Source organism: Papio anubis, chromosome 12, assembly GCF_008728515.1.
Source record: "Papio anubis isolate 15944 chromosome 12, Panubis1.0, whole genome shotgun sequence".
Taxonomy (NCBI): Eukaryota; Metazoa; Chordata; class Mammalia; order Primates; family Cercopithecidae; genus Papio; species Papio anubis.
Window position 1 is genome coordinate 81,719,653 of NC_044987.1, and position 72,089 is coordinate 81,791,741.

The window sequence follows — 72,089 nt, forward strand, 5'->3', positions numbered from 1 at the left end:
ACACAAGTTTTCAGAGTTTACACCCCAGGCCCCTGTTTAAGGAAACTACAGGAGTATATAATCCAGAAAGATATGGGATCCAGAAAGCAAGGAGGTGACATAGAAGAGAGGTAGAGGGGATTTCCCAAGATGATGGGGATGGAGGACCCCAAATCAGCAACTGTGTAGCAAGATAGAGGGCATTTCGTTCAAACTGAAGTAGAAGGGCAGAGAGCTCCAAGAGGAAAGCATCTAGTGAAAAAAAAGTAGAATTGATATATTATCTGACAAGTCTGATTATGTTAAGGGAATTTTATAGCTCTCTGGGATCATTTTGAGATGGATTAATGACAGGAACACAGAAACATAAGATAACATTAACAAATAGAAATGCAATTATAAACCCCTGGGTGGGGAAATGCTATATAAAAAAGGAAATGTACTAGGCGCAGTGGCTCATGCCTGTAATCCCAGCACTTTGGGATGCCAAGGCAGGTGGATCATCTGAGGTCGGGAGTTCGAGACCAGTCGTACCAACATGAAGAAACCCCATTTCTACAAAAAAAATAAAAAATAAAATAAATAAAAATAACTTGGGTGGTGGTGTATGCCTATAATCCCAGCTACTCGGGAGGCTGAGGCATGAGAATCACTTGAGTCTGGGAGGCGGAGGTTGCAATGAGCTGAGATCGGTTCCAGCCTGGTTAACAAGAGAGAAACCCCGTCTCAAAAAACAAACAAACAAACAAACAAACAAACGCCCTATAGTTTCATTGTGAGCAATAAGAAGTGGGCTACTTAAGTTAGAATTTTAACTCTGCTGCTGAGTTATGTGACCTTGGGACAATTGCTTAACATTTCTAATTATATAAACAGAATTTTGATTTCAATAAAATGAATTAAAAGATAGAGGGTAGGATGTGAATGTCGGGGGTGGAAAGAGAGATGAAGAGGGAGAGACAGTTGAAAGAGAGAGAATTAAATTTAGTTCCTCATCTTTCATAGGAAGATGTCAACAGACATGTAAAATATTGAAAATCAACGAACAGGCCCGGGCATGGTGGTTCACGCCTGTAATCCCAGCACTTTGAGAGGCGGAAGCGGGCGGATCACGAGGTCAGGAGATCGAGACCATCCTGGCTAACACGGTGAAACCCCCGTCTCTTCCAATAATACAAAAAAGAAATTGGCCAGGCATGGTGGCGGGCGCCTGTAGTCCCAACTACTTGGGAGGCTGAGGCAGGAGAATGGCGTGAACCCGGGAGGCAGAGGTTGCAGTGAGCCAAGATCGCGCCACTGCACTCCAGCCTGGGCGACAGAGTGAGAGTCCGTCTCAAAAAACAAATGAACAACAGTATAATGATCATAATAGCTAAAACATATAGTGTTAATTCTATGCCAAACACTCCTTTATTCTGTAAGACACACACACACACACACACACACACTCTTAATTTTCTCCTCCAAAGTGATGTCTCCTAGTTACAAGAGTTGCCAGTAGATGGAATGAGTGAAATAATTGCTTCTTTTTTAAAAACAAAAAAGTAGTATTTCACCTTTACATCTTGGTACATGTATTATTTTGAGAAAATAAAAGCTAATTGAGACATAAAATATGTAATGGATTCAAGAAACTTTTGTGTTGTCTTACTTGCTATGTTAGAATAGTGCTTTAATTTCTGTGATTGCCAAAATTTCTCTTCACATAATGGATGTAATATGAAGTAATGAGCTATTGAAAATAGTTCTCACCTCTTTCTGTTCCCTCTTCTGATATTATAGCCTCTCAGAAAGCACTGTAAGAAACCTGAGCTCCACTCAAATGGCGGGGCTACTGTTTGACACGTTTTGGGTGTTCTGATTTTGTTTTAAGATCCGTTTCAACCTTAGAGACTTTCTCTAAAAGAATAATACAAATGGTAAAAATATAAATGTCAATTTGCTTACAGATTTCAATTCAAGAGGAGTCCATCACATCAGATCCATGAGAGCATCATCTGCCCTGAGGAGGATATTTTTAGATGATGGGCATATTCTACCTTGGGCTAAAGTGTAGGATGAGTTAGGGTTGCTGATTGATACCATTTGTCATTGACATTTTTTTCTTTTCTACTCACTAAATAAGTGTGTTAATTTTTTTTTCCTAATGTTTGGTGTTATAACAGAGATGAAATAGGGGAATGTGCTAGGGATAAAGGAAATATGCTTATTATAAATTAAATTAACCCATAGAAGCAATTTCCCAATATTATTTGAGTTGTGATTCTCATATTGATTTAAGCAAAAGACCTGTGTTCTAATTCCAGGACTTGTGTACCATCTGTGTGTATATGGATAATTTTCCCCACCCGTGAATGAGTTGAAAGCGTCATCATTACATGGGAAAGAAGAGTCATTTTAAAATATTTTATCAACTGACACACAGACTATTGCAATGGTCATCTTCTGAACTGGAGTTCCTGCCTCCATCTCTCTACCCAATTTATCACATAGTTGCCTGATTAAATTTCTAAGAGTGTTACTGTCCTTGAGCAAATTATTTACTTGCTTATACATTTTTTAAAAACTTTTCAATTGACCATAAGAAAAGTTTTACATTCTTAGTTAAAAATCTAAAAGTTCTATGAGAGCAAGATCTGTGACTTACTTATCTCTGTTTCTCTGGTACTCAACAAAGACCAGGCATATAGTATTTAACTTAGAAATGTTAAATAAAAATTTAATTTAACTAACCCTAAAATTCAAGGCTTCCTTTTGTCTGGGCCTGCCTTTCTAATATTTTGGTCTAGAATTACATGATTCTTTCTTTTTTCCAGTGTTTTAACTTTGTATTTTAAACTTTGATTCTGTTTATCCATCCTTCTTCCATATGTTTATCCATCTATCAAATATCTATAGGATAACATATCAAGATGTTCGCAGTTGCGAGCAGTAGATATCTTAACTCAAACTGGCTAAAATATTAACTGAAGAATGTCATTGGCTCAAAAATTTGAAAAATCAGTCTAGTTAACAGGACTTAGTGTGGTTTGATCAGACCTCTGACTCTGTTTCTCCATAATGAACGAATGAAGGAATTAGCACTCAATATCAAAAGATCTGCAATGAGTGAACAAAAACTCTTCATGCCACACAATAAGATCTTCCCACTATACTTCTCACAACAGTATAAAGGTGTATTTACCATTATTATAAGCCCACAAGTAGGTACAAAAGAGTAAGTGGTGGCACCTTTTTTTAGTGATGTATCAGCAACAATTTCTTCTTTGTACTAGGAAAAAAGGCCACAAATAATGTTAATATCATGGGAAGCATGTTTACCCACTAACTTTCAAATGATTTAAGTCAATGTTGTAGGTCTGCCTTTTAACTCAAATAAATATTTTTCATTTTCACCACTAGCGGGCAGCAGCTAGAAAATAGGAATAGTGACTACTATTGTACATTTTTTTCACTTCTTCAAAATTATGATTAACTTATGCTTACAGCAGTGAAATATCCTGGATCGTGTATATTCTGTTCTATTACAAAACTTTGTATTCAGATTTTTTGCTTTGGAAAATTTTAGTCTAAATATTGTAGAAGTAGAAACCATCTCACCCTCTGCCTCTAGTAGCTTAAGTAACTTAGAAAATAGTGTGAAATTAAACAGAAACTTCCTAGATGCTAATAGCCACGTGGGAAATTTCAATAATATTAGAAGCCTTCCTTCAAAGAAGATGGTATTTCACAGTCTATGACAACAAAATGTATGGCAGCCAAAGGAAGAGAATCAGTAACCTAGGATGGTAAAAGTAAAATAGGATCCCTATGGGACTTAGATGGAGAGACATTTCAATTAGGTGTGTTTTGTCATGTCATTCAATTTATTTATTTATCTGTAAAACACCATAAGTCCTGGCGGTCTCTGCCTTGATCTCCTTCATACTAAAGTGTATATTTCTTTTACTGTCTTTACAGATTTGCATTTATTTTCTATTCTTAGATTTTTATCAAACTTTCCTTATACAATTAAGACTTTTACTTTAAGAATTTTAGAGTTGTTTTAGAGTTGAAGATGTCAATGTTTTCAAAGTCCTTCTGTAATTTATCATGTTACTCTATGTGTATAGTGTGGAATTCATAAATAGAAATACTTTTCTGGCATTAGAGGAGCAGCATTTGTTCTCCATTCACTTTAAAGTCTTAATTTTCCCAAGACACAATGGCCTCTAGTGAATTAAGGCTATTTTCTCCCATGAATGCAGAAAGAAAAGGGGTTGAATAAGATGTTTACATTTTTCTCATAGTAAATCATAAATACAGAGTAGATGCACACAAAAAAGGAAGCATTGCATTTATGACTACATACATTGTTTTTGGTAATTAAAACATATGTTTAAGGTAACAATATAGGCTTATTTAATATTTACTGCTTCCAGTTTTTTAATCAGACAGTTCACAGAGAAGTCAAAAGATATTTTATACCAGGCCACTAAATATAGCAGTGTAAAGTATTGGGCTATGTGCACAGGTGTGGTTTTTAAGACAAACTGAATTATTTCTTCTATTTCCAGTTCCAAGGAAATTATATACTGATAGTTTCTTAGAAATTGTCTCCGAGGCTAACACTGCAAAGTAAAATCAAATAAAGCTGAACTAAACATTGTCTGCTTAAAAACCCTTGGTAAGAAAAAGTCACAGATGAATTCTAGAGCTTTTTGTATAGCTTTGACCTGAAAGAAGTGTGTAATTATTAGACTGAACATTTACTTAGGAATTCAAAGTCAAATAAAGCCATACTGTAAAAAAAGCTTTTCACAGCAGTTTTGTCTTTAGGAATGTCCACTCTATACATATAATATAAAAAGCTATAAAAATGTATTGAGTCCATTTGTTTACTATATCCCAGAAAAGGGTCTAGCCTACAGTAGGTACAAATACCTGTTGAGTGAATATTTTTTGAAATAATAAACAGAAGTTGTTGCATTAAAAAATAGCCTCAGAATCAGTCACCTTAAGGTTTGTTTTTCTCTTTTTGAGGTGGGGTCTGGCTATATTTCCCCGACTGACTTCAAACTTCTGGGTTCCAGCAGTCCTCCCGCCTCTGCGTTCCCGGTGACTGGGACTACAGATGCATACCACCACCTTGAGGTATGTACTTGAGGTATGTTTTTAAAATCAATTTGCCTTAAAAGTACCCCAGAAATAGTTTTTGGATGACCTTAAGTATAATGCCTTTAAGATATATTTGCATTTTTGGTAGTAGGGAGCAAAACATCAAATTTATGTTACTATTTCAAAATATTTATAAAATTATCACAGTTTATTCTATTGTATATCATTTTTACCTGTGTGATTGTCATAGCATTACTAAATCTTAATACAGTGAAGTTTCCTTTAGTACTAGCTTTTTGGTTAACTGGGGGATTCTCAGACAATCAACTTATTTCTAAATACATTTAGTACTAAGGCAATTGCAAATGTGTTGTCCACAAAGAAGACTTTATAGTTTCAGACAGATTTAATTTAACAAATATCAAAAGAAAGAAAGAAAGAAAGAAAGAGAGAGAGAAAACAGTAGGTGTAATTGCATAATTAAGGACCACAATTTTCTCTAAAATATTAACATATCCTTCCACCAGAGGGCAATATTTGCAAGACATTTAAATAATTACTCAAAAGTATTTCCTCACACAGGGATATAAACAAATAGAAACCTATTACACTGCTGTTGGTTAATACCTTGTGTACATCTTGAAAAATACTATGAATGCAATTATTTAAACAATTGCATATAATACTCAATGTATACATATAGTGAAACAACAAATAAGGTAACTCTTCTTTAAATATGTAAACAGAACTTTCAGAAAGAAGCACATTTCTACATATTAGTATTTTTTCCATTTATTATTAATCATTTAACTCAAATATAATAAAAAAAAAAACTTAGGGTGGGAGAAACAACAAAAGAAAAGAAGTTTTATATCAATGGGTAAAGTCATGAAAAGGCATAAGATTTTACAAGCAGAAAGGATAATAGAAACCACACAATACAAGCCTTCATTTGTGCCAGTAAGAAAACTGGCTCATTAATGTTCAACGATTGATACAAAATTGCAGAGATGATAATCAGTAGAACCAGGACCCAAACTCAGGTAAACTGATTTCACATTTCATACTCCGTGATGTTGATGTTCAAAATGTGATCCTTAGGCAAGCAGTTGTGGAAATTTGTTACAATTGCTGGATATTGGGCTCCACTCTAGACCTATTGAATCAGAATCTGTATTTTAACAAGACCTTAAACTTTGAGAAACTACTCTAACCTGTGCTGTTTTCTCATCACCAGTTACGCGACTTCAGGTGATTACTAAATCTCACTTTCCTCCTTGATAACATGGGAATACAGCTGTTTTAGTTTAAGGAATAATTATAAAGAATAAATAAGTTTATCATGTAAATAAAAGCTACTCATAAATTGTAATATGGTACGCACATTACATTAATTATATTCAGTGAAAACTTCTCCTTAGGCCGGGCGCGGTGGCTCAAGCCTGTAATCCCAGCACTTTGGGAGGCCGAGGCGGGCGGATCACGAGGTCAGGAGATCGAGACCATCCTGGCTAATAGGGTGAAACCCCGTCTCTACTAAAAATACAAAAAACTAGCCGGGCGAGGTGGTGGACGCCTGTAGTCCCAGCTACTCGGGAGGCTGAGGCAGGAGAATGGCGTAAACCCGGGAGGCGGAGCTTGCAGTGAGCTGAGATCCGGCCACTGCACTCCAGCCTGGGCGACAGAGCGAGACTCCGTCTCAAAAAAAAAAAAAAAAAAGAAAACTTCTCCTTTTATTGTTCACAGTTCTTGACAAGAGGGACAATTCTTCCCCTAGAAGAAAAGTGGTCTAATAATGCAATTTAGGGCTTGTTAAAATTGGATGTAAAATATTGGGGATTTTAGTTAAAAAATCTTGACAGAGAGAGGAAGTCTTTTTCTGACATGCTTAAATTAATGTCCTACATATAACTACTAGTGTTTCTTTGCGTTAAGATAAATCTGATGAATTTAGGGCTGCAAAAGCACATGTTCAGCATTGCAATTTGTGTCCACCCATGAAGAAAATCTGTTGGGTTAGCAAATGGTGTCTGAATATACGTTTCTTACATTGGGTGCACCTATGGGTTTAAAGCCAGCCTAAATGACATTCTTCAGTCTCAGGTGGTCTAGTAACATTTCTTGTAATTCTCCACACACAACATTTTTCATTGTTTATGGAAATACCATTAAATACATCCCCTCTGGCTGGGGTGTTATCCAAATACCACCACTCCAGCCTGCCAAACTCCACTGGACTGCTGTCATCTTTATAGAACTACATTTATTTTACCTATTAAGACAGACAAGAAAACATTGTCTCCTGAAATATATTCTGGACATTTTCACTCCCAGGCTGGGTTACTTAACTTGTGTAATTTCACTCATAATTATTTGAAATTGTATTTATGTGTCTATCTCCCATGTAGCTTGTGAGATATTTCAGGGAGAATTCCCAGATCTAATATTATTCTTGACACTCAATGAATATTTTTAGAATGAATAAATCAATATTACCAGTTATTCTGATTCAGTTGCTCATCCTATTACCAAGAGAGTGGAAGAGAGAGGAGGATGACATTCATTTCAATCAAGGTGAATATAACTGTTTTACTCTAAAAACAATGCTTTGGTGTTAGATTTATATTGCTTAGTGTTCCTTCATATTTGTATATTGGAGATGTAGCTATCATGTTTACTGATGGTTTAGGTAGATCTCTAGTCATTTGTGGTGCAACTTAACCTGGAGTGCTTAGGAAAATCATTTATATATCATCACCCCAGCTTCACAAATATTTGTTGTAAATTCTAATTTTTTGGTATAACTTCCCAGAATTCCAAAATCATTAATATCTCTAAATAAATATAATTTAATGAACTTAGTTACTAAAGATTTGAAAAATACAGATATTTTGAAAACACCTAGATAAGTCAAGTCCTGAGTAGCTTGAATCTTTTAATCTTTTTCCTTTTTTTTTTTTGGTAAGGAAGTAGTAGTTTAGTGAGGGATTTTTTTTTGTCCCTTTATACTTGATCTTGAGAAACAGATATTATTCTGAGGCATCACATGGTTTTAGAGAAAATTCAAATTCACAGTTTTATTGAAGATATGTATTTTAACACAAATTTATCAAAAAAGATAGAAATGTCTTCATTATCCTTTTCCTTATCATATTTCACAATGGAAAATAATTTGACACTATCAAACTTAATAATGGCAAATGGTTTTAGCTACTTTGACATTTTTTTTTCCAGCTATCCATTCAGTGAATACATAGCCATTATATCACTTGAACTATTCAGGTAATATTATTATTTGAATCTGAATTTAGATCCATACTTTTGAGATTTTGTCTCAGGATCTTAAGTAAAATTGACTCCCTCTGTTGGCTTATATGACATCCAAGGTTTTGACCTTGAAAATGTGGTTCAAGGCCAATCTGTTTTGTAAGCATTGGCCTGAGTTGTACACAAGAAGTTTGTGATTCATGTGAAAGAGATTAATAATTTATATTAATCTAGCACAGTTTTCTTGCTTTGCTTAATGAGATAAATTCATTGATGCTGTACCTATATACATAAAACCAAAAGTCTTACATGAGTGTCTTTCAAAACTTATGCTTTAGGGGAAGGAGATACAAAGAAAAATAAAATATGATTTGAATGTAATATATGTAGATTAGAATAAATCTTTTTGTTAATAAATCTTTAAATTATCAATTACAATTTGTTGGCAAGCACAAAGTATAGCCACATATTTCATCAGTATATTGGTTTTCAGTAGTGCATTGTAAATTAGTTAAATAAAGATACTTAAAATTCCAAGGAATTTATATTAAATTAACTCTCTTTTATTTAATCAACTTCACCGAGTTTATAGCTATTCCTTTTTTTCTCCTCCCACCTCTTTTTATTTATTTCTCCCTTGCTGTAGTCTTCCTTCTCTCTCTTTCTTTCTTTCATCTTTTTCCTGTCAGAGGTTAAAGCAAACACATGAACAATATAATTGTGTATTTTGTGTGCACATATTTTATATTCAAGGGACCCTAGGTGTCTTGGAACACCACAAGCATAAGTTAAATATATTGAAATCTTTCTTGCCTGCAATACTGGCATCAGCGTGCTGGGCAAAACGTAGCAAACTAGAAGTAACTTGTCAATTTTTAATAAAGTTGTCTTCCCTAGCAGAGCTAAATGCACCATTCTCCCTGCAAACTCTGGAGATGATGACATCTTCCCACATGGTTTCCATAGCATCCGTTCCTGAAGAGCCCCAGTATGGTCCTTGGTCAGGGCGATCCGCCCAGCTCCCCTAGAAAGTTGGCAACCTAGCTAGCCAAAAGAAGCATCCCCTTTTCCTGAAACTTACTCTGTCCGTGGTGCTGAACCATTGTACTGAGACCCGCCCAGACGGGCGCTGTCAGCCGCTGAAAAAAGATATTCCCTGACGCTGCCCAAATCAGAACGGTGTATCTTTTATTTACTCACGTCCTCAAAGAGCAGCAAGCCTTCTCCATCTTAATTTGACTCTACCGCAGAGCAGAGTTACGCTGGCGTGATGGGAGGAGATCATGGGCAGAGAGGAAAAACTAATAGCAGCATTGCTCACCTGAGACCTGAGATGCTCCCATGAGTTTTGAATATGCTCTGTTCCTTACGGCAAAGACACCATTTTTAAAAGTAGTATTCTTTTGACTTTGTTGTTACCCAAGGGTTCTGTGACATTCCGGCCCCTCCATTTAAAAACCAGCAGATTTGAGAGCAATAAATCTTCAAAACGGGGAATTTACATTGTTTTTCAGCTGACCGACTTCCAGGACAAGGACTCAACCGCATCTACCCAAATACCATGGTACTGCTTGCGCCCTTTGCCACCGGATCCTCCCCTTCCAATGAGACTTTCTGATTGTGTCTACCAACTCTCCTATTAGGAAACCCGTGGGTTGCATGCAGCTATTCTGTTGTATTCTCATTCTCACTCTCCCTCCCTTCTCTCACTCTCACTCTTGCTGGAGGCAAGCCACTACCATTCTGCTGAGAAGGAAAAACCAACAACTACTTTAAGAGATTAAGACAATATGCGCAATCCTCGCCGTTTTTAGCAATCACTATTTAAATCTGGCAAGAACCGACAACAGTCTTTGCAAGAATGGAATCAGTAAAACAAAGGATTTTGGCCCCAGGAAAAGAGGGGCTAAAGAATTTTGCTGGAAAATCCCTCGGCCAGATCTACAGGTAAGACAAAGGAAACCGTTGCTTACCTGGGGCTCAGCATGAAAAAATCTGCAGGGCCGTTTCCGTAAACCCTGGTGGCTCAGAAAGATTGTAATATGATCGGAAAGTCTTTTTGTTGCCCATTGCTTGGAGCAGGGGTGCTCTGGAAACCTGCTTATTAATGCAGGAATGTTGCACTACATGAACCTGTCTGGTGTGTGTGTGTGTGTGTGTGTGTGTGTGTGTGTGTGTTTGATTTTTGCTTTGGTGACTGCAGAGTTTTATCCTTTATTACACAGGATTTATCTCCTTTACAGTTAAGAAATAACCAGCACCTGCTCAAACAGCGTTTCTTTTGGTGCTCATAGAATGCCCCAAATTAAATTCCTTTCATGCAGACAAATGAATATAAAACACAACCCTCTAAAAAAATTAACCAAGAAATTCCAAAGAGTAATAGTTTATATATTATTAATATATATGTTATATATGTATATATGCTATATATATGTGTGTGTGTGTGTATGTTGGGGAGAGAGAAAGAGAGAGGTCTCAGCTTCGAAAGCATAGTAGAGAATCCCCTAGTGGAATATGTCTTCTGCATTGAATGAAGAAGAATCAAAATATATCAATAATTGATAGTTGAAGCAATTCCTTTCTCTAAGACTGAAACAATGTATATGCATTTTTAATTATTTTCATCTCCTAGAGTCTATTTCTTGCATAGGAAATGTCAATGCCTGGAAGAACAGCCATAAATATAACAAGCAACATTACTTTGAAAGTCCTAGAAATGATTTAATTATTGAATCCTCCGATAGTCACTACACTAATTATGCTGTAATTTGCAAAACTTCAAATCATTTCAAGTATGTGATATGGATACAGCTTTTCTTAATAATTAGAGCAAAATCAAGAAGACAGAGCAGACATAAAAGGAAAAAGAATTACAAAGGAGCGCTAATTTTAATATTTGGGAAATTGAAGTCTCTGTAAATGCATGAGAAATGTAAAGAAAATGATCAAACCACTCCCAAATTTTCCAAATCTCTTCAGGTTTGGCGGGCTTCATGTAGGCACAATTATGCACCTATGCGGCAGTAGATACCGCAAGGGCCCTGCAGTCCCACAGCTACCATGGAAAGGGATGTTCTTTCCCAGTACAACTGCCATCCGGCGCAGAGTTCAACTTTGTAGATTTGAGCACACGAAGCCAATACAGGAAAAGAAAACACACACACACACACACACACATTGGCTGAATTTTTTTCTCCCAGTAAAAATAAATTGCAATATTTTCTAACATTATGATCAGACTTTAAGAATAAACATTAACCTAGCCACAAATACCTTTATGACCTATTCTCCAGGTGCTTTTTATAGAATTTGGAAGCCTGACATTTTTTTCTGGTGGCCTCAAACTGCTTGACAGCAATATTCCAAGCTATGCATATTTGAAATTAATTGTAAAAATTTCGCTTGCTTCACCCGTGTGTGTGAAAACAATTGGGTGTGCACATAGCATTTAAAACGGCACAGGTGAAAAACAATTACATGGTAGACTGGAAAAAATTTCTGCAAATTGTAAACGGAGAGGCTCTTTGTTTAAATATCGAAAGTATAAATCGCAAGGGGCTACCTACGGAGATGTTATCTTATACATTCCTTTCGTTTGTTTGTTGTTAATAGAAATTTCATAAATATGTTGTAGACTAGAACACTGCCACCTTTTAGTAAAACCATTCCTTTTCTCCGCGTTCCCCTTTTCATTTACCCCTTCTCCCAAGGACCAAAGCCAAAAATGACTTGATGGTTGAAATCTCATGAAACACTATGCAAAAACAAATATTGAAGTGAGATCTTCCCCTTTGATGTGGAATATCTTACAAAAGTTGATTTGGGAGCACGTTTGTGTATCTGGGAGTCGCATTTTGCGTCTTGGGAAAGGGATCCTTGACATTTTTCGGTGTTTGTAAGAGAGAGAGTAATGACGCAAGATTGTGAATAATTAATTATTCATGTTCTGGCAGTAGGAAGCTTAGGTGTCGGCCATATGCTGTAGAGTCCTTTGTCTCCAACTCCAGTAATAAGGAAAAAAAAATAGTAAGAAGTGTAACAGGGGCGTAAGCATTGAACTAGAACCCTGGAGCGGGATGAAGGGGAAGGAGAGTGCATGACACTCTCGGCGAGAGCTCTCAGGCCTTCTTCTCATGCACAAGCACTGGCCTAGAGAGGCCTTAGTCCCGGGGGTGCCCCAGGCTCAGCTCCAGGGGTGGGCTGGGGGACAGAATACCAGCATCGCCAACCTGGAAAACCTCAGCTTGCTAGAAACGGAAAAGGCAGCGCGGGTGGAAAAGGCTCTCAAGTTGGGCCCGCCTGCAGCGGAGTAGCCCTCTGGTGCTGGGTTGCAGGAGGACACCGCGGTTGTCAGGGTTAAGCTCTGCTGGGCGCGGGTAGGAGTGGGAGGTCCCTATTCAGGTGCAGAGGACGCTCTGGTAACCCCTGCCCTCACAAAATGCAGACCTTGCAGACTCTGCAAGAAAGTTAGGCCCAAGCGGCCTGTGTATCTGAATCAGAGCGCCCAGGGGTGGATCCCGAGACAGGGACTCGCTACCTTAGGCCTAAAGGTGCTAAAGTTGAAGCGATGTCGCCGCCGCGGCCAAGGGCACCTGCAGAATGTGAGAGTGTGGGAGGTCTTGCAGCTTGGTGTCACCCCACCACCCTAATCCCCGAGGGTGGGGTGAGGTCGACGGCCCTCCTCCCAACCCCTACGGGTCCTGAAAAATGGGAATGGGTCAGCATCGGGGGTGCCTAAGCCGCCACGTCCTTGACTCGCCCCTGCTCTGCCGCGCAGGGTGCTGGAGAAGAAGCAAGACACCAGGGAGACGATCGAGCTGACGGAGGATGGGAAACCCCTAGAGGTGCCCGAGAGGAAGGCGCCGCTGTGCGACTGCACATGCTTCGGCCTGCCGCGCCGCTACATTATCGCCATCATGAGCGGCCTGGGCTTCTGCATCTCCTTCGGCATCCGCTGCAACCTGGGCGTGGCCATTGTGGACATGGTCAACAACAGCACCATCCACCGCGGGGGCAAGGTCATCAAGGAGGTGGGCAATGTCTGGCCGCCCTGGCTCCCGCCCTTCGGCCATGCGGCCTCGCAAAACCATATCTCCTGTGTGAGCTCCGTTTTTCCCCACTGAAAGGAAGATTTGGGTGCTCCCTAAGCTCCTCGCTAACTCTGCCGTTCTAGAATGGACCCCAGTAGTGTTATCAGTTCCCTTTTCGCTCTGCTGTCTGGGCCTTCCCTTCCTCATCTGCAAAGTAGAAAAGAGCGTCTAGCTCACCAGGTTTTGTGAACTGTGACTTAATACAAGACGTTGGTGACTAGCAATGTCCACTAAGTCTAAATAGAAGTGTGTTTGTTTTACTTGGGTGAATAGTGCAGCATATTAATTATAGTTTTCCCAGGACTTAATTCAGTCCCCGCCAAAACATTCTTAATATTCAAAATGAAACAAACTGGAAAACAAACTCAGCTGTGTTCATATCAGCAGGTTCGGCTGAGGGGTCTTTGGGAAGGTTTACCTCTCCCAGGAGGAGCCACAACGTAAGAGGGTCCCAGGGTGGCAGGGAGTCGAGCCCAGAGGGGAGGGTCACGTCAAGGTCACAGAACCCCTGGGTCCGGACTTCCTTCTTAGAAACCCCAACTGCCCTAAACCAGACTAAGCAGAAGTTGAGAGCAGAAACTGGGGAAGGCTCTTGGAATCTGGGAGACTTTGCAAAATCCGCTGGGTGTCAAAATATCAAAGGAGAAAAAGGGTCCCCAGTTCTCAGGCGGGAAAAGCGCGCTCCCATCTTTCGGACGTAAATATTGCGACCCAGTTTACTTTGAGGTTCCCCTCGGGAAGTCACCCAGGCTGATTAGAACGGAATTAGACCTCCACCTTCAGAAATACCCCTGCCCCGCATTTATTAAAACCCCTGAGCAATGACTCCCTCTCCCTTTACTCCTCCCAATTCACCGACTACTCCAAATCCTTCAGGCCCATATCCATCCCCATTTGTGCGGACACCCTTTCTCTTAGCCACCAGGAGTCCTGCATCTTTCATCCTTCGCTCCCCACCTTCCTTCCCTCCCCACTTTCCTTCCCCAGAATTTCCCTATTTAAGTCTCCAGGGTTAGAAGTCACTACACTACTGCGTCCGCATTGACCGGATTCGTTAAGTGGACCCCTGCCAGGCGTCTCCACATCTGGCTAACAAATCTCTTCATGGGGAGTCCGAGTTACCAAGACGGGCCCTCTAGATTCCTCCATTCAGATGATTCGATCTGCCTGACAGCAGTCGGGGAGCAAAGCCGGTGCGCGCGGCCTCACTATTAATCATAATACATTTTGTTAATGAGCAAGGTTTTTTCGTTGCAAGAGGCAATTTTGTTAGGAAACGAAAATGAAGCCACTCTTATCCCCGGAATGCATGAAGCGCCCAAGCGTTGGGGGCTTTTTGGCTTGTGAACCTCTGAAAGTGAGCCTTTGGCACTGACGCTACTCTTTCCCTTCACGCTTATTTCTCCTACCCCTCCATAGAAAGCCAAATTCAACTGGGACCCGGAAACCGTGGGGATGATCCACGGTTCCTTCTTTTGGGGCTACATCATCACCCAGATTCCGGGAGGCTACATCGCGTCTCGACTGGCAGCCAACAGGTAACGCACCAGGCGGGGCTGGGGCTCAGGGCGTGGTGTTTGTTCCTTCCGAAGGGGCAGCAGAAGCTGGGAGCAGAGACAACAGCCCAGAGGGGTTTGAGGACCCCCAAGCGAAGTCTTCTAGTCCCTTGACAACACCCTGTCAGGGCTGGAGCTGCTGGTGACTCCTTCCAGAATTAGTCGTCTAAACGAATGCAGGCTCTCTGGGACCGGCGCACGCGGCCTCCTTCCCTCTGCTGTGGCTGAACTTGCTTTTGGCGAAATGATCGACGTGCTTTATAGCCTGACCCGAGCTCAGGGCAGACCGAGAGCAGGCAGAGCAGGGACCGTGCGCCTGAGTGCACAAAGGAGTGGGGAACGGCAGATGCTGCGCTGTCTCCTGCACTCCCCACAGTCGCCCAGGCTCCCCGAGGGTCTGACCTCCTGGCAAGGCGCCTCGAACGGCTGGCCCCGTACCCCGCCCAGTTCGTGCTCTGGGTTTAAAGGATTTGTTTCTAGGAGGGGCAGGAACCAGCGATGCGATTCCACCTGTTAATGAGCTGCTTAGGGGCGGGGGTTGGGGGAGCCCTCAGCTGCTTTCAGTGGCCTCCTGCCTTGCTGCGGTGTCCACAACCAAGGTCCTAGCGCCTGTTCCCAGAAGCGCCACCAGCGGCACCTGCAGAGACACCCCTAAAGCATAAGTCCTAAGGACTGATGGAGTGGGGGTGTCGACGGGCATAGCCTGGCCACCAGAAGGTGAAGGATAGGTTCCTTTGCTTCACTCTGTGTATATTGATAAACAAAACTAAATGTTCTTCACGTCTGAATTGAACCCACATAGAACATATGCACCAGCACTTTCTGTTCTTTCTGCTTAGATACCACAAAGAAAGACTTTCAGTCACATTTTAACAGCAGAGGACTAGAAGTTGGCACCTCCCTAATAGTGGTCATATGCAACCTGGCCCTTTGTAACCTGGGAACACCTCATCTCTCAGGCCCCATACTGCGGCTTTTATCAATTACAATCCCTTTCACTAGCGGTGACTTTTCTTCCCAAGGCTTCTCAGAGTCCTCAGGGCCTGGAGAGGAATTCTTGGAAATTTATTTTAGGCTTAAGGATCCCTAGAGTGAGGATGTTGGGGCAGTGCTTTAAAATGTCAAGAGGAGAGTGCCATACATTAGGAATAATGCCTTTCGAGGGCTGTCTTTACTTGACACACGGATGGCTGACACTAAGACCAAGTAGTAGACGACTAGTCCCTACAAAAAAATCAATGTAGTGTGTATATATACCACATTTTCTTTATCCATTCATCTGCTGATGGACACTTGATGAAACTCATTAACTACGTAGAGAACCCCTTTTTATGGATGTGATAAATCAAAGAAAACATTGATATTAGGCAAAAAAAATTAAAGAAATACTCTGTTAAATATTATTGATTATGAACATGTTACATTTTTGGATTTTAGATCCCCAATATATATAGTCTTCACTCCTTTTATTCCCTAGAAAGTATTTCCTAAAATAAAACAAAGTTTTCAGAAAGATACCCTAAACATACATGCATGGAATGTTTTCACTGCAGGAGAAAAAAAAAGCAACAATTCACCAAAAAACAAAAAATGATACAAGAACTCAATATGATGTCAAATGAAAGTATAATGGTGGTGACTTTAAGGGTTTTTTTCAGAGTCAGAACATTCACTTTGCCAAATATTAAAATGCTAACATTTTCCTGCCAGGAAAAAACACCAGGGATGCTCCAGTTTTTCCTCTTTGTAACACTAGGAGGTCAGTAAATGGGTTTTTCTGATTTTTTTTTTTCTTTTTTAAAGCAAACTCATTACTATCTGTGTCACGTTTATCAATGAAAAAAGTGATGCTGACTCAGGTTCTAATTTATCTGGTAGATTTTCCTCAAAGGAATTTTTTTTTTTTTTTTTTTTAGACGGATTCTCACTCTGTAGCCAGACTGAAGTGCAGTGGTAGGATTTGGGCTCACTGCAAACTCCACCTCCTGGGTCCAAGAGATTCTCCCACCTCAGCCTCCCCAATAGCGGGACTACAGGCATGCACCACCACACTCAGCTAATTTTTGTATAGAAAAAAATTTTAATTTCTAGAATTCCTATTTGAACCCAAATTAATCTTACCTTTAAATGGGTATTCAAGGGAGAGGCCTTAATATTTTCATATATGATATGTTCTACAATACTGAGAAAATTAAATTAAAAATGTATTGTAAAATATCATGAACCTATAGAAAATTACAGAGATCAACTATCTTATCTTGCCTGAAGATTCTGACATTTTGCTTCATTTTGAAAATATAACGAAACATTGCAAAATGCAGTTGAAGCCTTGTGTGATAATGATTTTTAAACATGTGTAACATTTTCTTTTCAGTTTAAAACAATATTGCATATTAGTAAGAAAAAATTATAAAAATGATAAAAATTTAATCATCCTGATACCCCTATTATTGACATGGTGAATGTCCAACTAGTACTACAGATGCTACATAGAATTTTTCCTTGGAAAGCTTTTAATAAATACAAAATCAGAAATTTTTACAAGTTGTTTGAAAGATGTATTTTCCTATTATGATCTCTTTTTCAAAAACAGTAAAGACAAAGCAGCAAAACCAATCTTCCACTTATAAGCATCATGTACCCATTCAAATAAGCTTCTCCATATTGATCACTTAATAGTAGCATGAGATTTCCCTTGTGTATGATATTGGGGACAGATTCCTTTCTCTTTAGGTGTAAAAAAGGCTTACTTTGGAAAGTGTTTGCCATCACTGTTGTGGGTGGAACCGAGAAAGATAAACTGAGGTGTGCGGAGACAGCCACTCAAGAGAGAAGGGCTCCTGGTTACACCTCTTGACAAATTTCTCAATGAAAAACAAAGAGCAATTATTTGGCTTCTTCAATTTGTTGATTAAGCAAAGACAGCCCCACTCTTGGTCACAATGCAGACTCCTGGTTCTTACACTACTCAGATTTGAAGTACATTTACTTTCCTGATCATTGAGAGGAGGAGTTGGAAGAGTCAGGAGGGGAGTAAACCCAATTTACTCCCAAGAGGAGAGCAAGAGGAGGGACAGCTCTTGCATCACTTTTTCCTTTGTCTTCCCTTAAAAAGCTATTGCAGATTATGGGCGGCAGAATTTAGTCACCCCAGGAAAGGCCTTAGGGTGGGAGGTCAAAGGAAGATTCCTTACAAAATCTTTAATGTTTTAAGATGGGAACATATTAATATAGTAATAAAAAGATGTGGGGGGCAAATTATTTTTGTCTTTAAATAATACAGGACATGGACTTATAGTAATCCAGATATTTACAAATATGAAATTCCTGAAGACTGGTTTTACCCTGCATTTAAATTGCTGTGAAGAACCTGGACAAGTGTTTAATGGCACAAATAGCATAGATATATAATATATGAAATACATAAAATATATATGAAATATATAAATATAATACATATATAAATATATATATGTATTTTTTTGCAAAAGGCATAACCACAGAAGGTCAGATACAGCAAAGGGAGTTTGATGAACATTATATTTTTAATGTATAGCACTGTATTACAAAAAGTATTTTTGCCTTTATTTAGATGGTGATATTATTCAAATTCTATTTGATATTTTTAATACCCTGCTCCTGTCCTCTTGATTTCTCAACCCTGCTTTAATTTTTTTCATAGCACTTATCACCACCTGTCATATCAATATTTTACTTATTTATCTGTTTGTCTAATGGGAGTTTTGTCCATGTTTTCTTTTTCACTCTTGTATTGCTAGCATCTCAGAGAGTACCTGACTCATGATAAATATTCATTAAATAAATAAAATATCACAACAAGGTGTTTGGGGCTTTAAAAAAAAAAAGCAGAAAGATTTAGGCTTTAAAGCCAAACTGTAGGTTCAGGCTCTTGAATGCGTTACTTAGCGACTGAATGATATAAAATGTTATTTAACCCCTTTGCACCTCAGTTTGTATTTCTGTAAAAGAGGGCTAATCAAAGTACCTACCGTGTGTGGGTCATAACAGCTAAATATATGTAGTTTTTTTGAAGTGCCTGGAACTAGGTAATTGCTGGCTGTTATTATTTATTATTAATGAAATCTTAAATTTAGAAAAAAATGGAAGGAAAATAAATTTCTGTGACTATTCAGCTTATTTTAGTATAAATTTACCTTAAGTGTTAGTAATGCAATTGGTTTATTTCCAATGTGATAAAAATGTCTTTTTTCATGAGTCATATTTCTACCTTTAAAATTATTTCCCCGTGTACATTATTCAAATTGAAATTATTATTCACCAAAAATTCCATAAATTTTATTTGAAAGCCTTTAAAGAGCTATTTTTAAAAATATTTTTAGTCAAGTGTATAGAGTGCTAGTAATTCAGTGCCTCCAATCTTTGAATTCTAGCCAAGCATAAATACACTTAGAGAAATCCATTTTAGCTTGAGGTTAGACTTCTCTATACAAAGTTAGAGTTTATTTTCCCCTACCGTAATCCTTTATTTTTGTCTTTTCAAGTATTTCTTGAATTTCTAACTTGACTTTTTCTAAAGAAAAAAATACTTCTTTATTTGAATAAGACACTTAGGATCACACTTGGTTGTAGCATATAGTGAACCCCACAAAAGGAGGAACCCATATTATCGCTGGACAGAGCTCATCTAACCCAACCCTCTCATTTTACAGAGCAGGAAATGAAATAGAGAATGAGGGAGTAGTGATGTATCTGAGGTCACAAAGGGATTGTGACTAGAACTCACGTGCCTGATAATACTTGATGGCAAGGTACCTTTATAATGAAATTTAACATCTCTGTCTGATACTATATGCTTCATTGCAAAGTTCACTTTCAGCAGTAGGCTGAGCCATCTGCTCTCTGAATGAGTGATTACAATCTATCATGCCCCAAATCCAGGGAAGAATTTCATGAATTAGAGAGAGAAGCCTTTAGCAGGCCCAAGGGATCCTTAGATTTTATTTTGGCAGGAGAATCATACTGTATTTTTTTTGTGTGTGTGTACTGGCTCCCAAGCTATTTGGCTACAACATAGCTGATTCTACCCTTTTCTCTGAAAAAGGCAAACTCCACACTTGATAATGACGAAGACAAATAATCTGATATTCTATAGCAGAAAACATGGTATTTATAACTTTTTCTACCACTCAGACACATTGGCAGTTTGGGCTCTTACCACTAAAATTGCAGAGATTTGAACATGACTGGGTGTAGATTAGACTTTTGTCTGCAGAAATGAAGCGATTTATCTTTGGGATTTTGACTGATGCAACTCAATTTATATGCTGTATCAAATAGAAAGTAATTTATATGTAAAAGTGAGCAAACCCAAAAGCATGGTTTTAAAATTTACTGGTGTGTATTTGTATTTACAAAAATACATTTTAATATACTTTAGGTAAATATTCTGACTAATTATGAAAAATCTCTTGCTAGAATAATTTTCAAAAAGAGATGAAGACAGACATTTTAAACATAATATCTTCACGTATTAAGCCCAGAAAGGAGCAATTTTACTGGTGATGTTCTGTCTTTTTTCTTCAGAGAGATGAAACAATAAAGATGTGCATTATTTATTGTTGAAATAAGCATTGGAAATGAATTCCTAAGCACCATCATCAAACACACACACACACACACACACGCACACACACACAAGCTGTTGGTCTATTTATATAATTTTTTCCCTCTCTCCATTGCAACCTTCATTGCAAGGAGGAGTTCCTCAATCCTTCCAGTGACAAATATTTGTGAATTCCTTATGTGTGAGAAAATAATTCAGACTATGAACATAAATCCTGCTGAAAGGGACCACCATCCTGTTCCGATGGAAATGGTTTACAAACACCCAGTCTTTTAAGGCCAGAGGTGACTTTTTCTATCTCGTGCATCTAGCTGCCAATCAAACATCTAGCCGCCTTCCTATTGTGGGCCCCATAGGTTAGGTATCTGGGGTAAGGCAGGAGAAGCCTGCATTTTTCTGACAAAAGAAAATACCCTTTACCATAAGATGAATAGATGGATTGAGGAGGGAGGGGTCTCCAAGGGCTTGCATGTGCTTTGTCGATATGAGTTTCTCTCTCTCTCTTTTCATTCTCCAATCCCCTTACCCCTTACTAGCTCTGGGTTTTCCCGCTGCAGCAGTCTTCTGCTACTGCAGTGCAGAGGCAGCTTCTGGAGGGGAGGGACATGATTTGAGGAAGGAGAGAGTCATGTGGGCAGCTGGTAGAGTGATGCTCCCACTGCCATATGCTACCACTGGGGCTGTCTAATCTCTCTGTCGTGAGTGATGAAGTCATTTTTACAACTTAATGATGTATCAAGGGACTCAGAGGGTTGGCTCATGCCTGTGTATTCCCTTTTTAATATGGGAGTGGGGGCATCAGATGTGACAAAGGGAGGCATCCAAGCCCTGATTTGATTAGATTAAATAGATTAAACAGCCCGAGTCAGTCTACTGCAGACCCTCCAGGAAAGAATTAGTTCCACACCTGAGGTGAGGAACACTAGTTCCCTGTTAAGTGACAATCCACTGCCCAAATGGAAGTGGACTGATTGATTTAGGGAAAATGAACATCATCTGTAGAAGTGACAAGTCACCAGTGCTCCTTTCACCTCTTCTGGGAAAATCATTTTGGGGTGGGCTTGATACTTGAGGGTGTTTGTTGCTGTGGCTTAGAGAAAATATGACTAGGAATTTCAAAGCTAACTCATTATGGGCCATATTGAATGCTAATCATCAGGCAGTTTGTGATACAGGTTTTCAGCAGCTGCATTTGCCTTTCCAAACATTTCTATGTCGTGATTACTATTACACCTCTTGATTTTGGCAGTCTCTATAGTGGTATAGAGCTTCCTGCCATTTAAGAACATCAATGTGCACAAAATAATGATATGTGATTATTTCTTACTGTAAAAGAAGAGGAAAGTGTATGTGTGTGTGACAAGTAGAAGAAAAATAGAAATCAGGCTTTAACCTGACAATAATCAGCAAATTTATTTGAGAATGTTATTTGCTGCAGAGGAAATCACAAAAAAAAAAAAACAACAAATTTAAGTGTTTTCAAATGGTTTATTATTTTGAAAACATCTTTAATAAGCAAATGGCCCTTATTTTATGTCACAGAGACTGTAATATTGTTCTTTGAAAAATTAAGAACACCCACCAATTTCTATGTATTTTCTTAAGAAATAATAACATTATTATTTTACACGTAGTTTGCACATTTCTTTCCTTTTTTTTTCCCAGCCCAATTACTGATGGCCTATCTCTGACTTATATTCACACCAGGAGTGGGTTTTCAATCTAGCACCTTAGATGCCAATTATAAGGAGAAAGACCTTAAGTGAAATGAAATACCAGACTGCTTGAGATTCATCTTATTATTTGGAACTTCAATTTCAGCTATATATATGTGTGACTTCTTTATTTCTTCTGAGAAAGCTATGTTTTACTGTGTTTATTGTTAAAAAAATGTGTAATTTGCCAGAGTGTTTCATTGATAGTTTGTTTTAATATATAATAATGATATAAATATAATGCCTGATATTATATGAAACTTACTTTTACAATTTAAAAAATCAAAATAAACAAGTATTTAATTTTACAAAATGTATTTATTTCCAGAAAATGCTTTTTCTAGAGTGGAAAGAGAGAAGACATAAATTAGATTATAAAGTCATCTTCATAATTGCCTTTGTTTTACATTTTGGGAGGCAGGTGAAATTAGAATTGAATCAAATAATAAGTATATATATGTATATATCACATTTGTAATGTACATTATCTTTATCCCTCACATGACTCTATAAGGCAGGCATTCTTTCTTTTATTATTATTTTAGATTCAAGGGATACATGTATAGGCTTGTCATGTGGATAGATTGTGCAATGGTGAGGTTTAGGCTTCTAGGGTACCCATTACCTAAATAGATAACTATACCTGAGAGATAATTTTTCGACCCTCACCAGCACCCCCAGTACTTTCACACTCTTCTCTTTTGGAGTCCCCAGTGCCTATTATTTCTATGTTTATGACCATGAAAGCAGGCATACTGAAACTTCTTTTACGCATGAGAAAACTGAATACAGAATCGTTTTCCCAAATACCACTATGAGGTATGAGGCAGAGCTGGGTTATAGACCCCAGGATGTCTGATTTCAAATTATATCATTCTTTACTAAACACATTTCTCCTATTAAGTATCTTTACTGTGTGTTTTCTTCAAAAAGCATTGTATTTTACAGTTTCTTTAAAAATCACTCTATTATTTAGTGCTGGGCTAGGTCAATAGGAAAGAACTCGCCTGTGGAACAATTTTGAGAATTGATTTACTTGTGTGGTTTTCATTGCTAGACAAGTCTTTTGATCAGAGAATAACTTTAAAATCTTTTAATGATGAACATCATTTTCAGGGCAGTAGTGCTGTGAAACCCAATTTTAAGTGTTAAAGTTAAGAGTAATCCTAGGGATAACAAAACTCACATGAACATTAAATGTTTCTTGTTATATAATCTATTTCCTTCTGTCTGTTAATATACAGAAAATATATTTAATGCTTCTGACTTCTAGCATCAGACCAAACAAAAATGATGACTGTGAAACAAGCATAATATAATATATATAACTATATTAAATATTAATGAATGGTGAGGTTCTTTAAGAGGACAACATATCGCCTCTGAAGCATTACTTCTTAATTTAATTTTGAAAGCAGAGCTTCAGAGGCAGTGGTTTCAGAGGCTGATGAGGATCTAGTGATGAACAGGCAGTAAAAGGCAATGTGATGGCTGCTAGTTTCAGGGGATTCCAGTGTTCTTTGCAAGATGTAAGAATGAGGCCAGACTGGGCCATGTACTTGAACTCAGCAACTATCTCAAGTGAGGATTTATCTACAGGAGTACTCTAAATTATAGCCCATAGCTGTCAATCTAGAGTTATTCTATGAAAATAACTCAGCTTCCTGGAATTGATAGTATACCCAGAACAGCAGTCTGTCCCCATTAAAAGCTAGAGAACAAATAAATAGTCAATTGCTTGAAATAAATATTCATAGAAGAAAGTTCTGTTATCACCTACATATACCTCAGGAGAGGAAGTTATAATTACCCTCAGTTGAGAGTCTTTGCACAAAAAGAAATGGATGCTCATTCCTAAGAATGTGCCATATGAAAAGCATTGTGCTAGCACGAAGGGGTTTAAAGGAATGGAGAACTGGACCCAATTCTCCAAGAGAAAAAATAATGGGAGGGCTTGGGGAACGTATGACCTCACGAGTTAAGTCTTACAAAAGTGATCTACAGTAGTTCAGCAATATCTGAGAGAGGAGACTAGTTGAAAAAGAGGTGTGTTTTTGAGGGTCGGGGCATGGGTAAGTATTGAAGGATAAAGTTGGAAGGATTCTAAGACGGTTATTGATTTAAAGAAGACTGTGAATTTTCTTTTCTGGTCATTTCCCATCAGATACTTTAGATGGACTATTGAGGCACAGACTAAGAGGCTGATGCATTTCAATCAGTTCTGTATGAATTCAAAATGGGAGATAAAATTCCCATTACATGTCTTCTGCACTTCATGAAAGCTGCTAGAATTTCAGCCTGATATGGAACACCCATGTGTTAATGGGTACAGAATTAACACTATTTAATCAGTGCAAAATCATTCTGGAGAAAAAGATATGGAATAATCATTCTCTGAAAAGTCTATTAAACAGTAGGAAATTTCTGTATAATAATGGTTAACCTTGACAAGCCATTTATTATGGACCAGACAGTGTCCCCTTCCATAACTGATTTATTTAATCTTCATGATACTTTATTTGAAGTATGGAAACATCTCCATTATACAGATCAAGAAATGAGGCTAAGATAATTTAAGTGATGATAACTTGCCCAAAGTTATACTTAGCAAGAAATTGGAATTCGAATTTTCACAGTGTAACAAACAAACAAAAAAAACCCTCTCATTTTTAACTAATACTATATCATGCTATTTAAATGTCGACAAGAAACAGACTGAGAAATGAGGCTGAAGAATTTAAGTAACGACAACTTGCTCAAAGTCATACTTAGCAAGAAATTGGAGTTCTAATTTGGATTTTCACAGGGTAATAAAAAAAGAAACTCGTCTTCTTAACAAATGCTATATCATGCTATTTAAATGTCCCCAAGAAAAATATGGCAGCTGCTCAATTTGGTCAATAAGAATGGTCAAAAGCAGAACAGAGAACTTCATTTTCATTTTTGATCTAACAATCTAATATCAATTTGTATTTTTTAAAGGACATCTTCCATTTTAGCAGTGTTTCTATTCTACCCTTGCCTCTCCCTTCTATAATAAAATGTAAGCCCTCTATTTCCACTATGTCTAACTTTGACCAGCTTTGTTTATTCTAGGTCTGGTCTTCACCCCATATTTGCCCCTTTTGTGATGTCCTGGGGGAATACCTGGCATGGTACTGCTAAGCCAGTGATTCCCAAAGCAGGACAAGCAATACTAGAATCACCTGGGATCTGGTTAGAAATGCAAATTCTCAGGCCCCAAACACATCTACTGAGTCAGAAACTCTGACATCTAGCAAACGGCATTTTAACAGGCCCCAGGTTTTTATCATGCATGTGAAAGTCTAGAAACTACTATGCTAAACAACTCTATGTATATACAATTTTTTTTTGAGACAGAGTTTTGCTCTTGTTGCCCAGGCTGGAGTGCAGTAGCACGATCTCGGCTCACTACAACCTCCGCCTCCTGGGTTCAAGTGATTCTCCTGCCTCAGCCTCCCGAGTAGCTGAGATTACAGGTGCCCACTGCCACGCCCAGCTAATTTTTGTGTTTTTAGTACAGACAGGGTTTCACCATGTTGGTCACGCTGGTCTTGAACTCCTGACCTCAGGCAATCCACCCACCTCGGCCCCCAAAAATGCTGTGATTATAGGCGTTAGCCACCACGCCAAGCAATTTTATATTCTTAAAATTCTTTTACATATTCAGTTCCACTACTTCTTTCATTTCTTTATTGAAACCTACACTTTGTTTAAGAAAGTACAAAACTTTCATAAATGAGCCTCTTCATTTTACTACTTACATAGGAGAGATGGGGTAGAATTCTGCTTTCACTTCCCACTGCTACTACCATCCATCTTTCAATAACATTTTCATCTTTCAAAGTTTATGTTATTTTGTATATTGCTGTTGGCATTGTTAATGACAGTACTCATTCTGCTGCTATTATAATAAGTAGATCTTAGTGATTAGATATCCCGGATCTACAACAGATAAGTAAGGTCAACCACAGTTCTCTACTTACTATCTATATGACCTTGGCAAGTTATTTTAACTCACTCAGACATGATCACACTGTCTGTGAAGTAAGGATAGCAGTAAGAGCTTTCTAATATTGTTGTTCAGTAAAAATAAGAATCTAGAAGTGATATCCACACTAGCAATTCAATAACCATTGACAATTACTGTCTCTACCTGACTGGCTCATAGTTATGAATTTATTTTCATGTGTCAAGCATCAGACTAAGTCCTTTAGGTACATAATTCTATTTAGCCTTATAGCAATCTTAAGAGATACAATACATTAGTATTATTATAGTGCAAGTTCTAACATTCTTTAAATGCTTAGAGTGCGCCAGCCATTCTTCTGATTGTTTTACTTCTAATAACTCAGAGGTTCTGTTAATATTCCCATTGTTTAGATGAGAAATGAGGCACAGAAAGTTACATGAAGTGCTCAAGGTCACTCAAGTAATAAGTGTCAGATGAACTGTGAACCCAGGCAGTCTGACTCAAGAATCCATGCTCTGAACCATTACCTAGTGATGTCCTTTTTAAAGACAAGGAAGCAGAAATTTAGGGAAGTTAAACAACTTACCAGTTACATAATTTTTAAGCGACAAAGCTGGGGTCCTAAAAAAATTACTGTAGCGTTCTGTCAGCTTTGTCCGCCCTCTCCTACCATCAGTGACTTTGACCCCTTCCTCCTCGGCATGCCCTCATCTTGCCTGAACTTACATGGATTTTAACCACCGCTTGCTTCCTAGCTTTTGGATCCCTCTCCCTTCAATCCCAGTAAGCTTCACATTTACCTCACTTTAGTGGCATAATTGTCACCCTCTGTGGTCACCCCAAACTCAGTCATCTCCAAGATGTCACAGACTGATGGGTTTCACCCTTCACCTTCTTGGACTACCTAAACTTCCTCAAAGTCTCCTCATCCAGCATCCCACTCTAGATGTTCTTCCTTCTCCTAAGCACCTGAGCCACTATGTTCACCCATTTTCAATACTTCCTTAGTTTCTGGTACATAAGGTAACCTCTTCCATTTGTGAAGCTTTGCTGAGCCATTCCTTGTTTCTGGAAAGTCTTTCTTCTTTTTTATATTAATCTTTCAAAGTTTCCCTACCAAAAGTTTGTGACTTGGTCAACTCAGCTGAGATTAATGTTTGTCTTTGTTGTTTTCTATCTGTACTTATGTTGTGGCCCTTGGCATACGTTGTCCCTGGACTACTTGTCTCTCTTTCCCTCTCCTACTACACTGAGGTCCACTATCTTCTTTTTCTAAGTGCCTGCTGACATCATGTGAATGAAAGAGCACAGATTTTCATGTCAGAGAGCCGTGGATTTAAATCTGAGCTCTACTACTTGCTTTTTTACTTGGCCACACTTTGTTTCAATTTCCTTATTCATAAAATGAGAGGAAAGTCTAACAACTCAGAGAGTTGTTGTGAGGATTAAATGAGTCAATATAAATGGAGAAATTACAGTAAGTGATCTGTAAATCTTACCTTCTCCTCCACACAATACTCTCCTCTGAATACAGTCTCACAGAAGTTTGAAGTGTGAGCGCATGAACGAATATTGAATGGGGAGACTGCTTTAATTTTGGCCGTATGGCAAGACAAAGTGTAAAGGCTTTCCATTTAGGGCAAGAATTTTGACAATCAGAATTTTAATTACTTAGATATTAATTAGGATAATAATTATATAAAATTAATAAAAAGATGAGGTTTGTAAAGTTTGATGGATTCATAACTAGTTACAAGAAAATCAATGGATTTTGAGGTGCAGTAGCCACTGATAATGAAAAAAGGATAGACAAAGAAATTAAGAGGCTGGGCATGGTGGCTCACACCTCTAATCTCAGCACTTTTGGAGGCTGAAGTGGGTGGATTACTTGAGGTCAGGACTTCAAGACCAGCCTTGTCAACATGGCAAAACGCAGTCTCTACTAAAAACACAAAAAATTAGCCAGGTGTTGTGGCATGGGCCTGTAGTCCCAGCTACTTAGGAGGCTGAGGCATAAGAATTCCCTAAACTCAGGAGACAGAAGTTACAGTGAGCAAAGTTAATGCCATTGCACTCCAGCCTGGGTGACAGAGTGAGACTATGTAGAAATTAAGGAACTTAAAATTAAAACCATTTCAATTATGATATGATATTGTATAATTAGAAATATTATTCAGTGCAAGAATGGAAAGTAAACATTGAAAGTAATCTCTCAGCGTTTTATTTCAGAAATAATAGTGTGATATCAAGTGGCTTTGTGAAGATTATTATTTAAATTTACAGTTAGAATGCTGAAGTATATTACTAACTACCTAATATATGCATAATCAGGTATAAATCCTAGTGGCAAAACTCACTGGGTTTTAAATAAAACAGAACTATATCTGAAACAGGTTTTCTCTATTTAAAACCAGCTAATAATCTGAACTAGTGATTTAACTTATCTTATGTTTAGTTTTTCCATCTATAACATTGGTATATGAATAATATCCATGTTGCTGGGTCGTTAGGTGCTTGTGGAGTTTATGGCATGTGAAGTGTTAATATGGTATCTAGCAAGTCGAATAAGCACTCATTAAATTTAGCTCTGACTATAGTGTACATTCAATGAATAGTTCATACTTGGTTCAGCTTTACTAAGGGGGTGATTTTTCTCACAGGGAACATTTCACAATTACTGGAGACATTTTTGGTTGCCATAACTTAGAGGAAGGGTGTGTGCTACTGGCACCTACTGAATAAATGCCAGAGATGGTGCTAATCATCATGCAGTACACAGGACAGCACTCCACAACAAAGGGTTATCTAGGCCCAAATTTCAATCATAAAGAGGTTAAGAAACTAAGCTAAAAAATGGGTAATATTCATCTCTCACCAGCTTATCACAAGACAATCGTATTTACAAACCCTTCAAAAAGGGAGAGAAAGTGAGGATAGAACGTTACATTCATTGAAAATAAAATTTATGCATCATACCTCTAAAACAATTATAATAAAATAACACACACATACTAGATAAACCTGGATAAAAGATTTCCCTCAAATCTTAGCATGCAAAATTATCTTTGGCTTAAAACAAAAGGACATCTATTTTGGGCAAACAGCACAGTGGAAGAATGGAGCAGAATATTCACTTCATGAGTGACCGTTTATCTCAGAGGAGAGAAGCCACTAAGGGAAGGCGGATACAGGTTACACATATTTTTACACACAATTATTTGACTAGTATATGATCAGTAGAAAAGAAGTTGTTTTAATTCATTGCCGTTTGTGATGTCATTTCTCACCTTTCTGTAGCAGATTAATAATAATCATAGACGGTCCTTTTCAGAAATCCAGGTCTTTAACAGTAACTCTTAAAAGTGCCCAGAAGAAAGATTAGCGCTTCTATGAGGCAACCAACATTGACTGAATTTAAGGCTCATGTTTGACTTGATAAAATTTGCCTAAAATACATAGATTAGCTCATTGGAGTTAGCATGTCCCAAAACATCTTTACATCTTTGCAAGAAAATAGTTATAAAGTAACCCAGCTAAAGGAATACTTTTCTTACTTGGTATAAACATTATAGAAGTGTTTGTTGTTGTTGTTGTTGTTGTTGTTGTTGTTGTTTTTGAGACAGAGTCTCACACTGTGGCCCTGGATGGAGTGCAATGGTGTGATCTTGGCTCATTGCAACCTCTGATTTCTGGGTTCACGCGATTCTCCTGCCTCAGCCTCCAGAGTAGCTGGGATTACAGGCGCACACCACCACACCCAGCTAATTATTTGTATTTTGTGTAGTAGAGATGGGATTTCACTATGTTGGCCAGACTGGTCTCAAGATCCTGACCTGGTGATCCGCTTGCCTCGACCTCCCAAAGTGCTGGGTTTAAAAGCATGAACCACTGCACCTGACCAGAAGTTTTTTTTTTTTTTTTTTTTTTTAATGAAGGAATGGAATTTTTACTTATAGATGGATACAAGCTTTGGCATGATGTTTCTAGAATTTTTTTCTTGAATGATTGTATGTATGCTGCTCTAGATGTGTCTCAAATAGAAGAAAAAAATGAGAAACCTGAGAAAGGTATACTAAGTGTAATTATTTGCATTATTTCGAGAACATGTACTAAGGGCAATCAAGAGACTTCTTGGGACATTTAAAATACGAGTTCGTTTATAAAATTTCTATGTATGTACAGCTTGTAGGAAAGCTACAAATAGTTGCATAATGTGAGGAATAACTTTGTTTATGCATTCATTATTTCCAGTAACTCTTGAATTATTACCAGCTGTGTGTCAGGCACTGTGCTGAGTGTCAAGGATACAATGGATGTGAAAAACAAGCTCTTACCCTTAAGCAGTTTACCTTGTAGACTGAAATAGAGTCCAAAACATATACTGATTTATTAAATATTTACAATTTAAATTAAGTCTATAAAGAAAATAATAGTATATTTCTTGGCTCCTTACGAATAGTAAATGTATTGACTCCTTCTTTTATATTTTGGTGCATCAAATGTAGAATTTCTAGATGGCCCATGTGTGTATTTACAATGGCTAGCCAGTCAAATCCACAACACATATTAGAAAAAACAATCCACCTTAAAATTATTGACACTTTTTTATTACTTTAAATGTTTAATTTCACTTGAGAAATTTATATATGTGTATGTAAGATGCTGAATCATTTAAACAGTGTTCCCATCTTTTCTATTTCAGGGTTTTTGGAGCTGCCATACTTCTTACCTCTACCCTGAATATGCTAATTCCATCAGCAGCCAGAGTGCATTATGGATGTGTCATCTTTGTTAGAATACTGCAGGGACTTGTTGAGGTATGTAACTTCAGGGTGAAGTCGTTTTAAGATTGGCATGTAGTTGAGAACCACCAGTTTATGTTTGTCTTTATCTGTAAATAAATACATTGTATTAGGTTGTATCTAAATAGAGTTAAAATAAAAAATGAAACGCTGAAAATGTTAGGCAATCAGATATTTTGTCCATAAATGATATGAAGCTACGAATGTCACTACTTACCTCCTTCTCTCTAGAATTGAGTAGGATTAAAGAAATATTTTAATGCCTATTTGACTTAAAAAACAGGGACTTTTGTTAATGTGTCATGATAAGAATTTTAGAGTTTGTCCTTTGCTGGTGCTAACCACGAATTAATATCTTGGGAGTTTTAAGCTAAGTAAGTTCCTGATGACCTTGAATCATGATATGAGTTTTCACTTAAATATTTCATTGGATACATTTTTGGGTCAGCTAATTCTAATGATCAAAACTTGCTCCATCAGTCTGCAGACTTTGAAAGAATTCTACTTAAAAACTCAAGTTTGGCTTACCAATTTCCCTTTCTTTTTCCATGGAGTATAATGGAAATAGATAAATAATGTAAACTATTAAGGCACATAAAAGCAAAACAAAATAAAACGAAACAAAAAACAAACAAACAAACAAACCCTTTCTCATACTATACAGCCATAAAAGGAAATGAGATCATGTCTTTTGCAGAGACACAGGTGGAGGTGGAAGCCATTAGCGTCAGCAAACTAATGTAGGAACAGAAAACCAAACACTGCATGTTCTCACTTGTAAGTGGGAGCTGAACAATGAGAACACATGGACGCAGGGAGGGGAACGACACATACTGCAGCCTATTGGGGAAGGGCAGGGTAGGGAGAGCATTAGGGAAAAGAGCTAATGAATACTGGGCTTAATACCTAGATGATGGGTTGCTAGGTGCAGTAAACCACCATGACACACATTTACCTATGTAACAAACCTGCACATCCTGCACATGTACCCCAGAACTTAAAAAAATAATAATAAACCCCAAAAACCCCTCTCTCCCTCCAAAAAAAAAAATATATATAAAAAGGATAGATTCAAAACAATAGGAAAAAACTAACTATTTTAAGGTCTTAAAGGTTAGACACTGCTTTCAGGAAGTGTGAGCTCCAAGGATTTAAACTTCACTTTTCTCTGTATAGATATTTATATTTGGGAGTTACTGAATTTAATGCCCTACAAAATGATCTCCTGAATTTTTTCAAACTGTTCAGAATTGCAGATAAATTGATTAATATACAGTCTTTTCTTTTACCTTAATCAGAAAAAAAAAAAAAAAATTGAGGTGGAAAGAAGTCTGAAGGCCAGGGAGGATTTGAACAAAATACTGAAAAGACTCTTGTTGCTAAATGGTGATGGTGATGTGTATCTTCCTCCATCACAGGGTGTTACCTACCCAGCATGTCATGGGATATGGAGCAAATGGGCCCCACCTCTAGAGAGGAGTAGACTGGCAACCACTTCTTTCTGTGGTGAGTACTGTGTGCAGATGCAGCTGTGGTGGGTAAAAGTTTAGGAACAACTTGAATAAGAATTGACAATTTGGTAAACTCACCTGTAAAACCATCTGGGTTTTGTGTGCACATCTGTGAGTGGTAAGGTTTTTAACCACCATTTCCATTTCTTTAGTTTTATTGTTTTGCTTAGATCTTCTATTTATTCTTGTGTTTGTATTTTTCTAGGAATTGATCCATTTCATCTAGGATTTCAAATATATTCATGAGTGGTTTTTATAATACTCTTATACTGCAGTACATTTTTCTGAGAACCTCAGAGGTTTCTTTTTATTCTACCTAGACGCAAAAATGTAAAAATACAAATTTTAAACACGTTTACAGAGATAAAAACATAATTAGACTATGTATTTATTTTTATGAATAAATATTAAATTTACTTTGAATTCTGCTTGGGGTTAAAATCTAACAGTTTCTCAGAATTTTTATTTGATACAGCCATATGTTTGAATTACAGTGAATAAAATGCCTATAGAAAATAACTATTATAATTTAAATTAATTAAATTAATATGATCTTTAAGTGTTCTCCTAAGCACTGTTGCTATAATTTCCCATTCATTAGAACTTTTATTTTTGGGATCATAACTGACCTTACTACTATTTTGAGAAGTAGAATTAATGAACATGTATTAAAGCTTCAATCCCAGCTTTTAAAGTGTAGCGCTCTTTCTGGTAATCTGAAGCTACTTTTTGTTCATTGTTAACTTTTAAAACATTTTAAGACAATCAGTATAATTTAAGGTCTTTTATGCCCGCAGAATGCATGTTTTACTCTTTCTACCAGAGCAGTAAGGCAAGAAAGCAATTCCCTTTCCAAATCAGATATAAGAACTACTGTAAATAATCCTAATAATAGGAAATTAAGGCTGCTGTGATTTTACTGTATCTTTAAGCCGTAAGATTAGCAGTATTATTGCCTATAGAGGTTGAATTTGCCTGTATTTGGGTCTAAATCCCAGGGCACAAATATTGCCATTTCTACCTATATGTCTAAGATCTTTTTTTTTTTTTTAGATAACCCACTATGTAAAATTCAAAGGGATGTAAATCAGGTGGTATTCACTAGAAAAGCTAATGAATGCTACCTATTATTGTGAGAATTGTCAGCATGTTTTAAACTGTTTTATGGGACAGCAAAGAAAACAAATTTGTCATGGTGGAAAAACATGATAACTTACCTTGATGATATCTTCTGGCCATGCATTGAGAACTGAAGCAATATGCCCTCAATCATGGATTCTAATAAAGAGACCTCTGGCAGAAAAAAAAAATTAAAATGAAGTCAGAAAAAACTACACAAACCTGAAACTGCATGAATTTGCTACAAGAAGATACATGCTTGAGGTGGCAAGAATAGATTTCAGGTGTCTGGTTCGTATTGGCATACTCTGTCCCAAGTTCAGCACACAGACATGCAGGACACATGCCAGTCAGCATGGCTCCATTATTATTTTTAAATATCTGTCGTGTCTTGGGTAGGAGGTAGGTGATACCCACTTGTGTAATCCCGTGTTTCTGTGTACGTATGTATACATTTATATGTTTGGTGGTGGTGGGAATTTGTCTGGGTGTGAGTCCCATATACCTGAGTGTGCAAGTGTCTTTGTGAATAAACCAAGGCATGTGAGATTTCACTCACTTTTCTCCCATTCTTCCTTACACTTTAGGTTCCTATGCCGGCGCTGTGATTGCAATGCCTTTAGCTGGCATTCTTGTGCAGTACACTGGCTGGCCTTCAGTGTTTTATGTCTATGGTATGTTATATTTCTATGCAATAGAGTTAAATGAAATGTGCATAGGCTAAAAGAAAAGTGGTTGCAGACAATGAGATCAATCACTAAATTCATTTCTATGTTTACTTACTTATTTTCTTCTCTTAAGAATCCTTTCCTTGTATTCTGAGAGGATTAGAAAACACTTCATCTCTGTTATTTTTCTTAGATTGCTATTTCTTGTTTTAAAAAGCAACCACATTGCTGACAGGAACTTTGTCATTTAGTAAATCTATGCCCTTTATTATGAAAAAATATTAAATTATCTCTTGATTAAAAGCTGATGAAGAGGAAAGAGTTAGGCAGCACCCACCTCTCTTTGCTATTGCCTTCTTGGTCATTTTCCTGATTCTGCCTCTTCAAGATTGAATGGGGGAAGATAGCTGAAAGGGGATGGTGGTGCTGATGCGACTATTCAATTCCTTGATGAAATATCAGCAGTTAGCTGCTGTAGCAGCATATCTCAGTCCTCATTTCCCCAGAATTAAAGGGAATTAAGCCTCCATGTTGAAATAAAATATGTAATCCTAAATCTAAAACACTCTTGATATTCACCTTGTAACTATTTCAAAATATCCCTACAGTCTTTCTTTTTAAGAGGCATTTTTTAATAATGGTAAAGGAAAAATAAAGGAAAGCTGGATCTCAACTGATATTGTCAGTGATTAATATCATCTTTGGACATTGCCAAGAGAATCTGAAATATTAATGAAGTCATGTGGTAGAACAGTATCTGGCTGATTCTAAATTTGCCCTGATTCATTCCCATTTTGAAATGTTCTCATCAGAACAAATTATTAGGCTTGTAGAATGTTATTAAATGTCACTTATCATAGGGACACTTTTTGTGGTTCAAAAGCCATGGATGGGTTTTGGATCCATGAATGCCCTAAATTGCAAGCCATATATGTACTTGTGAACTTTTTTTTTTCCTTAGGGAGATTTTTTTAAATCAGATTTTAATTTATACCATTCATTAGATTTTCAAAGGAGTGCATAATTCAACAAAGTTTAAAAGCACTTGTTTCATAGGATGTATTGCATAAGTTGATATGGCTATCCATTAAATACTTTGTTTTGTGCCTTAATCTATTACTTAATTGAAGATATGTGACCTTAAAGTAAGAATACAAATTTAAACAAAGCACTCATAAACAACCAATATCATTATTTCAAGTTATATCTCATTTGATATTTATCATTGAATGATACAAAATGTAAACAGATAATCTGAAAATGTCATATCATAGTGCTTGCTTATGCTTACTTGCTGTGTGTAACAATAACTTGGTCTGGAGTCACACATTCAGTTGTCATATTTTAAAGATTAAAGAGATAGGATCAGTATAGTGATGTTAAGTTAAAATGGATAATACATATGAAGTAATTAGCAGCATATCTGTCACTTTAGGTGAATTCCATTAGTGGTAATGATAATTCTTATAAAATTACAGTATCTCTCATTTTTTGAGTGCTCATTTTGTGCCATCCACTGTGCTTGTTGATTTATACATTACCTCCTTTGACTTTTCTATAATTCCATAAAAATGAATTATTATCTCATTTTGTAGTGGAAGTTTAGAGAGATTCAGTTACTGATTGGATCATATAGCGAATGAGTGACACAGTCAGGATTTGAATCTGGGAGTTATATTCTGTAAACACTATATTATACTGAATTTTTAAGCACTATCTGAACCTAAATCATGTTTACTTCAATGTTGAGTAATTAAAAGGGACACAGTTCATCAGAAGTTATGTATGGTGTTAAGGAACACTTCTTAGAGATCGGATAGGCCAAAGAAAAAGTGTTGTAGGGATCAGGAGCATTTAGATTGTTACCCAAGGGACAAAGAGAACAGTGTGAGGGAAAAAAATGAAGTGGTCAACTGCTAGGAAACTAGAAAAAATCACTTGAAATTCTTGCTACTATTAATGTTTACAGATTTATATTGCACAAAAAGGACATGTTTTAATGGTAAGAAGAGGATGAAAAAGGATTTACAGTTTAGGGCCTTGGAATTTATAACTTTCACCTGCCCAAAGAAGGATTAATAGGCAATACTATGTGGTGAAAATAATATGGCATACAGTCACGAAAAGTGTTGTTACCACATTAAGTACAGAGGCCCACTTTTTATGTAATGTAGGCACTCATGCTAAAATAATCTAGGTTTTATTTAATAGTCTGTTTGCCAGATCTGGAAGTGCTAACAGGAGAGGGAAATGAGCAATTCTTTTCTCTGGAAATGAAACCACTTTTGTATATTCTAGGCAGGCAATAAAGAAAAGGATTCACCCCCAGAATAATTCTTTGAGGACAGGAATTTTGTTTTGTTCATTATATTTCTCGCACTTAACCAGAGTGCCTAGAATGCTAACTGCTAAGTACTGTCGGATGAATGAATACCTTCCAAACTACACCGTTATAATAATTATTTATGGCTTACTGTATATCAGTGCTATTTCATAGAGACAAGGAGATAAAACCACAGGCCTGACCTTTAAGAAGTTTGAAGCATAATGGCAAAAGAGAAGAAAAGATGGCTAACGTCAGTTGGAGAAACATAAGCTTGAATTCTTCTTTCTAATAGAATGTGTTTGTCATGAGATGATTGCAGTTTTATTCCAGCACATCACTGTTAAATGGAAGTATTTGTGATAGATTTGACTTTCTCCTTCTGAACTGTTGCTTGCAGGAAGCTTTGGAATGGTCTGGTACATGTTTTGGCTTTTGGTGTCTTATGAAAGTCCTGCAAAGCATCCTACTATTACAGATGAAGAACGTAGGTACATAGAAGAAAGCATTGGAGAGAGTGCAAATCTTTTAGGTGCAATGGAAGTAAGAACTTTATTATGGTGTATATTCCTATCTTATTCCCATCTCGCCCCCATTGACCAACCAAACTATCTCACAAGTTCTTCTTCAGCAAAACTAATTTGGTATCAGTCATAACTTATTTTTTTTGGTCCATCCGTATTCTCTGACTTAGGAATAATAGCTGTTTCCTCCATCTGTCATTTTTTTTCCTTTATCCTTTCTTAAGCATTTAAAAATGTACACTGGGTTATAACTGTAACGGCAAACCTAAACAATATTTTTAAACAGTTCAATATAGTCTATAATTTAAACAAATACAATAAATAGTTGTCCATTTTAAATTTTAAAAATCCAAATCAGTCATGAAAAGGGCAATTTTTGGTTTATTGAATACAGTAGTGCCCCTGGATCCTCAACAGATCTATTCCAAGACCCCCCGGGTTGCTTAAAACTGTGACTAGTACCGAACCCTACATATAACGTTTTTCCTATACACACATATCTATGATAAAATTTAATGTGTAAATTGGGTAAGTGATTGACCACAGTGACTAATATTAAAATAGAAGAATTACAACAATATACTGCAAGGAAACTTAAGTTAACTGTGCCCCCCGCTTCCCATAAAATCTGGTTGTACTGTGCAAGTAGTAACTGAAACTTCAGAAAGTGAAACCACGGTTAAGGGAGGACTGCTATGTTCTAAATGTAGGTTTAATACATGCGTATTTATGTCACCTGTGGTTTAGGAGATACTGAAGCATTAGAACACCAATAATAGACAGCTGATATAAAATAATTATAACAATTTAATTATTTTTTTGATAAAATATCATTATCTTTCAGGATTATTATTATGAATATCAAGCATCATAAAGGCAATGTTTTGAAGCCCTTTTTTCCTGATGATTTGATTCCTTCTGATTTACTTAAAAAGAGAGAAAACATAGTTCTATTTCAATAATGCAAATGTTGTATTCTATGTAACATTGATATATTGTACATAGTAATTAATACAAAAGCCCCCCGATATTATATTTTAAAAAGAAGGCTGGGCATGGTGGCTCACACCTGCAATCCCAGCACTTTGGGAGGCCGAGGTGGGTGGATTGCCTGAGGTCAGGAGTTCGAGACCAGTCTGGCCCACATGGTGAAACCCCGTCTCTACTGAAACTACTAAAATATTACCCAGGCCTGGTGGCGTGAGCCTGTAATCCCAGCCACTCGGAAGGCTAAGGCAGAGGAATTGCTTGAACCAGGGAGGTGGAGGTTGCAGTGAGCTGAAATCACACCACTGCACTCCAGCCTGGGCGACAGAGCGAGACTCAGTCTAAAAAAAAAACAAACAACAAAAAAAAACACAAAAATACACTGTTGAGTAAAAGTAGTGTATTTAGACATATTGAAGCATTTGGTGATCTGATCAATGATAGTTTCCTTATGCTAAGAGCTAGAAGATGTCATACACTAATTGAAGAATCAATGCCCTTTACATATTATGCATTTGTTCTTTTAAAACAAACACCTCTCCCTCCCTATTCTAGGTGTGGTTGATTCTAGCTCAGATTCTCTACTTCATTTGTTAGAGAATGCCTGTCTTTGATGTCTCATCTTAGGTTAAAAAAAAAAAAAAAAAAGTCTATCACCCATTATTGCTGAGCCAAATTGGCCTTTAATGAATAAGAAAAATCCCATATCATATATAATTCAGAAGTTGAACTTCAATGGTTTAAACAAATCTTTACTGTGTAGTTGTTCCATGAGTTAGCCTGGCATTAGAACTTTCCCCTTTGTGTTTCCTTCTGTAAATAGACTAATAATTTCTTATGGTGGCTACTCAGAAACAAGAGGTGATATGGGAGTGGGTGGAAGATTGGTAGTATGCACTGGTGCCCACTAGTTGCAGTTATTTTGAGCAGAAGGTAATGGAGATTGGTTTCTGGCAAGTTTTGAGTTTAGCCTCGATTTCTAGCCCCAAAATAATGTGATCAGCCTATATCTATATCCTATTAATTCATTATGTTCTTTTATTTACCAGTTCTTGAGAGGTCATATGTCTAGATTAGAAATAAATTTAAAAAATAATCAGAAATTCTGTCTAGGTAAAAACTAATTCCTACAAATGACCCCAGAAAGAACAGCAGGAGAATGAAAAAACAGCACAGATAATCTTCAGCTCCCCGCTTCCTATACCTCACTGCTTTTCTAAACACAATATTTTACTTCTTACTGATGTTTCATATGTTCCTGTAGCTTGAAAGTAAATTTTAAAATGAGATTTTGTGGGAATATAACTTGTATTCTAGTTTGAACTTTTATCTTGTGAACAAATTTAATATACAGCACAGGAGAAAGAATACTGACAGGAATATCATATACTCACCACATAGGTGCAACAATTACCATCTTGCTTATTTATTTCACTTTTGTTTTGATGAACCATTTCAAAGTAAATAAAACGTCAAACTACTTTATCCATAAAAACTTCATGTGTATCTCTAGAAAAATAATATTCTCCTTCACAATGTCAGTACTACTATCACACCTAACATAATTAAAAACAATTCTGTATCATCATTTAACACCTACATCATATTCAAATTTCTAATGCTGTCTACATTCTAATATCTAACCTGTATTCAAATTTATTTTTAGCTATTTGTTTTGAATCTGAATCTGATTAAGAATCACACATTGCAACTGATGGCAATGTCTTTTAAATCTATTTTTCTCTAAAAGTAGATTTAAATATAGCATATGTACAGAAAAAAATCGCAAATAGTAAACAATCAGCTTGCTTAATTTGTATAAACCAAACATAAACAGCCAGTTCAATAAATAGAACAACATCAGAATACCATAATCTTCCCTTTAATCCCCCAACAATTTTTTAAGGTATAAGATGAGATATTTTTCTCTTGCTTTTGATGAAGTGCTTTACGATGTAAAGAATAAAGTTCTTAGGAAAGATGATCCTGGTATGAATGAAAGGATCTTTGCCCAGCAGGGAAAAGTTCTTTTACTTCTAATAATATTCTGGAGTCATTTCTTATGCTAACATAATACCGTAATGCAGACATTTCTGTCTTCTGACATTTTTATTATCTGTGAAATGAATGTACTCATCTGGAATTATTTTCTTAGAACATATTGATTTCTTTTTAAAAACTGTACTTTTTGAACCTATTTATGATGCTGCCGCTAAAATTTTTTATCCAAAGCCACAGTATTCATTACATATTATTAGGACAGATTTTTGTTTTTGTTTGTTTCTTTTTTGTCTTTCATATATCTATGATCACCACATCATAACTTCCTACTGTGTTGCATTTAAAGTGATCTTTAAATGGCTTAATTACAGCCACAACCAATACTAGCAATTATGATGTTTTACATTCAGGAATAATTGTTAAATCCGCGTGAAAGATGTTTGCCTCCTCTTTCAGTCATTTAGTTAGGTCAAGGATCCCAAGTTAGCTTTTAACAAAGTTATTTTAGGCCACTGTTTCCACACCAAACAGTATTTTGGTGTTCAAAATAAAGTACTTGAGAAATAATCAGGAAATATGAGAGATATTTTAATGTCTAAAAATATTAATCTTGGGGGAGAATACGTACTTGCTTACATTTTGGCATACACAGAAACTTTAAGTATAATTAGGTTTAATTTTTTAAAGGGGTCATATGCAAAGCTGATCATATTTAGGTTGTTAATTTTGAATGCTTTGAATATTTTAAGTAACTCGTTAAGTGCCAAAGGTACGCTGGGGATAGACAAATGCTTTCACCCAGCTGTTCTGAGTTTTATAGAACCTTGAACTCTAGTGTCACAGAATTTATAGTTAAAGCTACTAGCTATCAAGAGAATTTATGGATTGATTGATAGTAGAATAATTGACTAAGATTGTTTGGTAGTAGAATAACTGACCTCAGGTAGGGTCTAGTCTAGAATACTGTACTCTTAAGTTTTTGTATCTTTCTCTTCATGAATACATTGGATTTTCAATGTTTTAAATGAAATGTTTTGGCTATCACAAGCTCACTGATGTGGCAATAAGTTTTTGCTGAGATACGATCTATCACCATTAAAAAAATTTTAAAAAAGGAAAAAAAAAACTTTAGAAACTAGGACCTATGCTTTTGGAATCAATTTTCTATAATTATGTAATCCTGTGTATTCCTAAAGCTGGAATAATCTAATAAGTTGCAGTGATTGAGATCATATTTTTTTTTCTTCCAATGATTACTTATGTAGCTAAGATTAACTGGGTGGTTATAATTAATGCTTCACTACATCTTTCTACCTCTTACTTATGACCTGTCATATTCATCCTGAAAATGCAAAGCACCTATTATTCCCATTTAAGTTTGAAAATATTTAAAATGGTCATAATGTCTCTCTTTTTGGAATTTCAGAAATTCAAGACTCCATGGAGGAAGTTTTTTACATCCATGCCAGTCTATGCAATAATTGTTGCAAACTTCTGCAGAAGCTGGACTTTTTATTTATTGCTTATTAGTCAGCCAGCATATTTTGAGGAAGTCTTTGGATTTGAAATTAGCAAGGTATGTAAAATGTATTCTTATATAAATTGTGGATTACCTATGTATTTAAGTGAATTTTAAATTCATTTACAAAAATTTTTGTCTTCTAATTTTCAGAGATTATTCATTTATTCATTAAACAACTGCTAGGAAATAGAAGCAAAGTAAAATGTTTCAGTGTCTACTGTATTCTATTGTCTGCTAGAATTGCTCTCTGGTACTGAGAATACAGGCAAAACAAACCTAGTTTTTGCCTTCATGGAACTTACAGGCCAGTTGGGGTGAGCAGCAGTGTAATCTTTCCCTGTAAATAAGCATAACTCCCTTTAAGTCTCAGGTCACAGACAATGTAACAAACAAAAGAAGTTTTCCACTCAAATATAATTGTACTTACTAATTTCTAATCTAATTATTCTTCAATGCTCTAGAACTCTCATCCAGCGAAAAGATAGGAGGATTGTAAAAGAAAATCTGAAAACATGTTTATACTTTGTCCATCCAATTTATTAATTTAACAAGTATTTGTTGAACACAATGTGCAGAACTTTATGTGAGATGCAGAAATAAAAACATGGTTTCTGTCCTCAAAATGCTCACAGCTTGGTGGTATAAATATGAAAATAAGTTACCAATTAGAATACAACATGCAAACTTCCACAGACATTTGTTCATAGCTATGGGAATATAATCATCTTGAGATTTTCTATAAGGGTAAAATGAATATAAAAATACTACTCTATATTTATATAGGAACTCGAAATTTAGAAACTACTCCCATATTCATGAACAACTTTTGCTGGTTGATCTGTTGAACAACAGTTATAATTTCTATTGAAATGATGGGGAAACAGAAACTAGGGAAAGTAATTAAATTGCTTAAAGCCACGCTAGTAATGCATGACAAAATCAAATTTAGACAAAGATTCTTTGATTTTTGTTTAATTATCTTCACTATGCCATTCAAATTCAGGTAAATCATATATCCATTCAAGTATTTAGTGAGTATCTGCTCAATGCCATCTCTGTGTCAAGCCCTTTGCTGAGTCCTGAATACATTGTCTGTGCTGGCAATGGTCTTGCTATCTCTCTTCGTGTCATTACATAAGTCCAGCTGGGCTCGCTATTCATATTCTGTCTCTACTTGAAAGACTGAGACCTGGGACTGAAGAAAACCTCAGTTTAGGAGTAGCTATTCTAAGAGCTCTTTTGTAATTCCTGTTTCTAAGGAAACTGTTTCCTCCATCCCGGAGAAGAATGGCTGCTTTAGACAGACCTCTTCTCTCTAGAGCTGATCAAACATTCCAGGGTAGCCTTTGGGAGCTCTGAGAGGTGTTGTACTTCTCAACAAAGGCTGCTGGAGGTGTGAGTCCATTTTCATAATCTAGGACAAATATGACACTGAGAGGCTATGAATAAAGTCAGGTCTTGGGGGGAGAGTGACGAAGCCAACTGATGTTAATGAAACTATGTGGTCATTTTGGCCCTCTAGCTCCAATTAATTGAGGATGCTTGAGTAAAAGCAATGGTATTTTGTAAAAACTAATTATAAATCAACCAGCAGATGGGTTGGTTTATTTCATTCATTAGTTATATTTTTAACGAAAATTGTGGATAAATTCACACAGACACATTGGTCTTCATATACTAATTAGATTGGTTTAAAAAATTCTGACTTAGCTGAAAAAAATTGTATAGGACATGCTGGAGAACACAGAGAATTAGATTCGGGTCTAAGCAGACACGGCTTCAAATTCAAGGTCTATAACAAAGTATTGGTATATAATCTTGGGCATAGTTTTGAGTAATTATCGGCTTCAATTTTCTTATCTCTAAATAATGATATTAACTTAATACCATTAAATAATAAAGATATTATTTAAAAGCTGCATCCAAATTTAGGTAAAGTAAGTAAAATATTTACATGGAAGATCATTCTCTTCAACTTTAGTTAAATTGGGTATCCTACAGAAAGAAACATGAGTGCAATGGCTTAATCTTCATTCTAATTATACTGACTTAGTTAAGACAGCACCATATATATAAATAAAATTATAACATAGTTTTTATATCAGCTAACTATATAAGTTAATTATATTATTTAACTGATATATATATATAATTATATACTGGCATAAGCTAATACAATATATATCAGGTATATATATTTTTATTTTTATTTTCTAAAACACACACACACACACATATATATATAATTTAATATATTATATCAGCCTATGCTTATATGTAACATTTTCAGGCCCTTGAAAATGGCATATCAGCAGGTCAGTGATAGGATTAACCAGCACTTTGAAAGGTCAGATTATAAGGGGCAAGCCAAATGAGAACAGACGTCCACTCCTTTTGAGCTTCCTATTTAAGGAGGAGAAGAATAGTGGTGGCTGGCTGTGCTTTGCTGCTATTTCTGAACAGAATATGGATCAGATAGGAAGACATACGATCTAGACTATGACCCAGAAAAGCTAAAAGAAGGCTGGGACAAAAATCTAATTACTGGAGTTTCTATGAAGAATAAATCAGTTATAAGCTCAAAAACATTTATCCTATCCTTTCAAAACCTTAAAATAATAAGCAAACTTTTATGTGATTGACATAAATGATCTTTAGGAAGGTTTTAATCATTTTGATCATGTGACAAGTGATTCCTCATAAGTCCCCAAAAGCCAAGAAGACCACTGAATAACTCACAAACTTTTGAAACCTCTTTGGCTCTTTTGAGGTGAAATACAGAGTATATCCACATATTGTTTAAGAAACTAGGAGAGTCAATACCTTTAAATGTTAAATCAATACGCTAAAATAGTCTAAAACTTGTCTGATTAACCCTGTAGATTGTTAGCACCTTGCATTTTCCATAGTGCTTTCCATACCCATTGCTGAAAGTGTGAAAAAATAACCATAGCTTTGTTCCTTTCTTATCCAAAGTAGTCAAAATGATTGTTCGAATAGATAGTAAATAACAGAGGATTTTCAATTAAAAAACTTTTCAGACTTATTAAACACTGGGTAAAAATGCAAGTCGTTTATGTGGACTTAGGCAATGTGGTTACTTCCAAACTTTTAGCCTGCCTTTGTAAATGCCAAAAACATACCATGTAATTCTACACAAATCCTAACATAGTGTCTTTCAGAACGTTTTTGTTTTGTTCAAAGGTTTCTACACATTGACTGCTTGAAATATATTTACTCCATATTAAGAGTAAAAAGCCCTGTAGTTTTCTCAAGATGCTAGTCTCAAAAGCAATAATGGTTTTTTTTGTTTTTTGTTTTTTGTTTTTTCCTAATGTCAGTTTACCTGACGTCTTTATTTAGGTACCTGTTGAGCCCCTGCTATATACCAAGTTTCGTACTAGACTAAGCACATTAATATATATCGTCTGATTTCATTTGATTTTTCCTTCTCATGGCAGTGGTGCCAAGTATAAAGGCTAAGAGCTCAGTCTTTGGACTCAGGTAGAACTGATTCGAAACTTGACTCTCACAATCACTTAAGTCTTCTGACTCTCAATTTTTTTTTTACTTAGTAAGAAGACTATTAATATCATCCATCTGGGATGGAAGAGATCATTATGTAGCCTGAACAGTTAACCTATTGTGGAATCATTTACTATTTCAATTAATCATTACAACTCAAATCCATGATTGTGGTATCATACTATATACCAGTGTAAAATAAAATAGAATCTTTGTGTCAAACCTTCGATAATCTAATTGGAAAGACATACTTAAACACACATTATGAATGCCATCTGCCAAAAATTGTTTTTCAAAGTTTACTTAGTAAAAAAACTTCCTTATATGTTTACATTCAAAGTTTATTAAGTCCACGTATGTGGTAATACATAATTTAAATGCATTTTATTTATACTTACTATCCCCATAATGCTTAGAACACAGTGCTTTGTGTGTAAGTAATGGTTAAAAATATGTGTTTAACTGATCCTGGTGGGTAAAGTTTGAAGTTAGGCTATTTAGCATGAAATTAATTGAGAAACTACATGCCACAATACAAAAATGTGATCAAGTATTGATATTTGATGCAGAAAATACTTAAAATTGAAGAAATTATCTGCATTATCTGGGATCTTACTCTACAGAAATTATGTCTGTGCTTTTTACTCATAAGATATCTATAAAGTACAAATATGCATTTTTCCCATATGAATTAAACATAAATTTAAAATACAGCCTCTTCAAGATGTGACAAATGTATTTTTCCTCTCTGTCTCTCTCTCGCCACTTTTGCTGTCTTTCACTAAGGATGTATTTGTGCAAACACATTTAACAATATCAGAAGAGTTGAATCATACTCAAAATTTACTGATGCATTACATAGCAAAAAATATATATATATTACTTCTCACAGAAGGTCGAAAGGGATCCAAGTAAATTTGCTTAGCTTTTCTCATGTATTCTGTGGAAAGCATTACTTATTCTAGGAATGAGCAAGTGATCATTTGGAAAGAGTATTTTTCCTTCTTTTGTCCATAAAAATGTAATGACAGATTCAGAAACTAAGGCCATTAAATTACCCATATTATTTACGGTTATGTCTATTTCTCCCCCTTCTTGTTTTTCATCAGGTTGGCATGCTATCTGCTGTGCCACACTTAGTAATGACAATTATTGTGCCTATTGGGGGGCAAATTGCAGATTTTCTAAGAAGCAAGCAGATTCTTTCAACTACAACAGTGAGAAAGATCATGAATTGTGGTGGTAAGTACATAAGTGGCACTAAGGACATGTTTTTAGTTCAATCAGTTTAACCTACATGAGAAAATAACTTTTTCTACACAGATCAAATTACTTAGATGCAGTTGCATTTGTGCCTTCATTGTTCACTTAAAATAACTTCCTCATACTACGTCAAACTTTTCATAACTCCTAGTTTTAAGTAACTGCTTTATAATGCCATTTGTGGCCGGGCACAGTGGCTCATGCCTATAATCCCAGCACTTTGGGAGGCCGAGGTGGGTGGATAATGAGGTCAGGAGTTTGAGACCAACCTGGCCAACATAGTGAAACTCCATCTCGACTAAAGACACAAAAAATCAGCTTGACATGGGGGTGGGTGCCTGTAATCCAGCTACTTGGGAGGCTGAGGCAGGAGAATTGCTTGAACCTTGGAGGCAGAGGTTGCAGTGAGCCAAGATCGCACCATTGCACTCCAGCCTGGGCAACAAGAGTGAAACCCCGTCTCAAAATAAATAAATAAATAGATAAATAAATAAATAAATAAAGCCATTTGTATTTATTGTAACTAACTTACCTCTTCCCATCATTGAAACTTTAGGTTGTTTTGGATGTTTTTCTTTGTTTGTTTCTGTGTTTTTGAGATGGAGTTTCACTCTTATTGCCCAGGCTGGAGTGTGATGGCATGATCTCAGCTCACCACAATCCCCGCCTCCCGGGTTCAAGCGATTCTCCTGCCTCAGTCTCCAGAGTAGCTGGGATTACAGGCACGGGTGACCATGCTCGGCTAATTTTGTATTTTTAGTAGAGACTGGGTTTCTCCATGTTGGTCAGGCTGGCCTCGAACTTCTGACCTAAGGTGATCCTCCCGCCTTGGCCTCTCAAAGTTCTGGGATTACAGGCATGAGCCACCACATCTGGCCTGGATGTTTTTATTAAAACACAAGGAAAGCTTCATGAATCTCTAGGATAATAATTATAAATAAAATAAATATAAATAAAATTATAAAATAAAAATTATTATTATTGTTATTATTAGTTTGGAAGATAGACTCTCTGAAGTGGAATTTCTAGGTTAATAAATTGGAACATTTTTAGCAGTTTTGGCTCACTGCTAAAATTTCAAAAATTTCTGAAGAATTTCTATGTGTTTGCTTCTGAAGGTTTTGGCATGGAAGCCACACTACTCCTGGTTGTTGGCTATTCTCATACTAGAGGGGTAGCAATCTCATTCTTGGTACTTGCAGTGGGATTCAGTGGATTTGCTATATCTGGTAAGATATATATTTTTTCTTTGTACTTGGGACATTCTGATTTTGACTGCTGATAAAAAGGCACATACATATATCTTTTTATAGATATCTTCATATATATCTTTTATAGGTTGAATAATAGTCAAATATTTCCACTAGAAAATGAAAAAAATAAAATATTTAGAAAACATTTAGATTTGTTAATACTCAATGTCCTCCTGGACTGCCTTTTTTTGTTGTTGTTAAGAAAACATTACCTCCTCTCTGGAGTGAACATCACATATTAAGTGTTGGATAAGAATTCATACCTCATTCTATTCTCATTACATCCCCGAGAGAAATTATCACAACATAATTAAGCACGTGCTCTGAACCCAGTATATTTTAAGGAGTTGTGATGTGTGGTTTTACAGGTACTTACTTTTAAGAAGTTTAGGATCCCCTGAGTCAAAACTTATGTGTGTATTTCAGGTTTCAATGTTAACCACTTGGATATTGCTCCGAGATATGCCAGTATCTTAATGGGCATTTCGAATGGTGTTGGCACATTGTCAGGAATGGTTTGTCCTATCATTGTTGGTGCAATGACAAAGAATAAGGTAAGGTGGCCAAAACAGATGTTTATTCATAGAAGACAGTTTCTCAAAATGATAATCTTTTTGGAAAAGAGTTAAAATATTATCCTTAGTATTCTCTTTCTTGTCCAGTCACCACATCTCTGAGTGGGAAAGATAAATGAGACTCAGAATAAAAAATCTTTTTAAGAATTCCAAGAAAGTCAATTTCCCTAACCAATAAGCAATAGGTTTCTCAACCCTTTTTAATAATTCTGATACCCCTGATGTGATAAAAACCCCCTTTTTCTCTGGCTTATTAAAATACTCAAGCAGATGTCTTCTGAGCTTTATTTGTAAACCTCAATTCAGATTCCTCCGCAGTTGTCCAAGGGAGAATATTATCATCAGCTATTTGTACTTATATGTGTAGGCAGAGCTTCAAAATTCTGGTTTACTAGAAGTAAAGAAACAAAAAAAATGGAATAAAAAGATAAGTAAATCAATGGAAATGAAAAGAGATTATGAATATTTTAAAAATCAGCAGGCCATAGATATATTTGGAATTTTATTTCTAAACTTCTAGATTTAAAACATCAAATAATAAAAGTAATAGTATTACAGAAGTGTTATATAGAGTGTTTGCTTCACATAATCAGTACATGAATTTCCCCAAATATAGTGTTTCATGAAAATTCAGTGGTGGTGTATTCAGAGAAGACGTTAGGCGTTTAAATCATGGGGAGTCTGTTCTCACAGTGCTGCTTTTTGTCACTGCAGTCACGTGAAGAGTGGCAGTATGTCTTCCTGATCGCTGCCCTAGTCCACTATGGTGGAGTTATATTTTATGCAATATTTGCCTCAGGAGAGAAACAACCCTGGGCAGACCCTGAGGAAACAAGTGAAGAAAAATGTGGATTTATTCATGAAGATGAACTTGATGAAGAAACAGGGGACATTACTCAAAATTATATAAATTATGGTACCACCAAGTCTTATGGTGCCACAACACAGGCCAATGGAGGTTGGCCCAGTGGTTGGGAAAAGAAAGAGGAATTTGTACAAGGAGAAGTACAAGACTCATATAGCTATAAGGACCGAGTTGATTATTCATAACAAAACTAATTACTGGATTTATTTTTAGTGTTTGTGATTAAATTCATGTGATTACACAAAAAATTTAAAAACACGTGATATAAACATGTAAACATATCAACCAGGCAAGTCTTGCTGTTAAAATGAAAACAAAACAAACCCATGAGGTTACCATCAAGTGCAATCTGTAAAATTGTGAAGTTCCATCATTTCCATTCAAGTCATCCATTCTTGCATTTGTGACTTAAAAGGTTGACTGGTCAAAATTGTAGAAACAAGTAGTTACCCTTTGGATTCATATGAGCTAAAACTCATCACTATTTAATAAAGCACAACATCTCATCCTACAAAAGTTAGGAAGCCAAAGCTACTTGATCATGCAAAACGCACTTATATATTTGTTACACTGTATTGCAGGATAGCATACAGAAGTTGGCTGCATCAGGTAGAGGCGACATTTATTAAGTGAAAATCAGGGAGTTGGGATATGTCTCAAAGAAGTACATTGTGAACTATCAGCTACAAAGTTGTACTGAATAACTATTTGAATTGCATAATGTAAGATATTTTGTTAGTCCTCAAAAGGAGTATCTTGCAGTCTTTTCTATGAAATGCTTGGCCACAAACACTTATTTCTGTGAAAGAGAACATGTAAATTGAGGGGTATGCTTCATGTTCTTCCATCCATTTACCTAACAGTATGAAACACTTCACATTTCAATAAAATCAAACTTTTCATGTAGCATATCACATAACTTTTTTGCAAAAAATATAAAAAGAAATAAACTTCAATGTATTTTTATTACAACTTTGTACTGGTTGTAACTTGCATTAGAAAAAAAAGAGATATATACACCACAAAGAATCTAATAAGAAATTTATTATGGAAATATAGCCCTTAAAATGCAATATTAAGAACAAAGAAATAGAAAATGGTTTAGATATCCTTCTTCCTTCATGATTAAATACTACATGAAACTTGTGCCACAGAGCTATATATAATATGAAAAGATTAACTTCATAGAGATATTGTAAGTAGGCAATTTTATTATTTAAAGTCCTATTAAGAAATATTTGTCTTAAATATATAGGACAATAAATTATATTAAAATGGTCTCTCTCTATATATATCTGTATATCTTATACATGTCCATACACAGAAACATAATAAACAATGTTCACACAAAACCAAAAATAGCATACACCTAATGTTGGGTTAGGGAATTGCAATTTCTACTTTCATAGAGTCATAGAATTTTAGGTGGGGAAGAGGCATTTTGCTTGTCATTTCTTAATATAACTCAACAAGAATTGCAACATTTGTGTACCAAGCAATAAGTGCAATGCATACAATTTCCTGTCTGTATATTACCTTCATTTTGCTTGTAGTAGCCGTTTGGGTGGTTGGAATGATTTTTTTTTTCTTTTAAAAAAGCTAACATCAGACCTCTTTATAATGTCCTAAAATTATGATAATGCATTTCCCAATTCAACTCAAAATATTATTGGTGTATTTTGTCTATTCTGGATATTTGATCTGTTCATTGTATTGTGCTAGTGACTGGAGGCCCTGCTACTGCAAATATAAAACATGAAGTTTGTTTAAAAAATGCAAATCATTCTTTACCTTAAGAAAAAAAATACCGTTTGCTTTGTGCCTCAAAGTGATGTAATGTGATCACAGCTTTTGTTGTGTTGAATGAAAATATGTGGACTGTCATTTTGTTGCAGCAAAAAAGTGTTAATAAAATGCTCTATTTATCCTTTCTTAAAAAGCCGTGCATTAATCATACATTAATTTGGATTTATTTTGTTTAGTTTTTAGCTTTAATATGAATTTAGCTGGTGGAAGCTCCAATGAAGCCAAATATAGGCTTCAAGAACAACAACAACCTTTTGACCCATTGGGTGTTTAATGAAAGAACATGGCACTCTTTAGATTGTGTGGGATGTGACTCCACAGAGTTTTAAATCAAGAAATAGGTCTCTGAGTCAAACTCCAGATTTCAATGAGTTTTCTCACAACTGCTGCTAAGTTCAAAGAAAAATTTAGGAAAAAACTCAAAACAAATCACATCAGTATTACCACCTAATTTTAATTGCACACATACCCTGTGCTAGGTAACTGTCCTAGTCATTTTTTGGTATAGAATCTCTTGTAACTACACAGTGATCATACAAAGTAGGTACTCTTTTTATTCCCAGCTTGTAAATGAAGAAACAGAAATTTAGAAGCTAAAATGTTATAATGGCATTATATTATAATATTTCAGCCAAACTAATTAGCAGTAAGCAAGCTTTATCAAGGCAGCCAAAAGAATGTCTTTGTGAGTGGAATGGAAATAATTTAGCTCAGATTCCCTAACTCATAGGAATATAGAAGATGATAGGGGTAAATATGTGTAGAATCTATATATAGAATCTATAAAATCTAAGACTCATAGAACTTTACTGCTCAGAGGACTTAGGAGATGATTTAGTTGATACCTGTTGTTGAATGAAGGAGAACACTGAAGGCCAATAAAAGGAACAGACTTGATCAAGGGGACTCATTGATTGTTAATGGAATTGGAAAGAAATTTTGATGACTAGCTGTGCATTTATTTTTATTTTCTCTGTAAATAAGATTTCTATTTGAGTTAATTAAATGACCATTTATTGCTTCTACCACTACTCCCATGTCCACCACTCGTATCTTCCAATCTTCTGCATAAAGAAACAATGGCCAGAGACCCAGCCTAATTCTTAAGCAGGTTCACAGGCCAGGCCATTCTCTGTAGAACTTGATAGCAGGAATAAAAATGACTTGAATTTAGCACTATATAATTTCCCCAGTTCTAAAACAAAAAGTTTACATTTCTCATAAGAAAATTGTTCTTACCTGGGAGAAATGGAACATGCCTATAGTCCCAGTGACTCCTGAGGCTGAGCTAGAAGGATCACTGTAGCCCAGGAATTGGAGGCTGTGGCACACTATGATTGTGTCTATGAATGGTCACTGCACCCCAGCCTGAGCAACAGAGTGACACCCATTTCTAAAAAAATTGTTCTGATGATGTCTCCAAATATTACCACTAGCCACATTCATTTTCTCATCTCTCAACCCCAAAAATTCATTGTCCCCTTCTCCTCTTCCTCTCTGCCTTTTTTTTTTCATTTTCCTCCTCATTATCATATGTATCTTTTTTTGCAGTTTGCAAAATGTTTCCCTATGAATTGCCACATTTTGTCTTCACATCTGCCTTTTAAAATTAAAAGACCAAGTATCATTATTGGTATTTCTATTTTCCAGGTAAGGTGGACAGGTCTAAGAGAGTGTAATAAACTTCCTAAAGATTCCCCAGGCAAAGATAGAACTAGAATACAGACTATCTGGCCACAGCAAGAGAGCATTTTCTTTTTACTTTTAAGTCATTTGATTACCTTTCTGATTATAAATGTAGTGTTTGGAGAATAGGGGAGTTTCATTAGGTGTAGGACAGCATTAAAAACAATGAAAATAAAGTAATCAATAATTATTCTACCCAGGGATAAGCACTGTTAACATTTCGAAAGTCCTTTCTGTGAAAAACACACATAAAACTTACATTCTATTAATTAAATAATATTGCATATTATTTAGTTTCCAAGTTCAAAATTATGCTTGATTTACTACTGCTACCTAATGTTCATTTAACAGTAGAACATGTGTATTTTCCTATTTGAATAATAAAGTTCTATAATCTAATATTCAATTATTTAATAAGAACTATATTTCATCTATCTATCCCATACTTTATTTATGAAACATTTTAGTTATTTCCAATATTTGGCTGCTATAATGATTGGTGTTATGAACATCTTTGTGTTACCATCTTCGCACGCTTTTCCCTTTATAATGTGTGGACCCTTTTGGGAAATGCAAAGTGACATATACACATCTTCAACTTCTATAACCATGATGGATAATCAAGTTACCATTTGTGGGTTATTATTCCTGTATTTTTCTACAGGAAATACTACTGGCAAATTGTCTTTTCTGGGGTTCACTTACTAATTAATTTGTTCAACTCAATAAATGTTTATTAATTACTCATACTATGGGAGATACTGAGGATTCACTGGTGAGAAGATGACCCAGTCCCTCAGGCATTTATTTACATGGTCCCCAGTTGCCCAGCAAGATGTGACACAAATGTGACTGAGAGAAGCTTCTGGACACAGGACCCTAAGTAACAACCCTGAAAAAGGAATTTTCTTAATCTTCCAAACTCCTGAAGATGAAATGCCTTCAAGTTGCTCCCCATGTCAAATCGATTGATTGATTGATCGTAGTTTCAGGTGAGGAATCTTCTCTCAGCCTCAGAAAGCCTCATGCTGCAGGGAGTCTAGGTCATGGAAGATACCAGCATCTAGTGTCTCCAGTACCTGAATCTCTGTAGAAGAGATGGTCTAATCTTTTAAGTGTGGTTTCCAGTTCTTCAAATTTCTTTTTGTTGTGTTCCTTTTCTGGGCTTCTCATGAGCTGTCAATTTTCTCTTTCCATTTCTTCCTTCATCTACTCTTAGTTTTAACCACAAATAGAGACTACTAAGATTTAATTCTTTTGGTAGTGACATAATTAGCAGGAATTTTAATTTTTTTCTTTCTATCTTTATTCAAGAACTCAGACCTGAATTTTCATTCAGCTATATCAAAAACACCTTATTTGTAAAGGTTTGTCTAACACTGTTCAGTCACTTAAAGTGTTCAAGCTTCGCCAAGGTTTTCCCTAAATGCAGCTAGGCATCTAAAAATTGCATTAGCTGGATGTATCATCCTGACCACTGCTCATATTCCACATCATTTATTGAATGAAACCCTTAGCTTTCAACGAGAGCAAGCAAAATGAAGAAATCTCTCCAGTCTTGTTAAACCACATTTGAGGACGTGTTTTATTACTTTGCCCAATGTGCATTAGATAAAGATCCTTGCCTTTCTAATAGTTCGAGGAATGCTTTTTGTGATGCACTCATGTGCTGTCAACAATTACACATGAAAGACATTAAGCCTGTCATGCTTCCTTCTTTGTTTCCTCTAGGGAGCTCCAAGATACAGTTTTTGACTCAGTTGTTATTTGTTATATTGTATATATACACATATGTATATGTGTGTGTGTATATATATGTATATGTGTGTGTGTGTATATATATGCTCTCTTAATCTTTACAAAAACCTTTTGTGATAGGTACTATTGTAAACTTCATTTTATAAATAAAGGAACTTAGGCACAGAGAAGGTAAGGTACTTATCGAAGGTCACAGAGTTAAAATGTAAAGTTTGAATGTGAACCCAAGCCATTTGGCTTCATATCCTAAACTCTATCACTACAGTCCATGCCTCTGAATAGTTATGTGACTTTTAGAAATTCCTTAATTTATCTGAGCCTTGCTTTTTCTTCCATAATATGGTACTTTAATACCAAATTAGTAGTTAGTTTGTGACTAAATCAAATAGTATGAAATGCTTAACACAGCACCCTGTATATTAATACAGTGTAATAAATGCTTAATGTATGTAAACATGTAAGTGTTTAACAAACGTCATTTCTCTGCACCCTTTCCTTATGATGCTAAGTAAATATAAGGTATTAACTCTTCAAGTGTGATGGTAATGTCAGATCCATCACAATGGACCATTTTGGAAACTATCTTGAGGTATTTTTATTTTTAACACTACTAAGTTACTCAGATTGGTTACCTAAATTACTTTTCTATTTATATTTTATAAATTTTATATGACATAAAACAAGTACAGAACAACAGGCACTATAAAACACTACACTGATTTTTTTTTTTTTTTTTTTTTTGGCTGAAGCCAGAAAGCATGAAAGAAAGTTCAAATTTGGCCTTTTTCCAATTTGAAAGAATATCTGAAGCAAAGAATAAAATATCAATATTTCTTTATTCTGAGAATCCACATATGTATTTTTATTATATTTTATGCTACTTTTCTGTGTTTCAAAATACAAAACCCAGCAAACCAGATATAGTCTTATTGCTCTCCAGTCTTTTTTTTAATCTCTGTGCTGCCAATTAAGACGTTGCCATAATCTTCAAGAACACTTGACAGTTTTCTGAAGCCATAAATTTTACAGCATTGGCAGAATGTTTTCATTTTATTAAAAAAAAGGTAAAAAAGGAATTATACACATTTATGAACAGGTTTATGAATCCAAATGAAGTTCTTTTGCACAAAGCCAACAAAAGTGTGCATAAGAATAAATGTCACAGATAAAAGCCATCTTTCCCACAGATCTCATCAGAGTCTATTGGACTGCTTCTTGAGGATTTTTTAAAAAAGGGGGGCAATGTGGTGGGGGCACGTGTCTACCTCCACAAATGGAAGGTAGAAATTAGTATGTCACCGTTAGGCTAAAGGCACATAAATGGTCTCAATTCCAGTTGCAATGGGGATAGCAGAAGAAACAGAACTGTTTGGGTTTGAGCCCTGAACCTGCCACTTCCCTTAGGTAAATACAAGGCATGTCATGCCAGATCTCTGAGCCTCAGCTTCCCCATCTGGAAAATAAGGAATTGGTCTGCTTCAATGGTTCATGAAATCTCAGCTCCAAAATTTTCTGGCTTTAATCTCTCTGACAAATTACTAAATTCCTCAGGTCAACTTGAAGAAATATAATAAATTGTTCTCAGAATTCAATCAAATATGAGACTGAATGTTTACTTTCTGCCTATATTTCTACTGACTTTATTAGCCACTCATTTTGATAACTAATAAGATAGAAGTTATGGGAGAGAGAGGCTTCTTTCAACCTGATGGGCTTCTTTGTGTGATACTCCCTACTCCCTGACTTATCTAGGGATATCTTATATATTTTTACAGAATTTTGAATTTTAGAATTTCAGTAAACTCTTTACAACCTAAATCCTTTCCAGTGAGTTGGAATACATGTATTAAAAATCATGAGTCTAAGTTCTAATGACTGGTTGCACTCAACTTTTACTAGTTTAATGGAATATATTATAGCCCACTAGCATGCTGGAAAGAATGAAAATAATATGAAAATCCTTGACTTTTAGACAGGAGTGCAATGGCATGGTCTTGGCTGACTGCAACCTCTACCTCCCTGATTCAAGTGATTCTCTCGCCTCAGCCTACTGAGTAGTTGGGACTACTGGCGCATGCCACCACGCAAGGCTAATTTTTGTATTTTTAGTAGAGACTGGGGTTTCACCATGTTGATCAGGCTGGACTCAAACTCCTGACCTTGTGATCCACCCACCTCGGCCTCCCAAAGTGCTGGGATTACAGGCGTGAGATACTGTGCCTGACCTACTTTATAAATGGAAAGGCTGAAGTCAGAAAGGTGAAGTGACTGTACAAATCACTCAGTTAGTTAGTGACAGAAGGGTAACTCAAACCTACATTGTGGGATTCACAACAGTGCTTCTGATATAACTGAAAATCATTTTTTATTCTGTAAGTCCATCGATTTGCCAAACAACAAATATTCATTGAGAATGTATTATGTGACAGGTACCAGGAATATAGTGGAGGGAAAAGACTAAGTGGACCCTGCCTCTATAGAACTCTTAATGCAGTGTGAATTATAGATAATAAAGAGATAACCAGAAAAATCTATTATAATTCTGGTAGATGCTATAAAAGAAAATTTAGGTGTTTTAAGAAGGTTAAACACATGACCCAGTCTATAAGTTGAGAAAAATTTGCTCAGGGATGTGACATATACCATGAGACCTCAGAGATAAATATGAGTTAGCCTGGCATAGCATGACAGGAAGAGAGTTTCAGAAACAAGAAATGGCATGTGGAAAACACCGTAAGGTGAAAAGAGTTTAGTATGTATTTGGTATTTTAGCGTTAGCACTATTCAAATGGTAGTGAGTATGCATATAGAGCAAGTGATGTTTATTTAATAGATAGAAATGCTAAACAACTGAACGTAAATGTACAATACTAAAACATTATTTCAAGAGCTACACTCTGCCTATTCATTACTTCATTCAACATCTATTGAGCTATGTGCTGGCTTGTTACTGCACTGTGGGGATACAAAAATGAATGAAACATTTATATAACATCTCTTAATTGGGCAGCAAATTCTGCATATCAACAGATAAATCATTTCTTACATGACTATACCACTTAACACAGTGTTTATCATAATTTGCAACTAGGTTTTTTGTTTCTTTTTGGAATTTAACGTATTTCTTCTACTAACCCATAAAACTCATACGGCAGATCTTTTGTTCTAAATGCTGCATACAGGGCCTAACATAGATTAGGAGCTCAACAAAAGCTTTATGGATGAAAGAAAACATGGTTATATTTGATTTGGCCAGAAAATTATAGCGGTAGGAAGAATGATATGATCCTCCTCATTAAATTAATTTTTCTGAAAGAAGAAAAGTCTGAAAAGGGGAAAAGAGAAGACATTGAACTGGAATTTGAAAGTGAAATAGGTGTTTGTCTATCTTATAGGTGGAGGAAAAGCATAGAGGTAGAGACCACATCACTAACAAATTGTGGAGGCGTGTCAACCATACTGTTTGGAGATAAGTGAGAAGATAGTGTGATTGGAAGATCAAGTATGCTTAGGAGCAGAAATGAGGCTGGATAGGACTATTGAGATGGTTGTGCAATGCTTTAGATACCAGACTAACTTGTTCAAATTTTATCTTATAATTGAAGGGATGTTAGGCAGGGACTAAGATGATCAGATCTGTCTAGAACGTCACATGGAAATGGAGAGAGACTGGAGGTGGCTTCTGTATTACAGTGCCAAGGAAGACATGGAGGGGGAAGATGGTGTAGCCCGGGAATTGTGGCATGTTTCCAGATGTCAAGACAAAACTTGACATATTTATTCCTTCCTTATCCACCCACTTACAACTCAAATCCCAGAGCAGAATGTAGATAATCAAAATAGACAGACAAAGACAAAATTCATGCTTTCTGCATCTTGCATAATGATTCAAAGGCACAGTGATCCCCTTGTCCCTGACTTCTATAACTCTGGACAAAAAGAACTACACACAACATTTATTATGAGAACACTTATCTCTTTCTCCTTCTACTTTTCTGAAGTCCAGTCTCAAACATTAAGGTTATACACAAGGAGAAGAGAAAGTGTATCAATATTATTTTTGTTTTCTGTCTCATACTTGGAGACATATTTATGCTAGCAGTATCTCCAGTTTAGTCTCTTTCCAAAAACAAAAAACAAAACAGAACAAATAAACAAACAAACAAATCAATGCTCTCAATCCTGGGAACAAAAGACTCATCTTAACAGTAGATTTGACTTAAGCTTCTGACCATATCCCCGTCAGTTTTTGTGCTTTTTTTTTTTTTTTTTTTGAGACGGAGTCTGGCTCTGTCGCCCAGGCCGGAGTGCAGTGGCCGGATCTCAGGTCACTGCAAGCTCCGCCTCCCGGGTTTACGCCATTCGCCTGCCTCAGCCTCCCGAGTAGCTGGGACTACAGGCGCCCGCCACCTCGCCCGGCTAGTTTTTTGTATTTTTTGAGTAGAGACGGGGTTTCACCGTGTTAGCCAGGATGGTCTCGATCTCCTGACCTCGTGATCCGCCCGTCTCGGCCTCCCAAAGTGCTGGGATTACAGGCAGTTTTTGTGCTTTTAAAAAGATTTTCTTTCTTTCTTTTCTCCTGACAGCATAGTTCTTTATAATGGGCCTAAAAACACATATAAAAACCTGATGTGTCATTGGAAGGCTTTCCAAGTCAAAATCTCATTCTTCATCTGTAATAATGAACATTACTGTTGCCTTTATTAAGGATTTATTATAAAAACCATAGAAAGGATGGGGTAATACAAACTACCCTCTCACTAGGGGTTCCAAATGCAATATGAGAAGCATTGGACTTGACTTCACATCACAACCTCAGACACTTATGAATAAACTACCTAATATTGCCAAGATCCAGTACACTCATCTGCAAAACAGGCATAACAATGCATAACTCACTGAATTGTGGTAAAAATTCAACAAGATTATTTGATTTTCAAGCTTTGTAAATCTTTTTAAGGTACCAAACAAATGCAGAATTTTCAAATTTTTCCATCTGGTTGAAGGTGGTAGGTCTCCCAGAGGCTTCTAGTAAGAGAGAAATATTTAATTGTATGTAAACATATTAAGCTAACTGCAACTATGAATATTTTATCATATATGGCAGATTTTTAGAATACTTTCAAACATTTTTCTTTATTTGATCCTTGTTCCAATGATTTGACATATAATGGAGAAGAGTCATTATTCCCCCTTTTCCAGATGAAAAATAAAGATTCAGGGATTTTCTATTATTTGTCCAATTTGGGACTAGAACACAAGACTAGTGCTAATTCAGATACAACACAGTACTCACTCTCGGGGTAGATCCAAGTGAAATGAATCCGAGGAGCAGTGGTAATCAGAAAGAGCTGCTTTCCGGAAAAAGTAGGTGTCTTAGGAACACCCTTTGTGGAGGGCAGGAACAGTCACATGACTGTATGGAAACCCTGTGTAGGGTGGTGAGAAAGGTAGCACTAAGAAGGAAGGGAATGGGTCTAGAGGGTTTGTCTATCATGCTTTTTTCTGTTCACTGACAGCAAGTTATTATTATTTATTATTTTATTATTAATATTTTATGTATTATATATTATTTATTATTACTATTTATTATTGCCTTATTATTTTGCTCCCCAGCAAACTCACTGAAGGTAAGAACCACCTCTTAAGTCTCTCATATCTTCCCATGGTTCCCAAAATTGTAACTCCTATCTAATTAATACACAATTGTGCAAAAGAGAATAGTGTCTAATCCAAAATCTGCAAACTCACAACACCTCTATGTTAGTTTCCTAGGGATGTTTTAACAAAATATCACAGACTAAATATCCTAGAACAACAGAAATTTACTGTCTTAAAGCTCTGGAGGCCAGAAGTCTGGATTCAAGATGCCAACAGGGTTGTGCTCCTGCTGAAGGCGCTACGGAAGGATCTGCTCCAGGCCTTTCTCCTAGCTTCTGTTAGTCCCTTGGCTTATGGCAGCATGACTCTAATCTTGACATGGTGTTCTGCGTGTGTGTATGTCTGTCTCTTCACATGAACTTCTTTTTATAAAGATACCAATCATATTGAATTAGTTACTACTCTACTTCATTATGACCACATCTTAACTAATTAAGTCAGCAATGACCCGATTACCAGATAAGGTAACATTCTGAGGCAGTAGGAGTAAGGACTTCAATATATGAGGTTTTAGGGACATAATTCAATGCATAGCAACCTCCTCCTGTCCTTAGGAGAATCTATCATGGTCTTAGTTTTTAAGATCTTGTTCAATTAGTGACCACAAACAGTTACTCTTTATAATCTCTCCATTTCTCTCTCCTCTACTGTGGGTAATACGATTCTTGACCAATACTGTTATGCTTGCCTTAGTATGGGCATTGGTTTTCTAGCATTGTCTCCAAGATGTGCAGGAATGTGAACATCTGATTTTACCATTAATACCATCTGAAATGCAGAATGTGAAATGTTAGTCAGCAATGGAAAAGCGAACATGAATTCTTGATGGTGAGGAAGATATCATATTGACGCTACACTGCCACTCTTCTGACAAGAAGTCTGTCTGACAAGACACGTTGTCGGTTCCCTAAGGATCAGATGACAGAAGTCCTATGTCAAAGGGCAATAAATAAAATGAGCACTGGAGACAAGGGCATAAAACAAGTGTACTTGGCCGTGTGACTGGCATCTCAAATGACTCAAGAGTCTGATTTCTTCCACTTGGCAGTTTGTATCATAGTCTACACTTAACATCACTCAGAAAATTCAGGGGAACTATTCAGTGCAATAGCAACATCAGTCACGCAGAAGGCAGAGCTATTACTTGGGGTAATGTATTTATTTGAGAACCAACAGCTGTATATACCTCAATGTGAGATCTGCAGAGCATATGAAACTGAAAAGTTGCCTGAAAAGCAAAACCAGAATCCCTGTGAGTCATTCTGCCTCTAGGTTCTAATGTGGTTACTTAACAGTCAAACCTGAAGTCTACTCCTGTCTCAATGTCCAGTTTTCCTTTTGGGGAGCTTCCCGTGTGCTCTCATGTCTGTCTGAGTCACTGCCTGGGCCTTTGCTGATTTAGGTGCTTGAGAACTGATCCCCAGCCACAGACCACTTTTTGTACAACTACTAAGAGTTTCAACAAGGACTCTTTTTGCTACTCTCATGCTGTCCTAAGGGATCATTGGCCCTTACCTGCTACATAGGACCCACAATTGGCCAATGAATTACAAAGAGGCAGATGATCTTTGAAAAGGACACCCCTTCTTCTGGTTGAGGCTGTCTCATGCTTCGGTACATTGCTTGGCATGTGGAATTCTGAGTTTACACTCTCAACAGATTTCTTCTCCTAGTCCCTTTGTGCAGGGTACACCTTACACCAAGATATGGGTGCTTCTATAATCTCCTATTTATCAGTCAAATTTTCCCTTTAGTTACTCACTATACAGTTTAAGCTTTAAACATAGGTTATTCCCCAAAAGAATATGGGATTGTAGAAAAAGATCTAAATACAGTGATTTTTAACAGTCATTATGAGGGTTACAAACTCTAAGGCATACAGAGACCAAATATATTATGCGATAAAAGAAGAATGGCTAGTGGGGATATGGTAGCATTGAAAACACACATCCGGCAGAACAGGGGTATTAGCACCTCAGTCCAAGCAGATTACGGCCATGTGGGAATGATACCACTTATTTTCAAGAGGGGCTAAAAATCTAGATGTTTGTATGACATTTCACATTTATTTAAATGCCTCCAGGCCAATTTGGCCCTCAGATTTGGACTCAGAAATCTCGGACTGGTGCATGATTTGGGCCTTCCTCAGGCGTCTCTTATAGCATACTCCAGGCTGATTTCCTGGCAAGGCTCAGCTAATGTCATGCCTTCTTCTTGGTCTATGTCCCTGAGGTAGAGATCACCTTTTTCTTCTTTACCTGCAGCTATATTAAAAACATCTACCTACTTCAGAGACCAGGATCAAGGGATTGAAGTCCAGGGAGAGACGGCCTTTCCCTCTTCATCCATATTAAAGCCTGCATTCCTTCCATTCAATAGACATTGACTGTGTGACCACACATAAATAGGCACTGTTCCAAACATACATACGTATGTCATGACATACGTATGTATGTCACATGTATGTACGTCAAGACATGCAAAGTTTATTACATGTCTTGGAGGCAGATTTTTAAAAGTAAATAAATAAGAAAAAGTCCCAAAATTGTGTATATTTGAGCAAAAGTAAGAGAAGATAATGGGATAGAGAAGATAGTGGTGGGTTGAGGTTAGATTGGGTTGTCAAGAAAGCCTCTCTAAGGAGGTGGCTAGTTAATATATATAAAATTTTATTTTATTTTGAGATGGAGTTTTGCTTTTGTTGCCCAGGCTGGAGTGCAATGGCGTGATCTGGGCTCACCCTAACCTCCGCCTCCCAGGTTCAAGCAATTCTCCTGACTCAGCTTCCCGAGTAGCTGGGATTACAGGCATGCGCCACCACGCCCGACTCATTTTGTATGTTTAGTAGAGACAGGATTTATCCATGTTGCTCAGGCTGGTCTTGAACTCCCAACCTCAGGTGATCTGCCCTCCTTGGTCTCCCAAAGTGCTGGGATTACAGGCGTGAGCCACCATGCCCGGCTGGAAGGTTAATATTGAATGTCAACTTGACTGGATTGAAGGATATTGTTCCTGGGTGTGTCTCTGAGGGTGTTGCCAAAGGAGATTAACATTTGAGTCAGTGGGCTGGGAGAGGTAGATCCACCCTTAACCTGGGTAGGCACCATCCCCTCAGCTGCCAGCATGGCTAGAAAAAGCAGGCAGAAGAACCTGGAAGGAGCAGACTTGCTGAGTTTTACAGTCTTCATCTTCCTCCTGTGCTGGATGCTTCCTACCCTTGAATGTCGGACTCCAAGTTCTTCAGCTTTTGGATTCCTGGACTTACACCAGTGATGTGCCAGAGGCTCTGAGGCCTTCAGCCACAGACTGAAGGCTGCACTGTTGGCTTTCTTACTTCTAAGGTTTTGGAATTCAGACTGGCTTCCTTGCTTCTCAGCTTGCAAATGGCCTGTGGTGGGACTTCAGTTTGTGACTGTGTGAGTCAATACTTCTAATGAACTCCCCTTCATATATACATATATCCTATTACTTCTATCCCTCTAGAGAACCCTGACTAACACAGGAGTAGTCTTGGGTAGAGTTTCTGAGAAGCGGAGCCCAAGATGGGGATTCCTGTAAGTGATTGTTGAAGGTATGTTATCAGGAGAAGGGAAACCAGGAAGAAAAGAAAACACGGGAAGAAAGAAAAGCAGGGATGTGGTCCCAGCTGTGGCTCACTTCAGGCTGGTCCCAGCAAGAGCTCTAGAACATGAATTGCACCACATATTGGTCACCTGTGGCAAGAGGACTGGCTTTTGTATGTCCACATCAGTCATTGGCTGCATTCCATCCCTGGTGGGGGGATTACTACTTCTTAAATAAGGGGGGTGAGGGCAACTCTTTGGAAAATGTGGCAGCTGTAAGTTGTTAATAATATACCCACAGCAGGAGATGAGAGCACCACAGAGCAAAGGGGTATGGATGGGAACCATATCCACTATAGGGGGTGATCTTTGATCTGAGACATGAAAGTGAGAAAGGGTCAGCCATGCAAATATCTGAAGGAAAAGTGCTTCAAAAAGAAGGAAAAGCAAGTGTTCCTATCCATTGGGAATGATCTTGGCTAATGCTCGTGGGGCTCAATGGGAATGTGGAACATGAGATAAAATTTAGCTGGAGGAGCAGATAACGAAAAAAGACTTGTATGGATTTTCTTGTAAGTGTTATGGAAAAGAAGTATAAGCAGCCTGTGATAATACATGAAATTTTAGACACAATTTTGAAGTTCCCTTGTGGAGGATATATTATAGGGGAAGTAAGAATAGAGGCAGGAGACCAGTTGGGTTACTGCAACATTCAGTTGACAGACAATAGAGACTGGACTAGGGAAGTAACCATAGAAAAGATGAGAAGCTATCAGAGTTGCAAAATGTTTTGAACAAAAAGCAGACAGGATTTCCTGATGAATTTAATTATGAGGTAAGGGGAAAAATAAATCAGGGATAATCTTCAGAATTTTTGGCATTTGTTAGCTGCCAGTGTTATTAGCTAACTTGGGTTAATAAACAAGGGAAAAAGAAAACTTAATGTGGGGAAATGAATACTTTTTGGACATGCTACATATTAGATGCTTATTAGAATTCTAGTGTAGATGTTATGTGAAAAGTTGGACAAATAAGTTTAATGCTCAAGAGGGAGATCAGGGCTACAGTCATAAATTTGAGAGTCATTTACCAATTGATAATATTTAAAGTCATCAAAAAGGTGATATCAACCAAGTGATATCATACCAAGATGATATCATACCAAGAAAAAATATAGAGAAGAGAAGAAGACCTAGGTTCAAGCTCTGAAACATCCGGTATGTACAGCTTCAACGGATGAGAGCCAGTCATGAGCACTAAGAGAGAGACATGTGTGATTTCACCAAAGATGAAATAGACCTTCTATTTCACTAACTGTCTTCTAATTCATTCCTTCTTCCTGGTGTGGTAGCTGTGGAATTTGGATGGGATCGATCCTATCTTATCTCCAAAAAAGGTCCTGATTAGTGTGAATCTGTCAGGATAATATTATCCCCCTTGACTCAGGAGTTGGTTTTGATAGACTTGGCTTAATTCAAATAATGCATATCATTATCTTGACTATACAAATCTATTCTAGGCTGTTTTAATAAATATAAAACTCAGGGTTTTATTTTTCCACAATTAAAGCAAAGCTATCTTTTCTCCAGTTGTAGGTGAGAAAGCAGTTTGCCTTAGATTTGGCTGTATTCTATCTTGAAATTATAAAGAACACACTCATGGATGAAACTGACTCTTGGAAGAAGGGCAGTACTCAAAGGACTGTATATAAATGGAAATAGAGGCCAGACCAAACTCTATCTGAAGGCATTCAGTTTTACTCCTGATCTTTTCATACTTGTATTGTGTCAATGACCTTTTAAGCCAGATTTTCTAGAGTTCAGTAACTTGCAATCCAGGGCCCTCCCATGGATGCAAAATTTAGAAGAAAAGAGTATCTCAGGAAGAAAAGGGTGACCATAGTGTCAAATGCTGCTGAGATTTCTTTAAAGGAGGAAATAAATTAATGCTTGAATTTTATAAGATGGATATTATCGATGATGTTGATAAATGGCATTTCTCCTGTGAAAAAGTAGTTCAAAGGAAGCACATATAATTTTACAAGATACTTGGTATTTTGAAGGCACATCACTCTAAATCCATACTTGGAAATTAGACCTTCTCTGAAGGAAACACAGTATGCAGATATGCAGCTCTGCCCAACATCAATAAACACTCAGACTAGTACATCAAGCAGTTTAGCACCTGAATTCTGCAACCTCTGACACACTTACATTTCTGAGAGTCATCTCCATGAAACACTTGTACAACTAAATGCCTGATTTGTGTGATTTTCCAAGGAGTAAGAACAATCTACCACAAAGGTATATTTAATTTTCATAATAATTTGTCAATATTTTAACAATGCCATTAAGATTTAAGTGCTCTAAGAGGTAGTACCGGTCAGATTTTAGGTGTAAGCTACCATGTATTCATCCAGAAATCTGTGTAAAAAGAAAATTTTTCTCAAGCCCATGATACAGAAATGCATCTAAGCTCTGAGATTATAGCAGGGAGAATCTCTGCTATATTTGGAAAAGCAAATCAAAAAAGATTTGCTTTTCCAAATCTTTCTCTGGGGAATCACTGCCTTTTCCCTGGGTATTTGTTAGCTGACCTTTTTGCCAAGTCTATACCCAATCTCTACTCAGGTTGAGCTAAAACACCCTGTTAAACTTTTTTTTTTTTTTGGTATCTTGAGATATGAAATTTAATGCTAACAAAAATGGGCTATGTTAACTTGAAACTTTAGGATAAGCTCCTGTTTTCATTGATGAAGCTTTCCTAGTAATGTGAAAAAGGATACCATTACACCATGACAAACACTCAATCTTCTTGGAATTAATTACTGAACCAGCTTTCAAACTTTATCTTTTCTACAATGGACTTATTTTCATACTCTGATCGTTATTTTATTCCTCTTCTGCTGTACTTTTCTACTTTACTGATTTATTCATTAAGAATATTTTTCTTATTTTAAACACTTTCTGTTGCTTCCTGGATATCACTTTTTTTTTTTCCTCCTGGACTGACATTTCAATGAACTGAAAAACCTGAATCACTCCCCATGTTTTCAGGCTTATTATTAGTTAGAATTATTTGGTGAAAGAGAAAGAAGTCTAACCCAAATTAGAATGCAATAGTTTATATAAAACTGAAAAAAAAAAGAATCAATTGGTGTACAGATTTCAGGAAAATATTTATCTAATCTCTCAAATGTTGAAATTAGGTATGCATTGACTTTGCTTTCTTCTAAGTTTTAGCCACTCTCAAGGAGACTCTACTTCCCTTGAAAAAACAACTTTGGAAAGGAAATTTGATATTGTAACCAACTGGACATGGGTTTGATTCCTATCCCTGGAATTAAGCGGGGAGTCAGTTCCAACTGAAGTTCATAACCTGAGAGCAGTGGAGGAGATGAATTCCCCTCCCTCTCCAAAATTGGAAGCTATTAACAGACAAGTAATAGTGAATGATTGGCAGCTTCAAAACGCCCGTTTTGCCTCCTACTATTCCACATACATTTAAACTTTTGGGAAATAATTAGGTTTATTAAGACTCAGGTTTAGAGTGGAAAACTCCTCACTAAGATCATGGTGAGATGCTGAAGCAATACGAGAGAACAGAAACAAGAAATGGGTAGAAAAACAAATGGAAATTTAATAAGATCCTTCTAAAAACAGAAATGGATGCTGGGGTATACAGTCAGGAATCAGAGCCAGGGATGTGAATATTACAGTAGGCAAAAATCATCTATATAATCACATTTTCAAAGATATGTATTGACATGAGAACATGTAGAGATAAACTAGATGCTCACCAGAACTGTCACATTTCAACTTCCTGAGCACACAGCTAAATTGCATTTCCTAGCCTCTTGCATTTAGGTTTTCTCATATGACTGAATGTTGGTCAATAGTGTAAAAGCAGAGGTCATAGGTATCATTTTCAAGCATGACTTCTGAAATCTCCTATGAGATCCTTCATGCCTCCATACTAAACCTTGTCTTACGTGTTAGCCAGATCCAGAGAATTCAGTATATGACTTTGTAGCACCAGAAGATGGCGTAGCCACTAGGTGGAAGGTTCCAGAGTCTCTGAATGACTCGAGTGCAAAAAATATCCCTATTAAACTATTCTCAACTATGGTTTCAGTGAGAAATACATATTAGTTATGTTAAGCAGTGCAGTTGGAGTTGTTTCTTATAGCAGTTGGGATTCCTTTATTATTATACATAATATAGAGTTGTATTATTTTTCAAATGTGAAAAGTATGTATTGTAACATTTATTTTAAAAAATAAAAGAAGAAAACACAAATCAAAACAGTAGGAATGGTTAACTCCAGGTGCTGGGCTTACTAGCAATTTAAAATGATTTTGTCTGGGATTTAAAGCAATTTTTAAAGTAAGATAAACTGATATTATATGCTGCAAACAAAATTTTAAGAAAAGTTAAATGGGAATGGTGTTGAGAGCTTGCTTAAATTTTATATTCTGTGTTGGTTTGATTTTTGGAGTGTGATCTGGAGCACAGAGCATAAGCTGAGTGATTAAGTTTTAAAGAGATTGAACAGAAAAATACTTCCCAAAGAATCTCCATTTGAACATTCAGGGAACTTTTATATCTGCAAGCTGAGCTCCCAGTAGATCTAGAACAACAAAGAAATATTATTCCCAACATATAAAAGAGATTTCAGTAGGTGCATTGGAATGAAGAAAATCTTGTTTAAATATGGTTAATGGCAACTCTAAAACCCAAACTTTGGGCACTTTCAAATCAAGAGCCTGATTCGTAGTAAAGAACCCTGGCACATGGAGTGACTAGTCCAGTGAAAAAATGGTGTGGACAAGAATACAATACAGTACTTAGGATGCAGGCTTGCTTGTTGTAAGAATAAGGCTTCCAAACATATTGGCTTGCTTGACTTAAACAGGATCAAAGTTTGCCTTATTCATCTCCCAGAAGGGAGTCCAAGGCTGGTAGAATTATTTAACAGTACTGAAGACAGAAGCTTGCTCATTTGGTTGCTCTCCCATCTTGAGCATGTTGCCCTCATCTGCATATTTGCAGGTGACTCTCCTCCACTTCCATATTCCAGTCTATGAGAAGAGGCATAATCTAGAAATTTAACACATTGCTCTGCTGAGATTGCATTGGCCCAAACCTAAACAAACTGTACATATCTTCAAGGGAGGCTGAATAATCTTTACCTGGTGACCATAAATACTATGAAAAGTTCTCTCATTTAAAAAAGGAAAGAAAGAGTGAGTATTGGGTGTTATCGAGCATTGCGCAACACACTGAGAAGAATCCTGGGCAATTAGAACAGAGGAAAAATTAGAAAGAATTAGATGGGCTCAGAATTAACAGTAGTGGTGAAGAAAAAAAAATGAAATTCAATCTTCACTGTTTATTACTATAGTTTATTGTATATAATTGTGTTAAAATGGCCCTCTTAGTTAAAAGGAAAAGGTTCACAGGGTGCATTAATAACTTTTAAACTCCTGAGTGAGTGAAAGAAATCTTCAGGTTATTTCTGTACTTTGATAAAGAGGATCAACTGAACTACGTTGACTCTCATCATGAGTGCTAGGCCTGCTACTTAATTAAGCAAACAGAGTTTTTGGCAGGTGCAGGAGCTGACATGGTTGTGGTCAAAATCTCTGAGCTAGGAGATTCTGAGAAACAAATAAATAAAAGAAAAGGTAGCCAGGAAAGGTAAAATAAGGAAAAGAATCTGACGCCAAGACTGCAGCTTCCCAGCCTCAGTGGTCTTTATTTAAACCCTTCTCACCCTGAAAAGATACAACTCCCTCCAGATAAGACCTTATCAGCTATATGGGAGATAGGACTTGTGAGGAGGATCCAGACTGTTCTTAGGCTCTTTTCCTCCACTCTAAGAATGGCTTCTTTGGTAGGACTAAGCTTTGGATCTGCTTTTCTTACTCCTACAAATATGGGTATTTATAGGAATTAGATGACTTTCTTGCTCATATTCATCAACCTTGACAGTCCCCCACTGATCCAAGTATCTTCCTGCTGGGCCTGCTATTTCCCTCTGCTACAAATCTTCACTCCACTCCCATGCCATTTCTCCCCTTTTCCACTTATAATTTATCTTAGTGTGACTTTTGGATAAGCTTAAGAACCACAGTAATATGTGCTCTTTAAATACAAAAGAAGAGAGTATACTTAAAAGAAAGGTTTGATTAAGACAGACATTTTAAAATTCAGCCATTTCCATTTTTCAAACCTACTTGATGTGAATTGTACTGCCAGTAAAATTGTGAACAAGAAAACTTTCACAATTTGTTCTATGGCTTACGAGGTGTTTTGGCTTTTCTTTACAAAGACAACTGGAATGAAAAAGAGACACCCAGGCCTGTTGGAACATGGAATATTCTTTAGCTAAACAGGTCCACTGAATTCTCATTAGGATGAACTAGTAATTGATATTCCAATTTATGTATTAAACAAACATGCATTGTACACCTTCTAATGACCACAAGAACAACCGAGAACTTAAGTGTACAATCTTTCATGTTAAATAAGAGTACTCACATCATAGAGATTGTGAGGATTAAATGTGACAACATGCTTAAAGAATTTAGGGCAGGGCCTGTTATTTAGTAGGTACTCAATAAATAAAGGTTATTCATGTAAAACAGTGCTATGTTTTGGAGATTCAGTGATAATTGACAAGATTCTAGGCTTTGAAAGTCTTTGATGGACCAGCAAAAAAGGGATTCAAAGACATTAGAGGAGAGTATTGAAATAAATTAAGTTGGAATTTCTAGCTTTATCAATTAATAAAATCTGAATGAAAATGAAATGCCTGAAGACAGGTTTTGATAAAAAATAGAGAAAAACTGTTAGGTACGTGATGGGGAGCTGTTAAGTCTGAGCTGAGAAGACCTTGTCAAAATAACAACGTTGCTGAGGGCCAAACCTGAACCTGGATATGACAACTATTTACTTCACTTTCTTGTCATTTCCTTCCTGTTATTTGTTAGGTTTTGGATCTGCAGACATTCTCAGTGATAATACAATTCAGCAATACATCTATTCTTTGAATTTAAGGAAAAAGTAATTAATAAAAAATAGAAATTCTATAAATCAGAATTATATTCTGCACATGGTGATAGAGTAAGATAAAATAAATATTTAAGCACTTGAGCATTTTTAATGTTCAGAAGAATGTTTCTAATTGACAAAATGATGTCCACTTCGTATTCTAGGGTTTAATATCTTAAGATGTGAGGGCTAACCACAGAGTAGTTTACTATTTGACTTTGGTATAAACAAAAACTATTTATAGACAGTTGAATAACCAATTTGGAAATTTAAGCTTATCTCACAAAATGTGGAAAGTCAGAGTGCTTATATTAAGAAAATATATGTGTATATATTTGAAATGCACATTTATATGTGTGTGTAGAGAGCCAGGTTCTCATCAGGAAACCTCACAATTAAACAGAGTAAAGGAAAACATTTTGATACTGGGTCTGTTTACCAGGTGTGGGCTTGGTTAAAGGAAACCACCAAGAGATAGTGAAGCACTTTGTAGTTGGTAACTGCAGAAATCCAGGGAGTTATTGCCACCCTTAGACACAAAGAAGCAAGGTAAAGGAGCACTTCAGCTAACTGGAGATGATAGCTGTAACTATAGCTGTAGCTAAAGGAGAAGACTCAGCAAAAAGGGCCTGACTGTAGCTATGGCTTTGGTAGAGGGAACAGTGAATCCATTATGACCCTGTAGAGAGAAATTGAGGAGTATAATACCTTGCTTCTTCCCCAGCTATTCTCTATCCACGGTTCTATCTTCCTTTGGCCAAACCCAACTGGAAGACAAAGGGCAGAAGACAACAATGATGCAATTCAAGGAAGTAATATCTTCTTGTTCACTCGTACCTTTAGAAAATAATCAGTTTATTCAATCTATTTTTCCCTGTTGGATTATATTTTTGAGACATTAATATTGCCAGTTCCCTTTTCTCTTTATTAGCATTTACTTATGTCATTGTTCCATTCTTTGTTTCCAAACTTTGTCTTTTTTGGTTTTATTGCCTTTCTTAGATATATTCCTGATATTTTTAAGGACAAGATTTGAGATTTTGAGTTCAATTGGGAGATTATAACTCATTCAAATTTACTGTCACTCCTGGTATTTTTGATACACTATTACTGCATTTTTTTTCTACTCATTATGTTTTCATATTATTTTTACATTGTATCTTTTATTCCTCACCTTTGTTAAAATTATTTTTTTGAGCAATGTTTCTTCATATGTTTTATCTCTATTTTTAGCAGATATTGTAAAAGTTTAACAATATTTAAATTTTATTGCTCTATCAATATTTGGCCTTAAACAAGTCAAAAAGAAGCATAGC

At 36.4% G+C, this 72,089-nt stretch overlaps 1 protein-coding gene across 1 annotated transcript; it reads left to right on the forward strand.

Annotated features, from left to right (window-relative positions):
• The first annotated feature begins 9,339 nt into the window (after positions 1-9,339).
• On the forward strand, positions 9,340-51,183 carry SLC17A6 (solute carrier family 17 member 6). The gene is made up of 12 exons (XM_003910120.5): positions 9,340-10,290; positions 13,124-13,376; positions 14,856-14,974; positions 31,009-31,123; positions 32,527-32,614; positions 34,326-34,412; positions 37,130-37,272; positions 41,668-41,817; positions 46,398-46,530; positions 47,670-47,780; positions 48,231-48,358; positions 49,094-51,183. The coding sequence occupies exons 1-12, from the start codon at positions 10,205-10,207 to the stop codon at positions 49,427-49,429; spliced, it is 1,749 nt and encodes a 582-aa protein (XP_003910169.4). The 5' UTR covers positions 9,340-10,204; the 3' UTR covers positions 49,430-51,183.
• The last annotated feature ends 20,906 nt before the right edge of the window (positions 51,184-72,089 follow it).

Bases quoted from the DNA above. Each gene is read 5' to 3' on its own strand.
- SLC17A6 (XM_003910120.5), top strand. From the start codon at position 10,205: ATGGAATCAGTAAAACAAAGGATTTTGGCCCCAGGAAAAGAGGGGCTA. The intron at 13,377-14,855 runs GTGGGCAATGTC...ACCCCTCCATAG, and splicing joins GGGGCAAGGTCATCAAGGAG to AAAGCCAAATTCAACTGGGA. The intron at 32,615-34,325 runs GTGAGTACTGTG...CTTACACTTTAG, and splicing joins GGCAACCACTTCTTTCTGTG to GTTCCTATGCCGGCGCTGTG.